This window comes from Indicator indicator, chromosome 21 (assembly GCF_027791375.1).
Source record: "Indicator indicator isolate 239-I01 chromosome 21, UM_Iind_1.1, whole genome shotgun sequence".
NCBI lineage: Eukaryota > Metazoa > Chordata > Aves > Piciformes > Indicatoridae > Indicator > Indicator indicator.
The window spans coordinates 13,750,274-13,819,748 of record NC_072030.1 but is presented as its reverse complement, the minus strand read 5'-3'; the positions used below and the strand labels follow the sequence as shown (position 1 = coordinate 13,819,748).

The 69,475-nt window shown below is 56.3% G+C and overlaps 2 protein-coding genes across 2 annotated transcripts in view; both read left to right on the top strand.

Annotated features, from left to right (window-relative positions):
* Positions 1–13,474: 13,474 nt before the first annotated feature.
* LOC128973924 (basic proline-rich protein-like) lies at positions 13,475–58,803 on the top strand. The gene is made up of 7 exons (XM_054390422.1): positions 13,475–13,504; positions 16,168–16,668; positions 16,807–16,983; positions 40,894–41,558; positions 45,138–45,208; positions 57,980–58,159; positions 58,526–58,803. The coding sequence occupies exons 1-7, from the start codon at positions 13,475–13,477 to the stop codon at positions 58,801–58,803; spliced, it is 1,902 nt and encodes a 633-aa protein (XP_054246397.1).
* An 8,496-nt stretch (positions 58,804–67,299) lies between these two features.
* SYT7 (synaptotagmin 7) overlaps positions 67,300–69,475 on the top strand; it is a 38,620-nt gene continuing 36,444 nt past the window's right edge. Inside the window, exon 1 of the mRNA XM_054390421.1 lies at positions 67,300–67,381. Coding sequence (XP_054246396.1) covers positions 67,300–67,381 — 82 coding nt within the window. The remainder of the gene's footprint in view (positions 67,382–69,475) is intronic.

Sequence of the window (69,475 nt, the reverse complement as noted above, 5' to 3'; positions counted from 1 at the left end):
CTTCAAGGGGAAGAAATTGTTCCTCATGGCCAACCTAAACCTCTCCTGAGGCAACTTGAGGCTATTTCCTCTTGTCCTGTCACTTGTTCCTTGGCAGAAGAGCCCAACCCCCACCTGACTCCAATCTCCTTTCAGAGAACTGCAGAGAGCCAGAAGGTCTCCCCTCAGCCTCCTTTTCTCCAGGCTCAACACCTCCAGCTCCCTCAGCTGCTCCTCACAGGACCTGGTAAGAATGTTCTGGTCATCTTGGAAGAGATCAGAAGGTCTGGGGTTTGGTAAGTAATTCCTTTAGTCTTGTTGCAGGAGAACTCTGCAAGCCTGCAAAAGAAAGCATCTTTTGCACTTGCAAGTGCTGTAGCATTTGATTCAGATCCTCATCCTTGATTAGAGCTCAAAGCCTCAGGCAGGATTAGATTGCAATTAACCTGCCTGATCATCTATAATCAAGCATCTAAGTATGAGGCATAAGCCCAGCCTAGGTCTGAGCCTTTCTGCATCACAGAATCACACAAAATCCCAGCATGGTGCAGTGTTGGAAAGAACCTCTGGAGCTCAGCCAGTCCAAGCCCCCTGCTCCAGCAGGGCACCCACAGCAGCTTGCCCAGCAGCACAATGCCCAGGGGGGGTTGGAAGCTCTCCACACAAGGACACTCCACAACCTCTCTGGCCAGCCTGCTCCAGGCCTCCAGCACCCTCACACCAAACAAGTTTGGTCCCATCTGCAGGTGGAGCATCCTCTATGACCAGCTGTTCCCCAGAGGTTGCTTCTAAACCCCACCATGCTTGGTCTGGGGATTTGTGCAGGGAAGTCCACATCAGTTGGTAATTGGGTTACTGGTAGAAGCAAGCTAATGAAGAACTCTAACTTAGTTAGAACTATTAGTGTCACTGGTTTCACACAAACATCTGGTCCCTCTGCATACCTGCAGCTGAACAGCACCCAAAAGATGTGGCAGAAAGCTCCACAGGGAATTGATGAGTTTCCTCTTCCTTGCAAAGAGGAAAAGAGCAAAGCAGACAGCCCCAGAAAGCACAGTCTGCTACTCCATCCAGGTTTGAGCTACCACTTGCCCAGCACATGATGAATTCAAGCATTCTTTAAACTGGGAAAAAAAAAAAAAAATCTCCTCAAGCTTCTTCCTTCCTCCTCAGTCCCCAGCAAGGATCAGAAAGTCCAAGAGAATCACAGAATGGTTTGGGTTGGAAGGGGCCTTAAAGATCATCCAGTTCCAACCCCTCTGCCATAGGCAGGGACATCTCCCAGGGACACTTCATCCAACCTGGCCATGAACACCTCCAGGGAGGGGACATCCACAACCTCCCTGGGCAACCTGTGCCAGTGTCTCCCCACCCTCACTCTAAAGAATTTCTTCCTCAACTCCACTCTCAATCTCCCCCTTTCCAGCTCCAGTCCACCACCCCTCCTCCTAGCACTGCCAGCCCTTGTAAAAACCCAAATACCAATCACCTCCTGGAGACCCTCTTCAAGTGCAGCCTCTTTCCACACCAACCTGCTTCTGCTCCACACAGCTCCCCTCCTGTGGCAGCCCCAGCTCTGGCTGCAGCAGCTTCCTCTGCTGAGAGCAGCCCTGCTCTCACACATCACCCTGCACACAGGATCCTCCTTCGACCGAATCGACGACGCCGACAGGCCAAAAGCATCCCTTGGGAGCAAGGCAGTAAGAAGCCTGCTGGAAGGCCACTGAATAATTCACCCTCAGTTCAATGAGCTCCTGGCACCACTGAAATTTTAAAGGTGTTCCAGCTGCCAGGCTGAAGTTAATCTGCAGGAGGAAAACTAATATGGAAAGGACTCCAGAATGACCCCACTCCTGTTCCATGAGTAGGTTTTAGCTTGCAACACCAGCAGCCTACGCTTGTCTTCTTCCTTCTCTCCCTCCTCCTCTCCCTGTGCTTTACCCTAATAGCAGGGAGGAGGGGAAAAAAAAAAAAAAGAAAAAAAAAAAAGGCATCAAAAATGGGAAATTTCAGTGTTTCCAGCAGGGAAAGAAGCAGGGGAGGGGCAGAGAGCCAATCTGCTCTCTGAAATGCATTCGGTTCGGGGAGAAAAAGCTCACCTACACAAAGAATCCAGCAGTAAAACATCAACTGGCAGACTGGAGAGGGGGGGAAAAAAAAGTTGGAAGAGACAGACTGAGAACAGCAAGAGCCTGCCACTTTAACACCTCTCCCTCAGCTGCCAGCACCCAGGCATCGTGTTCCTGCTCCAGGGGTGACCTTTGTGCCACCCATCTCTGCAGAACACAGCAGCCACTTACCACCAGCACACAACTAATGATTCCCAGTTTTCTCCCAACTTTCTGACATCTCCCTTTTCTTTTTTTTTTTTTTTTTTTTTTTTAGGGAGAACTGCCAGATGATGTTTGGGATATTGCAGGCAAGAACAGAAGCTCAAAGCCTCCACGTTTCCAGGGTGGGCTTTTCTCCCCCCCCTCCCCCTCCTTACAAGGGAGGTGAAATCATGCTCTCAAAATAATTCCAAAGCCTTCAGTAGAAAGGTTACAAAGTCTTTAGCTGAAGCACTTCAAAGTTTGCTGCACACCTAAGGGAGCTTAACTCAACTTGCATTCTGCAACACTGGGGACAGAAAACGTAAAGGGCTATGAAGAAAGGATTGGATTTGGACCAAGCAGAGTGCAGGGAAGTTTGTTGGAGAGGATTTGGACCAAGCAGAGTGCAGGGAAGTTTGTTGGAGAGGATTTGGACCAAGCAGAGTGCAGGGAAGTTTGTTGGAGAGGATTTGGACCAAGCAGAGTGCAGGGAAGTTTGTTGGAGAGGATTTGGACCAAGCAGAGTGCAAGGAAGTTTTTAAGGACCAAGCAGGTACCACATTTAATTGCCAACTCCCAACTAACTGAAAACTCAGGTTTTGGGAGAAGATTTGACAAATGTAATGAAATAAAGGGTCAGGGAATTGTTTGGGTTGGAGGAGATGTTTGAGTCCAACCCTTCCCCCAGCACTGCCAGGGCACCACCAACCCATGGCCCTCAGCACCACAGCTCAGAAACCCCTCCAGGGATGGGGACGCCACCACTGCCCTGGGCAGCCTGGTTCAGGCCTTGACAACCCTCAAGGACAACAAATTGTTCCTCATGTCCAACCTAAACCTCCCCTGGGGTAACTTGAGGCCATTCCCTCTTGTCCTGTCACTTGTTCCTTGGCAGAAGAGCCCAACCCCCAGCTGGCTCCAGCCTCCTTGCAGGGAGTTGCAGAGAGCCAGAAGGTCTCCCCTCAGCCTCCTTTTCTCCAGGCTCCACACCCCCAGCTCCCTCAGCTGCTCCTCACCATTCCTGTTCTCCAGACCCTTCCTCACCTTTGTTGCCATTATCTGGACCTGCTCCAGCTCCTCAATGTCCCTCTTGGAGTGAGAGGCCCAACACTGACCCCAGGATTCCAAGTGTGGCTTCACCAGTGCCCAGTCCAGGGGGACAATCCCTGCCCTGCTCCTGCTGGCCACACCCTTGCTGATCCCAGGCAGGATGCTGGTGACCTTCACAGGCACCCAGACACCCCCTGGCTCACCTTCAGCTGCTCTTGACCAACACCCCCAGGTCTTTCTCTGCTAGGCAGTTTCCACCACTCTGTCCCCAGCCTGGAGCCTTCATGGGGTTGTTGTGCTCCAATGGGGTGGTCAAAGAGGATTCAGATACAGTCTGGAGCAGTCAGAGGGGGCCTGCTCCCCTTGCTCTGGAGAGCAGAGCTGTGTCTGCATTCCCAGCAGACATGTGGAGCTCTTTTGCTGCCCTTCTCCACACAACCAGAACTGCTGAACTGGTCAGACAGCAGCAGGGTGGACTCATGCATCAACATTGTCCAACTTGTAATTACCTCTGTGGCCATGCAGCAGAGAAGCAGCCTTGAAGGCACTGCACAAAAGGCTGGCTCCTCTTCAGCAGGAGCAAGCTTGCAGCAGACAGTCATGCAGAGAATGATTATTAGTTTCCCCACTCGCATCAGAAATTAAATCCTTTTCCCACCTCCCTTTGACAAATCCCCTTAAGAGTTGGAGAATTCAAGCCCTTGCATCTCTGATCTGTTCCCATAGGAACATAAGAGCCACAACTGCTTCTAACTCCTTCTCCACTCCTAGGAGCAGAAATCTTTATCAGAGCCTTGGTGGCCTCTCTCCTCTGCAGGAGGAGCACTGAAGTGTCCATGAGGTAAAAGCCAACAGTGTCTCAGCATTCCCACCCTGCTTCCCACAAAAACAAATAAAGGCAGAACCACCTAGCCTAGGATCATCCCACCTTCCTCCCTTTTCTTCTCTCAGTCACTTTTTCTCTTCAGAAAAACCCTCCAGAGCTTAAACAAAAGCTCCATTATGAAACAGAAGCTCCTGGCAAACTCCTGCAGAGATCAGGTGCACAGCAGTTGTGCAAACACCACGCAGTCAGCTGAAGCACAGGGGAACACATGGACACCTCTTCTGGAAACAGGATCTCCTGCTTGCCCAGCCTGGGACAAGCAGGATTTCCAGTATCCACCTTGTCTGCAGTGAGAGGCTTTGTACAAAGCAGCAGACCAAGCTTTAGACCCACACCATCAACACATACAACCTGCAGGCCCATGCAGACTGGGAGGATTAAGGTAGACCAGAAAAGAAGAGGAAGACTTTCCCAAGTATTGATAGAATTCACAGCCAGATGGAATTGGTTGGGTTGGGAAAGCCCTCAAAGAGTCCAACCATCAAACCTAACACCACCATGGCCACTAAACCATGTCCCCACGTGCCATGGCCACACATTTCTTGAACAGCTCCAGGGATGGAGCCTCCACCACTGCCCTGGGCAGCCTGGGACAGACCTTGACAACCCTTAAGGAGAAGAAATTGTTCCTCAAGTCCAACCTAAACCTCCCCTGGGGTAACTTGAGGCCATTTCCTCATCCTGCCACTTGTTCCTTGGCAGGAGAGACCAACCCCCACCTGGCTCCAGCCTCCTTGCAGGGAGCTGCAGAGAACCAGAAGGTCTCCCCTCAGCCTCCTTTTCTCCAGGCTCCACACCCCCAGCTCCCTCAGCTGCTCCTCCCCAGCCCTGTTCTCCAGACCCTTCCCCAGCTTCTTTGCCTTTCTCTGCACCTCCTCAAGGTCCTTTTTGGAGTGAGGGGCCCAGAACTGCCCCCAGGACTGTAGCCTATCACCAAAAAGATGCTTGAAAGTTCCACTTACTCTTTTTTTCAGGAGCATTCAGCCCTCATGGTGTGGAGAAGAGGCTCAGGAGCTATGTTTTCAGATGGCAGGCAGGAGGGAGTGTTCTCCTGGCGTAGCACCAGGTCACTTCCACTCCAAAGGCTTACAAAGCAAATCTCTGTTAGCATGGAGAGGTTTTTCACGTCATAAATCAATTAATCTAAAGTGAAAAGGTTCCTGATTGCTCTAACCCCACCCTTTCACGCTGCTGCACCTCAAAGGATTTCAATTGCACAGCCACCAGGTGCAGAGCAGGGACACAACCTGTGGCACCAGGAGCCCACAGGGCTCCTTCCTCTTCACTTCAGCTATGTTATAGTCCCCACAACACAGCTCCTTGCCTCTTGGAATGGGGCCAGAGGAGGCCACAGCAGTGATGGGAGAGCTGGAAGCCCTCTGCTGTGAGGCCAGGCTGAGAGAGTTGGGGTTGTGCAGCCTGGAGAAGGCTCCATGGAGATGATCTGGTGGCCTTTTAGTGCTCAAAGGAGATGAGAAGAAAGCTTGGGGACAGATTTTTGAGCAGGGGCTGCTGTGACAGGACAAGGGCTGATGGTTTGGAACTCAAAGAGGGAGATTCAGACTGGAGAGAAGGGAAGAAATGTTTGCCCCTGAGGGTGGTGAGAGCCTGTCCCAGGGTGCCCAGAGAGGTGGGAGCTGCCCCAGCCCTGGCACCACTGCAGGTCAGGAAGTTTGGGGCTCTGAGCAACCTGCTCTGGTTGGCTGACTGCATGGGGGTTGGGCTAGATGAGCTCTCAGGTCCCTTCCCACCCAAAGAGACTGAAAGGTCACCAGAAGCCTGGAGCCTTCTCCAGGCTGCACAACCCCAACTCTCTCAGCCTGGCCTCACAGCAGAGGGCTTCCAGCCCTCCCATCACTGCTGTGGCCTCCTCTGGCCCTGCTCCAACAGCTCCATGTCTGTGCTGAGGACTCCAGAGCTGGCCCCAGCAGGGGGGAGGAGAATCCCCACCTCTGACCTGCAGCCCACAAATCTCCTCTCCCTGAGCTGCAGCCTTCAAAGGTCCCTTCCAACCCAAACCAGGCTGTGATTCTTCCCAGGCTAAACAGCACAGCAGCTGGGGACATCAAGGACATTGACTCATCCATGGCACACCACTGCAGCATTTGGAGAGAATCTCAAGCTCAGGTAGCTCAGAGGACACTCCAGAATGCTCAGTGTTGAAGACTTCAGTGCTCCCTTGGCCAACCTCATGCTCTTCCTCAGTTTTGCCAGTGTCCCACTGCCCTCATAATAAAGAACTTCTTCCTCCTGTCCAATCTAAATCTCTCTTACTCATCTAAAAAAAAAAAAAAAAAAAAACCACTCTTTCTGTGGTGATATCATGCCCTTGAAGACCTCCTGAGGGTAACTCAGCACCAAATAAGCATTGCACATCCCCAAAAGTGAGATGCAGCACATCCTGGAGCTAACCAGAGGCTTTTAAGCCATTCCAGAGAGAAGGAACATCCACAAAAGGACATAAAATATGGTTCAAACCATGAAGGGCATGGGTAGATGTTCCTCAAGGCACATCTGACCCCTCAGGAGCACCACACCACGTCCTACAACCTGCACAGCACCTCAGAAACTGGCCAAGTGTGCAGATTGATGTTTCTGCCCTCCCCAGCTCACAGGGGCTTGCCAAGGTTTCTGCTCACCCCTCCCTGAACAAACTTACACACACCCCCTTCACCAGGGTGAACTAAACCCACTTGACACTTCTGGGCATGCAGGCTCCTACCACATACTTCCAACCTCACCAACTCAGCATTACCAGCAGGCTCCCATCAGATGAATCCACCACACTTGCTCAGCCAGCCTATACACAGAGAAACCAGCCTCTTCTGCACCATCATACCTGGTGCCCACCTCCAGAACTGCCTCTACTAATTCCTCCACCCACAGCCAAGAAGAAGACAAAGTCAGATGAAGCCCTCTGAGAATCCAGAAATTCTTCTCCCCCACCAGCAGAGAGCTGAGGTCCAATAAAGCTTTATTGGACCTCAGACTCTCTCAGGCCAGTCATAGTTAGAAGAAGCAAGGACCATACAGTTGGGGATGTCCTCATTTCCTGGTGAGTTAAACTCAGTTCTAGCCCCTGAGATGTTCAAAATGGTTTCCTCAAGGAGGTCTGGCAGGAAGTGTGTTCTTTTTTTTGGTTTTTTGTGGAAAAAAAAAGTAAATCAAAACAGTAAGGGTAAGGCCAAGTGCTGAGTCCTGCACTTGAGTCACAACCACCCCATAAGGGCTCCAGGTTGGGGTCAGTGTGGCTGGAAAGTGTCCAGTGAGAAGGATTTGGAGGGTTGGTGACAGCAGCTGGAGAGGAGCCAGGGGGTGCCCAGGTGGCCAAGAAGGTCACCAGCAGCCTGGCCTGGATCAGCAAGAGTGAGGCCAGCAGGAGCAGGGCAGGGATTGTCCCCCTGGAGTGGGCACTGCTGAGGTCACAGCTGGAATCCTGGGGTCAGTTTTGGGTCTCTCACTCCAAGAAGGACATTGAGGAGCTGGAGCAGGTCCAGAGAAGGGCAATGAAGCTGGGGAAGGGTCTGGAGAACAGGAATGGTGAGGAGCAGCTGAGGGAGCTGGGGGTCTTGAGCCTGGAGAGAAGGAGGCTGAGGGGAGACCTTCTGGCTCTCTGCAACTCCCTGCAAGGAGGCTGGAGCCAGGTGGGGTTGGGCTCTTCTGCCAAGGAACAAGTGACAGGACAAGAGGGAATGGCCTCAAGGTGCCCCAGGGGAGGTTTAGGTTGGACATGAGGAACAACTTCTCCTTGAGGGTTGTCAAGGTCTGTCCCAGGCTGCCCAGGGCAGTGGTGCAGTCCCCATCCCTGGAGGGGTTTCCAAGCCCTGGAGCTGTGGTGCTGAGGGCCATGGGTTGGTGGTGCCCTGGCAGTGCTGGGGGAAGGGTTGGGCTCCAGGATCTTGAAGGTCTCCTCCAACCAAAATGATTCTGTGATTTGACAAGAAGACTTCCAAAAGCAAGATGCTGAGCCAAGAGGAGGCAAGAAATCTAGAGGGGATGGGGTGGGAAAGGGCTCCTGGAGATAGAAGCTCCCTGCAGAAGGAAGCTTTAACAGCACATCTCCAGCAAGGCATCCTGCCCTGTGCTCCCCAAGTGCCTGGGGATGGAGGAAAGCTCTGCTCCTTCCAGTTTTAGAACAGCTCAGGCAAGGCAAATCTCACTTCCTGCAGGCTTCATTATTCAGCTGCCAAATAGTTGTAGCACCACATTAACCTCGGAAGGCAGACTTGAAAAAAGAAAGAGCAGCCTCTGTCTCTGCTGCAAAAGAAGTGAAAATGACAAAGGTGAGGAGGAAGAGCAGCCCCACAACACACAGAGGCACCTCTCAGAGAGAAATCAGTCATCATCCAGGGAAGGAAAAGAGCCATCCACAACGGGAACAAAGAGCATCCACAAGGGGAACTCAAGAGAAAAGAGTCACTACATTTCTGCTGCTGCCTTTTCCTTCCAGGATGTCACTTCTCCAGCATTCAGCAGAGCAAAGGGAAGCTTGTTTGACTTCCTCTGACAGGGGATCAGGGGCATGTTCACCCCCTCCCAGCTCTGAATGCTCTCATTGAGTTGTCCTTGGGAGGATGCTTGGGTGCCATGGAGATGGTGACAAACAGCTGAACCAAACAGAAACCAGTGACTAAATAAAAAAGGGGGAACTGGAGTGGGAAAGGTTAAATCTGGCTGAGAGGTAAAGCAGCCACACAGCACTGCTGCCATGGAAGGACACATCTTCAGAGGGATGGCCTGCAACAGAAGCCACTGGGCTAGAAAAGTTCTGCTGGGGCTGGAGCAGGTCCAGAGAAGGGCAGCAAAGGTGGGGAAGGGTCTGGAGAACAGGGCTGGGGAGGAGCAGCTGAGGGTTGTTGAGCCTGGAGAAAAGGAGGCTGAGGGGAGACCTTCTGGCTCTCTGCAGCTCCCTGCAAGGAGGCTGGAGCCAGCTGGGGGCTGAGCTTTTCTCTCATGTAACAAGCAACAGGACAAGAAGAGATGGCCTCAAGTTGCCCCAAGGAAGGTTTAGGATAAGAAACTTCACTGAAAGTTTCTCAGACACTGGAACAGGTTGCCCAGGGAGGTGGTTGGGTCCCCATCCCTGGAGGGGTTTAAAAGAGGCAGAGATGCAGTGGTGAGGGCCATGGTTTAGCACCAGACTTCTGGTAGAGTTGGATCATGGTTGGACTGGATGATCTTGAAGGTGTTTTCCAACCAAAACGATTCTTTGATCTCCAGAGGGTGTGAGGCTGAAGCTCTTGAAGACTGCCTGGTGTACTTTTAAAGGAGCTCTCCTTCCAACTTTGACAACAGACAAGCACCCAAGTGGTCTGCTGATGTTCCAGGACCATTCAGCAATGGAGAGCTGCACCAAGTTCACCTCTTTGACTACTTCTCAAACCTGAATTCCAACACCCAAAGCAGAGCTGTGTTTCACAAAGGAAAGAACATCCCTTTTGGACACTGCTAACAGCAAGCCAAGGGTAGAGGGAAGTTATTAGATGGCATGAGGCTGAGTGTTGATGAAGAACACTTCAGGGGTCTTGCTGTGACCAAGAAATATGAGAGATATGGTCAGCAATCCAGTACAGGAAAGGAGGATTGGCTTCCTCAGGACAGCCACAGCCTGGCTGAGAAGCTGCAGACCCACAGGAAGCATCTGACTGGCCCTTACCTCCTGGGAGATGAAACAGTTAATTTCCCCTGAGGGAAAAGAGCACAAATTTTGCAAGATCATTTGGCAGATCACATGGGGGACAAGACAAGCCTCCAGAAGCTCAGACTTTTTGAGCTGGAATCTGTATTCCAAAAATACATCAAGGCTGTATCTTACTGAGGCTGTGAAGAGCAGCCAGCACATTACAGGGACCTGTGCTGAAGAGGCAAGTCATGACATCATCCTAAAGTTCATTCTTCCTCCTAAAGGATGCAGAGCTGTGGAAATTCCACCTTCTTCTACCAGACAGGCAGCAGCCTAACAGATCTGAAAGGAAACCTTTCAGGGTAGAAATGACCTGGAGCTCCTTTTCCATACCAGCTTCACCTTTTCTTGGGACTTACTGCAAGGAGGACAGGATACAGCATCTGAGGAGGAAAGGCTGAGAGCCCTGGGGCTGGTGAGCCTGCAGAAGAGCAGCCCCAGAGGGGAGCTGAGCAATGCTCAGCAAGAGCTAAAGGAGCTGTGGGGGCAAGAGGCTGGGGCCAGACTCTGCTGAGTGGTGCCCAGGGACAGGCCAAGGGGCAGAGGGCACAAAGTGGAAGCCAGGAGGTTGCAGGTGAAGCTGAGGAGAAAGTTGTTTGGTGTGAGGGTGCTGGAGGCCTGGAGCAGGCTGGCCAGAGAGGTTGTGGAGTGTCCTTGTGTGGAGAGCTTCCAACCCCCCCTGGGCATTGTGCTGCTGGGCAAGCTGCTGTGGGTGCCCTGCTGGAGCAGGGGGCTTGGACTGGCTGAGCTCCAGAGCTCCCTTCCAACCATCACCTTCAGGATTCCATGAACTCTCAAACAGTTCCACAGAGATTTGGAGTCAACCTGGAAGAGGCCTCCTCAGAGAGGGACAAGAACTCCAGTGGAGCAAGAAGGAGAAGGACTTGCATGGATCTGAAAGAATCCGGAGGAATATGAGACTGCTTGAGGGAGTTTTTGTGTCTTAGCAGCCAGACTGGAAGGCTTGGGGATTAAGAGCCCCTGACAAAACTCCTTGTGAATCAAGCAGTCTCTGCTTGCCATGCAGATTTTCTGCTCTTGCTGCAAGGGAGAGAACAAAAAAAAAAAACCGAAATCAGCAACCTTTTTTTTTTTTTTAAAATCTTTTAGCTTCACATCTTTTCAAAGAAATCCAGTGCATGAGGTAAGGGACTTGCACTCCTTTCACTGGAAGGAGGACAGCAAAGGATAAAAAGGCAGAAGGAAAAGAACAGAGTGATGTGAAGAGAGGACACAGGACAAATTTTACCCTCTACTCAAACTCAGCAGCAGAATGCTTTGCATTTAACCTCACCTTCTGTAGGTCTTTTCTATCAGGCTGTGCCCCAGTGTCTCACCACCCTCACTGTAAAGAATTTCTTCCTCATGTCTCATCTAAATTCAGCTTCTTCCAGTTTGAAACCATCACTCTTTGTCCTACCACTCTATGCCTTTGTCCCTCCCCAGCTCTCCTGTAGTCCCCTTCAAATACTGGAAGGATGCTCTAAAGTCTCCCTGGAGCCTTCTCTTCTCCAGGCTGAACAACCTCAACTCTCTCAGCCTGGCCTCACAGCAGAGGGCTTCCAGCCCTCCCATCACTGCTGTGGCCTCCTCTGGCCCCACTCCATCAGGTCCCTGTTTCTGCTATGCTGAGGACTCCAGAGCTGGCCCCAGCACTGCAGGTTGGGTCTCAGCAGAGGGGAGCAGAAGGGCAGAATCCTCTCCCTGTTGCCCATGCTGCTGGGGATCAGGCCAGGAGCTGGTTGGTTCTTGGTTGTGAATGCACACTGCCAGCTCATGTGGACCTTCTCACCCACCAGCACCCTGAACTCCTCCTCAGCACTGCCTTCCATCCACTCCCCACCCAGCCTGGATTTATGTCTGGGACTGCCCCTACCTTGATGCACTCAGCTTTAGTGAACCTCATGAGCTTGACTTTAGCTCACTTCTGAAGCCTGTCTACATCATTAGTTCAACAATGAACTCAGGATCAAGCTGCCAGCACCAGGACTTAAGCCCAGACCCTAAGCAAGCAGAGTAAGAGCACTTTGCCCCCAGAATTTCAGGCAGAGGGATTGCTGCTGGAGGAGACAAAAAAATTTATCAGAGGAAAGCAGAGTGAGATCTAGCAAGCAGGATTAGCACAAGGAGCAGACCCCAGAGCCTATTTCTGTGCCCTGGAGTGGACTCTCAGCTCCCCCCCTGTATTGTACTCCTAAAACTTGGCAATTTAATTTCAGTTTTGGCTGTGTCATGGATGTTTGCTCTGGCAGCCACATCTTTAAATGCCAACATCGTGTCCGGACAGCACACAATAAAGAAAATATCAGCACAACCTAGCTGAGTTCAAAGCCTGATTGACTCCAAGAATCCATTCCAGCAAGAAGAGCCATCCCAAAGCTCTCTCCACACACCCCAAGAGTCCATTTGTCACACTCCTGATAGCACAAAAGGCACTTTCATCAACTCCTTCCCCTCCCACCTCACTAACAGCTCCAGCCCTGCAGCTTTCTGAAAGCAAGATGAGGACAGTTTCACTCTTCCAAGCATCTCAGCTGCTATCTCTTTAAATGGAACTTCCTCAAACTCCAGTGCTGCATCCAGCTCAGGATGTGCTTATTCATCTGCTGGATCACTGTCAGAACCAGAGACACCAGCTTTGACTGAGGATCACTTACTGCTATCTCAGTGGAGAGCTACAAGGGGAGTGTGTTTGCTGCCTCCCAGGAAAAAGCAGGGCACAAGGAGAGTCCTCAGAGTAAAAATCTGCTCATTCTAGGGTAGAGATGAAACTCTGCAAGGGGAAAAAAAAAAAAAAAAAAAGAAAAAGAGAAGGAAACCTCCTTCCCCTAGCTGAAGACAGGACAGAATCACTGCTAGTTTAATGCTGAGAGGCTTCATAACTCCTAACTGACTGGCAACTCTGCAAGGATAAAAAGAAGGAAACATCCTTCCCCTAGCTGAAGACAGGACAGAGTCACTGCTAGTTTAATGCTGGGAGGCTTCATAACTTGTAAAAGACTGGAAACCTCCCAGTTCCCTGCCCAAAGCTCAGCAGCATGTCACACACACAGGGTTTTACTCTCTCAAGTGCTGGAACTCTCCTCTTTCTCCTATGGGTCTCTAGGATGCTGGAAGAACCCCACAGACCCAAAGGGATTGGCAGCTGGGGTGCTTTAAGGAGAGTTTTGAAGGGACACAAGGGACTGTTTGGAAAACCATTCCATTTGATGGCAACTCAGAAACACCAAAGGAGCTCCAGGTGACTTTGTTTGGATGAGGTAACTCCAGATGAACTCACAGGAAAAGACCCCTCTGGCCACTTCTACACTTGGCCCCATGAAACACCACTAAAGACCTGTACCTCCAGCACCCAAAGGGATTAAAGGTCACCTCACAAACACAGACACCACCTGAACTTTGCATGGATTACACAGCACTGCACAGCTGGCACACACACAGATCCCATGGGAAATGCCAAACTGTTCCACAGAGGGAAAGCAAAGACAGGACAAGGAAGCAGGTCGAAAGGGCTTCCAAGTTTGCAATGCCAGTTCCTGGTTAGAGGCACCCAGGGGTTAAGGGATGTGGAAAAATCTCACCTTAGAAGCTGAGGTAAGCAGACAGAGCACAGGGAATGCTGAATTTCTATGCCCAGCCCAAGTCTAAAAGTACATCCTGTGCTATTAGCCAGCTCAGTTTTATTCACAGCATCCCAGCATGGCTGAGGTTGGAAGGGAGCTCTGGAGCTCAGCCAGTCCAAGCCCCCTGCTCCAGCAGGGCACCCACAGCAGCTTGCCCAGCAGCACAATGCCCAGGGGGGGTTGGAAGCTCTCCACACAAGGACACTCCACAACCTCTCTGGCCAGCCTGCTCCAGGCCTCCAGCACCCTCACACCAAACAACTTTCTCCTCAGCTTCAGCTGCAGCCTCCTGGCTTCCACTTTGTGCCCTCTGCCCCTTGGCCTGGCCCTGGGCACCACTCAGCAGAGTCTGGCCCCAGCCTCTTGCCCCCCACAGCTCCTTTAGCTCTTGCTGAGCATTGCTCAGCTCCCCTCTGGGGCTGCTCTTCTGCAGGCTCACCAGCCCCAGGGCTCTCAGCCTTTGCTGCTCACAGAGCTGCTCCAGGCCCCTCAGCATCTCCAGAGCCTCCACTGGAATTTCTCCAGTAGGTCCCAGTCTCTCTTGAACTGAGGAGCCCCAAACTGGACACAACATTCCAGGTACAGCTGGACAGAATAGGGAAGAGGAGAATCTCTCTTGCCCCGCTGGCCACACTCTTCTTCATGCCCCTCAGGAGACCATTTGTCTTCCTGGCCACAAAGACACATTGCTGACTCATGGGCAACTTGTCCCCTAGCACTCCCAGATCCTTCTCCTTGGAGCTGCTTTCCAGCAGTAAAAGCCTTCACCTGTACTGGTTCACTGTGGACTGCCATTGGAAGCAGCATTCCATCCTTCCCATTTTTCTCCCTGGAACAACACATTTCCCCATTTTTCATGCTCAGATTGTACTGTTGCACAACTGCTCCTTCCTCAGAGTCCAGAAGAGGAAGAGGTGGCCCAGCAGAGTGACCTTTGACTTTCTCACTGCTCCTTTCCCAGCAGCAATGGAGCTATCAGTGAATCATAGCAGCCCTCATCCTGCTTCTGCAACTCCTGGTTTGATTTTATAGACAGGAATTCTTGTGCAGCTGAACAAAACTCTGCTCAAATCTATCAAAAACTGCACCACACACAGTTCAGATCCTCATGGCTAAAGTTTGACTCTTTAGCAAGGCATGGAGGGAGCCAAATATTGGTAAACCTGCAGAGAGGCTAACTCCCAGACCTTTCAAACACGGGTTTAAAGTGGGGCATTTGTCCTACTCCTTTCTGAAGTGATTTGGTGACAGAAACTCCAGGCTGCCTTTATTATTCACCACACAGCAGCCACTGCTCAACTTTCTTATCACAGAATGGTATGGGTTGGAAAGGACCTCTGGAGAACATTGAGTCCAAGCTCCCTGCCAAGGCAGGGTCACCTAAGGAACACCACACAGGAACACTTCCAGGTGGGTTTTTAATTTCTCCAGAAATGGAGACTCCACCATCTCTCTGGACAGCCTGTTCCAGTGCTCCGCCACCCTTAAATTAAAGGAGTTCCTCCTCATGTTTAGACGGAATTTCTTATGTCCAAGTTTGTGCCTTGTCCTGTCACTGGGCATCACTGAACAAAGCCTGGTCCCATCCTCCTGACACCCACCCTTGAAATATTTGTCCCCTGTTATCCTGCCAGTCCACCCCAAACTGTCAAACTGGAATCTAATCAGCAGCTTCCAGAACCCAGCGTTAACTTCAGTGACCCAGACAGCTCACACCTAGGACAACAAATAGCTCCAGCCAGATACTGCTTTCTATTTAGAAGACTTTCCCACTAGTGCCAACAGATATTTCTTCCTCCCCACACTCACAAAGTCTGCTCCTTGAGAGCAGGCTCTTCCCCGCCAGATCCGCGTTTCGCCAAAGCCAGTGTCACAAAGCCAGGAGATTAAAGACTCTCTTTTACAGAAGCCACTTCCTACAATTTCATTAGCTCCCAACCACGACTACTTAAAAAAAAAAAACTGACCTGACCACACAAGCTCAGACACTTCTCCCTGCTCAACCAGAAAATTGCAGCCAGCGGGATGTAGCAACTCATCCCCAGGTGACACAAGGTTTGCTCCTGGCAGGCAAGTCATCTCCTTCCCACCTTGGCAGAGGTGACACTTTCCCTCAGAACCATTTCCTTTAACACATTGCCTCATCCAGCAAACAATTTTGCCTGCTTCCAGCACACACACACACACACACACTTCCAAACACTCCAGTGTCCATCTTGGGCAATCACAACCTTGCCTCCCACCTGGAACTGGCTGGGAAAAACCACGCTGTGGCTTGGAACCTGAAGACTCAATCCCCATTCCAATAGTGCAAGCGACAATTGAAACCTGCCCCGAAGACACCGGGCAAGTGACAACTCCCAGAATGGGCACAGCAGGAAATCTGGCTGAGCAGCCTGGCCACGTCCCAGCTCTTAAGATCTCAGAGTGATAGATCCTTTGTTTTTACAAGCACGCAGGTCTCGCTGACCCTCACTGGGGATTTCTACGGCCCGGGTTCATCACCCGCTGTGGCAGACACACGTTGCTGAAGCACTTGGAGTGCCAGGCAACTGTGTCAGACACCAGTCCTTGTGCAGAAGAAAGGCTGAAAGAAGCCGTGTGGCACACCCAACCCCTCTACCACACCGGCAGCTTCTCCCTCTACAAGCACACAGCAACACCTCTCCCATCTCCCGCACCGGGCTGGTGCTGCCAGCCAACGCCAGCTCGGGCCGGGGGTCTCGGGTCTCAATAAGGCCCCCGCCAGGGTCTCGGATCTCAACCCCGACCCTGCCATCACGCCTCTCTGAGAGAAGAGCCTCCTCTGCCCATGGGCTGCAGGCCCCATTTCGAGGGGCCCTAAGGCTGGGATGGAAAGAGGCCGCTCCCGCCAGCGCCAGCCCCTGCCAGCGCCAGCCGCCGCCAGCGGCCCTGCCCGGCCAGCCCCGCATCTCCTCGCAGCCCAGCAGAAGAAAACGCTCCCGTCCGGGCACAGCTCCGCACCTGCCAACCTCCCCCGGGGACACAACAAAGCACCACCGGTGCAGGAAGGTGGGGGACAGCACCTGGACCACCCCCCCAACCCTCACCAACGCCCTCTCCACGGCCCTTCCGCGACCCCGCACCGCCCCCGCAGCTGCACCTGCCGCAGCGGCCTCCTCCCCTAACGGCCGGCGGGGACCTTCCCTCCTACCGCTGAGAAAAGGTCCCGGCAACCCCCTCACCGCCGCCGGCTCGGAGTTTTGAGGGTCTGCTCTTCCCTCCAGCCGCTTTCCCCTCACCTCTCTGCAGCCACCGCCAGCAACACGCAAGCCCCGGGCAGCCGCCAGCACCACCGCCGCCACCTCCATCCCGGGGGCCTGGCGGCCCCCCGATTCTCTAACACCGCCTCCGCCCGTCCAGGGGCCGCCCCCGCCCGTAGCGGGCCGCCCACTGCGTCAGCTTCGTAAGGACCGCTACGCACCCAGCGTAGGTAACCATAGCGACGGCTGGGGACGGCGGGAGCAGGGGGTGCGAGCTTAACTACAGCAGGTGGTAGCGCCCCCTGGCGGGGATGAGGCAGAGCTGGCGGACCGGACGCTTCGGGCTGGGGGAGCAGCCCCGCTGTGGTTAACGTGGGGCTGCCCCGGGCGGGGCCACACTGACCACCCACCCCCTAAAAGAGGGGTACCTGAACCCGGCCAGGGCTGACCTGTGGCACAGTGCCCTGAGGGAGCCCGTTCTTTCCTTCTGACAACCCTCAGCCGGGGGTGAATCCCAACCCTGCAGCATGTGGCAACTCCTGACCCCACTACGGGCATCGAAGTAGCTTTAAGGTGGAATCACAGAATGGTTTGGGCTGGCAAAGAGCTTTGCGACCATAGAATTGCTTTGGCTGAAAATGACCTCCTAAGATCATCGACCCTAACCATCAATCTAACACCACCATGGCCATTAAACCACTTCCCCAAGAGCCATGTCCACACATTTCTTGAACACCTCCTCCTGGGATGGTGACTCCACCACCTCCCTGAGCAGCCTCTTCCAATGCCTGACCACTCTTGCAGGAAAGAAAAGGTTCCTGATACCCAAGCTAAACCTTCCCTGGCACAATTTCAGGCCATTTCTTCTTGTTATATTTCCTAATACTACTGAGAAGGGACCAGCCCCCACCTCACTACAGGACTCTGTGGAGTCCTACCATTAACCCAGTAGTGAAGACATAACCAAGACCTACATCTAGTTCCTTGTTTAAAACAGATCAGAGAAATCATGGAGTCATTTGGGTTGGAAAAGACCTTGAAGGTCGTGGAGTCTAATTCTTAACCCAGCACTGCCAGGGCACCACTAAACCATGGCCCTCAGCACCACATCTCCACAGCTCAGAAATCCCTCCAGGGATGGGGATTCCACCACTGCCCTGGGAATCCTGCGACAGGCCTTGGTAACCATTAAGGAGAAGAAATTCTTCCTCATGTCCAACCTAAATCTCACCTGGGGCTACTTGATGCTATTTCCTCATCCTGTCACTTGTTCCTTGGCAGAAGAGACCAACCCCCACCTGGCTCCAGCCTCCATTCAGGGAGTTGCAGAGAGCCAGAAGGTCTCCCCTCAGCCTCCTTCTCTCCCGTCTCCACAACCCCAGGTCTCTCAGCTGTTCCTCACCATTCCTGTTCTCCAGACCCTTCTCTGGACCTACTCCAGCCCCTCAATGTCCTTCTTGGAGTAAGGGGGCCCAAAACTGAACCTAGGATGAAGTGTGGCCTCACCAGTGACAATCACTTCTCCCTTCCCTGGGCAAAGCCCCCAGCAGTGTATGGAAGCCTCCTTCATGGACCATCTCCAGGCTAGGACACCAGGTCACAGCATGGAGACAGGAGGAACAACTTTTTGCCTGCAAGAGGGGTCAGGCATTAGAACAGGCTGCCCAGGGAGGTGGAGACACCATCCCTGGAGGAGATACTCAAGAAACATGTGGCCATGGCATTTGGGGACATGGTTTAATGGTCTTGGTGACCTTCGTTTGATGGTTTGACCTGATCCTCAGGGTCTTCTCACACCCACACAATTCTGTCATTCTCTGCCCCTTCTTGGCTTAGGAGAAGCTCCACACATGAAGTCCTTCACTGGGTTGATGACTTAATGATCTTAGAATAGAATCAGCAAGGTTGGAAAAGACCTCTGGGATTCCATTGCCTGCTGCTTACACAGGCACTCACCAAAAACTCCCACAAGAATGGGCTTGACAGAAGAACCTTCTCCTGGTCGTGGCACTTGGAAAGGCAGCAGTGGCTTGGGTCAGGCACAATGACCTCAACTCAGCAAGTATCAAATACCAACATCTCATCCAAGGACACTTGGAGTATTGTGTCCAGTTCTGGGCTCCTCAGTTCAAGAGGGACAGGGATATAGCAGAGAGGGTCCAACAGAGCTCATGAGGATGAAGGAGGAACTGGAATATCTGTCTGATGAGGAAAGGCTGAGAGACCTGGGGCTGCTGAGCCTGCAGAAGAGAAGGCTGAGAGGAGATCTTATTAATGTTTATAAATATCTGAAGGGTGGGTGCCAAGAAATTGCCAGACTCTGCTGAGTGGTGCCCAGGGACAGGAGAAGGGGCACAGGGCACAAAGTGGAAGCATGTGAAGCTGAGGAGAAAGTTGTTTGGTGTGAGGGTGCTGGAGGCCTGGAGCAGGCTGGCCAGAGAGGTTGTGGAGTGTCCTTGTGTGGAGAGCTTCCAACCCCCCCTGGGCATTGTGCTGCTGGGCAAGCTGCTGTGGGTGCCCTGCTGGAGCAGGGGGGGTTGGACTGGCTGAGCTCCAGAGCTCCCTTCCAACCTCCTCCCATTCTATAATTCTATGATTTTATGACATCATTTAGATGCTCATTAAAAAAAAAAAAAAAAAAAAAAAAAAAGAAAAAAAGAAAAGAAAGAAAGAAAGAAAGAAAGACCAGGAAAGCAGAAAAAAAAAAAAGAAAAGTCTCCTGTGGGCAGTAATATGTGTCCCAGAAAAGAGCTAAGCCCATTCAGCAGGGGATAGCAGCACACACCAGTCTGCCCAGTCCTCCTCAAAGCAAGTAGAGCAGCCTTCAGATGGTCTGCTTAGTGACATCACTCTGGAAAAAAGAAGGGGAGAAAAAAAAAAAAAAAAAGGCAAAACCCAAAACCAGCCTGGCAGTGCTAGAGGTGGTAGAAAAAACATTCAGCAGAAGCTTTGAAGCTCAGGTATTCATTTCTGCTGAGGTCTTTGTATCCTTGTTCAGGCAGAAGAATTCCACTCACTCCCATTTTAAGGCCCTTTATCTTGCCAGACAGGTGTAAAGTGGCTCTGGTTGAAGATGAAAAGCTTGGTGCCAAATATAGTATTGCCACAAATAATTTTTTTTTTCCCTCCCATGTGTGGCACTTCCAAGGTCTCCTTTCAGCACAAACTGTTCTCAGCAAGAGCAGTGCCAACCTGGTGGGCACAGAAGGGCTGAAAGCCTGGAGCAGACAGAGCAGAAAAGAAATATCCCCAGCCCCCTTCCCCCCACCCTCCAAAAAAAAAAAAATCATCAAATCTCAGGAGAAAGTGTAAAGGGATACTTTTATTAATGAAAATGCAAGCAGGAGCTGGACAAGAATTGAATCTGAGTGATGGTCCAGGGCATGTGCCAGCCTAGATCCTGCCAATTAATGGCCAAGAGTCATCACAGGTAATTAATCTGCTCCAGCTCAGGCTTTCTGCTTGTGAACAGCCCCCCAGCTGTCCATGGCTAACTCTGCTCCACAAAAGCACTGCCAGCCAGCAAGGGCCAGCCCATATTTATAGCACAGCTCCAGCTGTGGAGGACACCAGAGAGTCACAGAGTAATTCTGGTTGGAAAAGACCTCTAAAGATCATTGAGTCTGAGCATTAACCCAACACTGCCAAGGGTGGTGCTAAAGCATGGCCCTCAGCACCACATCTCTGCCTCTTTGAAACCCCCTCCAGGGATGGGGAATTCAACCACCTCCCTGGAGAGGCTGTCCCAGGCTTTGAGAACCCTTTCAGTGAAGAAATTTTCTCTAATGTCCAACCTAAACCTCCCCTGGGGCAACTTGAGGCCATTTCCTCTTGTCCTATCACTTGCTCCTAGGGAGAATCATAGAATCAGAATCATAGAATCAGTCAGGGCTGGAAGGGACCACAAGGATCAGCCAGTTCCAACCCCCTGCCATGGGCAGGGACACCTCACACTAGATCAGCCTGGCCAGAGCCTCATCCAGCCTGGCTGCAAACACCTCCAGGGATGGGGCCCCAACCACCTGCAGCTGACCCTTCCAGTCTCCTCCTCTCCAGACTCCTATATGGCAGTGACAGTTCACAAACCAGTTTGGACATTAATGGGAGTGCACCACAGGAGAGGAATCATCTTGGTTGGAGAAGATCTTAAGACTGAGCCCAACTCTTAACTCGACCAAACCTAGTGCTAAACCAGGTCCCTCAGCACCACATCTCTGCCTCTTTGAAACCCCTCCAGGGATGGGGATTCAACCACACAGACTCCACTAAGCCCCAGAGAACCACTTTAGCCCCACTGAGCCAAGTCCCCTGCAACAAGGACATTGATTTGTGAGAGGAAAGAGCATTAAACCAAGCTGGGGAAGATGAAGGAGTTTGGGTTTGAGCGCCCGGGGCAACGACATGGAGAAGCAGATGCATCAGTGACAAGTCCTACATCTTAGAGGGATGGAGGAGGGCAGAGTTATAGCATGGAGGCTACATCCATCAGGCAGGGGAGAGCTCAGCTCTGAGCCTCTCAGGGTGCACTTGTGCAGCCCTGCTTTATTGCCTCCCCATCAGGACATCACCGCTGTCAGCTCCACCATAAACCCTTCAGCACCACCCCTGGCTTAATTAATGGCCAACCCTCCCCATCCCTGCTCACCCCTGGGTTGCTCTGCATGGTTTGTGAAGCTGAAAGGATAACCCAGGGACACCAGGGAAGGAGCACTCTCTGAGTTGTTCTTCAAGCTTCAGCCACACAGAGCTGGTTCATCACCACAGCCTGGGAATCGCTGAGAGCAGCTCTGCAGGACAAGGGAGAAGTTGTAGGCAGCCCTGGCAGAGCTTCAGAGATCTCTGGAACATGCCAGCAGCCCACTGAAGGGTGCACTCCATGAAGAAGCCATCCAGCTCTGCTGATTTTCAGTACCTGAAGAGGGCTTCAGTACCAGAGGTAGGAGGAGGAGTGCTACAAGATAGCTGGGGAGGGACTTTTTACAAGAGCTAGTGATAGGATGAGAGGAAGAGGGGAGATTGAGACTGGAGATTAGGAAGAAATTCTTTACAGTTGAGGGTGGTGAGGCACTGGCACAGCTTGCCCTGCCCAGGGAGGTTGTGGATGTCCCCTCCCTGGAGGTGCTGAAGGCCAGGTTGGACTAGGCTTTGAGCAACCTGAGTTAGTGGAAGGTGTCCCTGCCCATAGCAGGGACCTGTAACATCCCTTCCAGCCCAAACCATGCTCTGATGCCATGATCTTGGTCTCCTGAAGAAAGAGAATTATCACAGTATCACAGATATCAGAGGTTGGAAAGGACCTCAAGAGGTCCCAGGATGTTAGGGACCTCTGGAGGTCATGGAGTCCAACCCCCTGCCAGAGCAGGACCACAGAATCCAGCACAGGTCACACAGGAACACATCCAGATGGGGCTGGAAAGTCTCCAGAGAAGGAGACTCCACAACCTCTCTGGGCAGCCTGTGCCAGTGCTCTGTGACCCTCACGTGAAGATCACAGAAGGATCACCTCCTCCTAACAGCAAACCAAGCCCCCCTCCAGGAAATCTGGGAAAGCAACAAAGCTCTGGAGGGTAGAAACACCCAAAAGCCACCAGCTACCAAGAATAGCTGTGTGGATGGGAAGCCTTTTATTATTATTTATTATTATTCTTCAGTTTTCATTCCCACCACCCCCAAGCACAGCACTTCCAAGTGCTCTGCTCTCAACCCCTGCTCCTGTTTGCCTCTCAGTCAGAGCCAGTTTGTTACTCCTGTGGTAACAAACCCTTCTCCTCCTCCACCCCAGCCTTGCCAGCTTTCTTGAACCGCTCTGTGACAATTACAATAAAATCAGAAAGAGAAAAAACAACAACAACAACAAAAAGAATATTAACCACAAACCTCCACAGGATCTTCTGAGCCCACAACAGCTTCCTTACTGCAGCTCTTCAAACACCCAGGCCACCTTCTGTCTCCTGTTCAAGCCCTGCAAAACACCAAACCAAGGTGCACCTCATCACCTCTAGGTGGTCCAGGTTCATCTCTTTCTTTGCAGGCTAAAACTGCCTTGAGATGACTTTTTGGGGAGGGGAGGAGGGGGTCAGCACAAAGTCTCACCACCAAGGGATCATCCCAAAGCTTCTTCCACCACATGCATCAAGAAATGAAAGCTCCTCTCTAGAGCTGCCTGAAAGGAGGTTGGAGCAAGGGGGGTGCTGGCTTCTCCTTAGTAACATGTGATGGGAGGAGAGGAAATGGCCTCAGCTGTGGTTTAGGTTGGACATGAGGAACAATTTCTTGGCTGCAAGAGTGGCCAGGCATGGGAACAGGCTGCCCAGGGGGGTGGTGGAGTCCCCATCCCTGGAGGTGTTCAAGAAATGTGTGGCCATGGCCCTTGGGGACATGGTTCAGTGGCTGTGGGGTTGAGAGCTGAACTTGGTCTTAGAGGTCTTTTCTAACCCAAACAATTCTGTGGTCCTGCTTTCCTGAGGAGAACTCCCCACACACCAAGTCCTCCATCATCCCCCAGCAGCTCTCCCCAGAAACCTGCTCCCCCTGAACACCCACAGGAGCAGCTGCAAGCCCAACACACCTCCCAGACTGGGCCCTCTGTCCTCTCCCTCCTCACTCACTCTCCTGCCCCTTGCTCTGGCACTGCCAAGCTCTCCAAGCAGGAGCTAGCTGCTGCTGATGTCCCCACAGCAGGACCAGCTGCTGCAGCACTGCAGATGAGCAGCATCACTCAGACCTTAACTAAAAATCACTCTGCTAATGGAGGAGCTTCTCCTGTGCTCAGCATGTTGGCAGCAATCTCCCTCCAAAGCTGGGGCAGAGCTTCCTGGGCTTCCTCCAGATGCCAGCACCTGGCTTGGAAGGGGCACCAGGCTGCTGTGCCAAGCACAGTGACCCTCCCCAAGCTCTCCACACCACATTGAGGACTCTGCACCCAGCCTCCTCTCCTGAGCTGGTCTGGCAATTTAATGTTGGGGGAGGGGAGGAATTTTCAACCCATCACAATGCTCCTTAGCGTTTTCCAGGTGGATTTACAGCCAAGCCAGAAAGCATGGAAAGGCCCAGAAGCTGCCCAAATCAAAGGAGGGACACTGCTGATTTAGATACCCCACAGGAACTGCTGTCAGGGCATCCCAGGAGAGGTGAGTGGGTCCCAGTGGGGGACAAACACAAACTCCCACCTCTTGTTGTGCCTTCCAGAAGGTCCATCATGGAGCAGCCCAGAGCAGCCAGATTCACTCCTGGCCCACCCTTTGGTCCTCAAACCCACTGTGAGCTGGGACACAAAGTTCCATCTGAACATCAAGAGGAACTTCTTTACTTGGAGGGTGGTAGGGCAGTGGAGCAGACTGCTCAGAGAGTTTTTGGAGTCTCCTCTCTGTAGTCATTCCAAACACAGCTGGATGCAGTCCTGTGCAACCTGCTCTAGGTGACCCTGCTCTAGCAGGGGGGGGTTGAACCAGGTGATCTCCAGAAGTCCTTTCCAACCCCCACCACACCAGGATTCTGTTAGCTGTAACTCACCTGAGAGATGAGAGCTCTCCAGCCTCAGCCACTCTGACCTGGGGAGCTCTGGAGGCAAAGGAAAAGCACAAAGTGAGGCTCCTAAAGTACCCAGCAGGGTTCAGAGGCTGCTCTGGGAGCTGAAACACCACCCAATGGGCTTTACTCACAGGGGTGGCAAACCTCTGCCACAGATGTGAAGAGACAAACCACTAGCAAGGTGTGGAGCAATTCCCATTGCAGACAAGCTGGGCACAGTGCTGGCACGTTCCTGGCCAGCCTGGCACCTCCTTCTCTTGGAGGACAGCTCCTTCCTTCCACACCAGGCACAGCCATGAGGTTTCCAAGCTCTGCCTCAGCAGGTGACACCAATTCTCCAGGCACAGAGCTGCTTTCCAGGATCACAGAATGGGTTGGGTTGGAAGAGACTATCAAGATCATCCAGTCCCGACCCTCCTGCCATGGGCAGGGACACCTCCCACCAGCCCAGGGTGCTCAAGGCCTCACCCAACCTGGCCTGGAACACCTCCAGGGAGGGGACATCCACAGCCTCCCTGGGCAACCTCACCTCTCCCCACCCTCACTGGCAAGAATTTCTTCCTGATATCCAACCTCAATCTTCCCTCTTCCAGCAGGATCCATTCCCCTTGCAGGCACCAACACAAGGAGCTAGGACACTACCTAACAGCAGGCACCAGTACAGGTTAGAGGCTGCCCTGCTGGAAAGCAGCTCCACAGAGAAAGACCTTGGAGTGCTGGTGGGCAGCAAGTTCTAGACCTTGGAGTGCTGGTGGGCAGCAAGTTCTAGACCTTGGAGTGCTGGAGGGCAGCAAGTTCTAGACCTTGGAGTGCTGGAGGGCAGCAAGTTCTAGACCTTGGAGTGCCGGTGGGCAGCAAGTTCTAGACCTTGGAGTGCTGGAGGGCAGCAAGTTCTAGACCTTGGAGTGCCGGAGGGCAGCAAGTTCTAGACCTTGGAGTGCCGGAGGGCAGCAAGTTCTAGACCTTGGAGTGCTGGAGGGCAGCAAGTTCTAGACCTTGGAGTGCTGGTGGGCAGCAAGTTCTAGACCTTGGAGTGCTGGAGGGCAGCAAGTTCTAGACCTTGGAGTGCCGGAGGGCAGCAAGTTCTAGACCTTGGAGTGCCGGAGGGCAGCAAGTTCTAGACCTTGGAGTGCCGGAGGGCAGCAAGTTCTAGACCTTGGAGTGCCGGAGGGCAGCAAGTTCTAGACCTTGGAGTGCCGGAGGGCAGCAAGTTCTAGACCTTGGAGTGCCGGAGGGCAGCAAGTTCTAGACCTTGGAGTGCCGGAGGGCAGCAAGTTCTAGACCTTGGAGTGCCGGTGGGCAGCAAGTTCTAGACCTTGGAGTGCCAGAGGGCAGCAAGTTCTAGACCTTGGAGTGCCGGTGGGCAGCAAGTTCTAGACCTTGGAGTGCTGGAGGGCAGCAAGTTCTAGACCTTGGAGTGCTGGAGGGCAGCAAGTTCTAGACCTTGGAGTGCCGGAGGGCAGCAAGTTCTAGACCTTGGAGTGCCGGAGGGCAGCAAGTTCTAGACCTTGGAGTGCTGGTGGGCAGCAAGTTCTAGACCTTGGAGTGCCAGAGGGCAGCAAGTTCTAGACCTTGGAGTGCCGGTGGGCAGCAAGTTCTAGACCTTGGAGTGCCAGAGGGCAGCAAGTTCTAGACCTTGGAGTGCTGGAGGGCAGCAAGTTCTAGACCTTGGAGTGCTGGTGGGCAGCAAGTTCTAGACCTTGGAGTGCCAGAGGGCAGCAAGTTCTAGACCTTGGAGTGCCGGTGGGCAGCAAGTTCTAGACCTTGGAGTGCTGGAGGGCAGCAAGTTCTAGACCTTGGAGTGCTGGTGGGCAGCAAGTTCTAGACCTTGGAGTGCTGGAGGGCAGCAAGTTCTAGACCTTGGAGTGCTGGTGGGCAGCAAGTTCTAGACCTTGGAGTGCTGGTGGGCAGCAAGTTCTCCATGGAACAACAATGTGCTCTGGTGGCCAAGAGAGCCAATGGGATCCTGGGATGTATCAGGAAAGGTGTCCAGCAGGGCTAGGGAAGTTCTTCTACCTCTCTGCTCTGCCCTGCTGAGAGCACAGCTGCAATCCTGTGTCCAGTTTGGGGCTCCCCAGTACAAGAGAGACAGAGACCTTCTGCAGAGAGTCCAAGGGAGAGCCATGAGGATGATTTGGGGACTTGAGCATCTCCCCTGTGAAGAGAGACTGAGAGCCCTGGGGATGTTTAGTCTTGAGAAGAGAAGGCTGAGAGGGGATCTGATCAATGTCTATCAATATCTGAGGGGTGGGTGTCAAGGGGAGGGGGCCAGGCTCTGTTGGGTGGTGCACGGTGATAAGGAACAATGGGTTCAAACTTGAACATAGAAAATTTCACCTCAACATGAGGAGAAACTTCTTTCCAGTGAGGGTGACAGAGCCCTGGAGCAGGCTGCCCAGGGGGGTTGTGGAGTCTCCTTCTCTGGAGACTTTCCAACCCCACCTGGATGCATTCCTGTGCAGACTCCCCTGGGTGATGCTGCTCTGGCAGGGGGGTTGGACCTGATGATCTCTGGAGGTCCCTTCCAGCCTCTGATATACTGTGAGACTGTGACACCTGCCTTCAAAACTCTGTGGGTTGCCTTCTGGCACCCAGTAAAAAACCCCTCCCTGTGGTGCACACATCCTCCTGGCCTTGACAGCAAGCCTTGGAAGGATTTCTCCCCCAGGTTGCAGCACAACCCTCCCTGCTAATGATTCCAAGCACAAACTCATCCTCCAGCTGCTTTTCTAAAGCTGTGCCAGATCCAAGTCTGGAAGCCAAGCCTCAAAGACTTTGCTCTAAATCCCACCCCTCCCCTTCCCAAGGACTTGAGCCAGCATTAGCCAAGCTGTGATTCTTCAGCCCAGAAATTTCTGACAGGGAAATAGCCATCAGCACCACAGAGGAGCATTAACTAAGGTTTCACTGGGGTTCTCTCACTGCTGATGAAGCTGGTTAGCCAAGCCAAGCTTCCGAGCTTTTCCTGCCCAGCAGCTGCAGGTGGCATCTCCAGAAGAAACATCAGGGGGAGTGGTTAAAGCAGCCCTGGGCTCTCAGGTCCTTGCATGAATCCAGGAACCTGAGCATGGTGAGGGTTGGAGCTCAGCCAGTCCAAGCCCCCTGCTCCAGCAGGGCACCCACAGCAGCTTGCCCAGCAGCACAATGCCCAGGGGGGGTTGGAAGCTCTCCACACAAGGACACTCCACAACCTCTCTGGCCAGCCTGCTCCAGGCCTCCAGCACCCTCACACCAAACAACTTTCTCCTCAGCTTCACCTGCAACCTCCTGGCTTCCACTTTGTGCCCTCTGCCCCTTGGCCTGGCCCTGGGCACCACTCAGCAGAGTCTGGCCCCAGCCTCTTGCCCCCCACAGCTCCTTTAGCTCTTGCTGAGCATTGCTCAGCTCCCCTCTGGGGCTGCTCTTCTGCAGGCTCACCAGCCCCAGGGCTCTCAGCCTTTGCTGCTCACAGAGCTGCTCCAGGCCCCTCAGCATCTTCAGAGCCTCCCCTGGACTCTCTCCAGCAGTTCCCAGTCTCTCTTGACCTGAGGAGCCCAGAACTGGAGCCAGGACTCCAGCTGTGTCCTCACCAGGGCAGAGCAGAAGGAGAGGAGAACCTCCCTTGCCCTGCTGGTCACACTCTTATTCATGCCCCCAGGAGACCATTGGCCTTCATGGCCACCAGGACACAATCCTGGCTCATGGGCAACTTGTCCACCAGCACTGCCAGGCCCTTCTTGGAGCTGCTTCCCAGCAGTTCACCCCTTCCCTGTACTGCTTCAGGAGGTTGTTCCTCCCCAGGTGCAGGACCCTCCACTTGCCCTGGTTGAACTCCTTGAGGTTTCCCTTCCTCACCTCTCCAGCCTGCCCAGGTCCCACTGAATGGCAGCAGAGCCTGATGGGTGCCAACCATTCCTCCCAGTCCTGTGCCTCCAGCAAACTGGCTGAGTGCCCACTCTTGTGTCTTTTTCCAGGTCACTGATGAAGACATTGATCAAGACTGGACCCAGTCCTGCCCCGAGGGCCATACCACAACCTGCAGACCTCCAACTAGACCCTGCCCCACCACTGCCCACCTTTGCCATCATCCTCCAGCTCTGTCCCACACTTCCTCCAGCACAAACTCCTCGTTTCCAGCAAGCCTTTTGTTGCCCTGCTCTGAAGTTTGCTTTTTCATCTCGGATTGCAAAGCCTCATGGGTTGGCAGGGGGGGGAAAAAAAGAAAAAAAAAGAAGAATCATAGAAATGAACCTCAAAGGCTCAAAGGGGAGAGAAAGAGAGGGGGGGAAAATCATAATAAAGAAATAAAAATCAAACCCAGTAGCTCCCAGCTTCCCATTCTGGGGACCTGACTCATGTTGTTGTGTTTGCAGCATTGGCAGCCCAGCAGAAGCTGGTTCCATCACAGCCACTGCCTAATCCAGGTGCAAGAACAATTCCTTTTCTTCATCTGCTTGACCAAACCCCCCTCCAAATTGCTGCATGCTCTTAGGTCCCTCCTCACCACCCACCTCCCAAAATACCTTTTGGCTCCATCCATCCTTTTTTTTTTTTTTTTTTTCCTTTGCTTAAAACCTCATTTTGGAAGGAAACCTCTTAGCCCAGAAATGAATCAGGATTTCTAAGAGGAGCTTTAGGGCTGTGGGATATGCATTCAACCCCCACAAGGAGCAGGAGGAGCTGGCTTTTTCCCAGGGCTCAGCAGGACTCGCTCAGGTGGCATTAACACAACTCCCCTGCAGAGCAAACGCTGGCTGAGATAGCAACCCATGAAAATTTGCCCCAAGGGCTGACCAAGAACGAGCTGCTCCCTGCTTGCCAGTAGCTTGCTAACCTCCTGTGAAGGCTGCAGCAGGATGGGAAGCTTTTGTGGTTCAGCTGTGTTGTGCCTGTCAGTGCAAGAGAGAGAGAGAGAAGCAGAGAGAGCTCTGAGCCTGCTTCTTCCTCACCAAGCAGCACCTGCAGCCCCCTCTCAAATTCCCCAGGAAGAAAGAGGGGCCAGGAACAGGAGCATGGGCAGTGCATGCAGGATGCAGGTGCTGCACAGAGAGTCATAGAATGGAAAAGGTTGGGAGCTCAGCCAGTCCAAGCCCCCTGCTCCAGCAGGGCACCCACAGCAGCTTGCCCAGCAGCACAATGCCCAGGGGGGGTTGGAAGCTCTCCACACAAGGACACTCCACAACCTCTCTGGCCAGCCTGCTCCAGGCCTCCAGCACCCTCACACCAAACAACTTTCTCCTCAGCTTCACCTGCAACCTCCTGGCTTCCACTTTGTGCCCTCTGCCCCTTGGCCTGGCCCTGGGCACCACTCAGCAGAGTCTGGCCCCAGCCTCTTGCCCCCCACAGCTCCTTTAGGTCTTGCTGAGCATTGCTCAGCTCCCCTCTGGGGCTGCTCTTCTGCAGGCTCACCAGCCCCAGGGCTCTCAGCCTTTGCTGCTCACAGAGCTGCTCCAGGCCCCTCAGCATCTCCAGAGCCTCCCCTGGACTCTCTCCAGCAGTTCCCAGTCTCTCCTGAACTGGGGAGCCCAGAACTGGACCCAAGACTCCAGATGTGGCCTGACCACAGTAGAGTAGAGGGGGAGGAGAACCTCCCTTGCCCTGCTGGCCACACTCTTCTTCATGCCCCTCAGGAGACCTCTGGCTTTCTTGGACATGAGGGCACATTGCTGGCTCCTGGACAATTTATTGTCCACCAGCACCCCTCATAATGCAGATGCTCCAATCTCTTGATCTTCCCCATAGCCTCCCCTGGACACTGCAGTTATATTCCTGTCCCTCTTGAACTGGATGTCCCCCTCCCTGCTTGCCACATCTCTGGACATCAGTCAGATCCAGTTCCAAAACAGGAGCTGGATACTGGCCACTTCTCTTCTCCTCCTCCTGGAGGAGTGAGGGGCTTGGAGTCAGAGTTGTGATGTAAAGACAAACCTGGATAATTTTGTTGTGTCCCATGTCCTCCCTTCTCTGCTTGCTCAGGAACCTGCACCTGCTTCTGGAGGTGACTCTTCCCAGGCCTGAGGCAGTTGTACTGAACTAGAACATTTCACATTAAAAGTTCCCCTCTGGCTTTTCTCCTGGCACCTTTCCCACTCCTCACCCCAGGCTGCAGAGCCATCCCTCCCTTCTCTAGGACCTCAAAGACCTTCCTAACCCACTTGGCACTAGCCCAGCTTTCAAGTGCCAGAGGGGGAGTCTCACAGCTCATGCCTGGAGGCTTCCCTTTGAGATCCTAACCCTTCTCACAGCTCTAACCAGAGCACAGCTCCTCCACAGAGCCATGCACACAGCTGGAGGGACCACAGCATATCAGGCAGAGGGGAGAAGGGTCTGGGAGCAAAGCAGAGGACCCCTGAAGGCCAGTGCCTGGGAACCATAACTTCACAGAGAAGTACTCTTGAAGACAGCAGCTCTGTTTTGCATAGGTAGGAAGGGGCCCTCAAAGGTCAGCTCACTGCAGGGCCACCACCTGGATCAGGTTGCTCAAGGTCCCATCAAGTTTGACCTTCTATGTCTCCAGAGGGCCTCCCCCACCTCTCTGGGCAACCCATTCCAGCATCTCACCATCCTCATAATCAAGAGCTTCTTCCTAATGCCCAACCTAAATCTCCCCTGCTCTAGTTTCAAACCATTACTCCTTGTCCTGTCACCACAAGCCCTTGGAAACAGTCCCTCTCCAGCCTTCCTGTGGGTCCCCTTCAGCTCTTGAGCAGCCACCAAGCTGACACATGCCACAGCTCCAAATCTCTTCCCTAAAGACAGGGATTGAACCTTTGCTCTGCAGCAGGCAGCTGCTGGGTCAGAGCCCAGATGTGCTGCAGGTAGAAGCAGTCCCCAGTCCCTGCTCCTTGCTCAGTTCCAAAACCTCAACAGACTCAGGACATGGATCAGGATGAGGGTGAAAAGAAGAACTGGGAAAGCTCATCTTGGAAAGAAATAGGCTAGGTGAGGAGTGGGCTTGAGGAGAAGGACTTGGGAGTGCTGGGTGGTGAAAAACTCAACATCAGACACAAATGGTCACTTGCAGCCCCTGGGTCCTGGGCTGCAGCAGCAGCAGAAGTGTGAGGAGCAGGGCAAATAAAGTGATTCTGTCCCTCTGCTCTGCTCCTCTGAGCCCTCACCTGCAGCACTGCCTCCAGTTCTGGAGCCCTCAACACAACAAAGGACATGGAGCTGTTGGAGCAGGTCCAGAGGAAGCAAGGAAGATGATCCCCACAGCAGGCTGGAGCATCCCGGAGATCCAGGCTGAGAGAGGGTTGAGGCTGTTCAGCCTGGAGGAGAGAGGGCTCCAGGGAGACAATTTCAGGGGCTGGAAGGGACCTCAAAAGCTCATCCAGTCCAACCCCTCTGCCAGAGCAGGATCACCTACACCAGATCACACAAGAACACATCCAGGAGGGTTTGGAATATCTGCAGAGAGGGAGACTCCACAACCCCCCTGGGCAGCCTGTTCCAGGGCTCTGTCACCCCCACAGTGAAAAAAATTTTCCTCCTATTTCCATGGAACTTCCTATGCCTCAACTTCCACCACTGCCCCTTGTGCTGGCATTGGGCATCACCCAGCAGAGCCTGGCTCCAGCCTCTGGGCACTCCCCCTGCACATCTTCATCAGCATCAATGAGGTCACCTCTCAGTCTCCTCCTCTCCAAGCTACAGAGCCCTCAGCTCCCTCAGGCTCTCCTCGTATGGAAGATGTTCCACTGCCTTCAGCATCCTCACAGCTCTGCCCTGGACTCTTTCAAGCAGCTCCCTGTCTTTCTGGGAACTGGGCACAACGTTCCAGATGCAGCCTCACCAGTGCAGAGCAGAAGGGGGAGGAGAAGCTCTCTCGACCTGCTGCTCACAGCCCTTCTAATCCACCCCAGAATGGCATTGGCCTTCCTTGGCCACAAGAGCACACTGCTGGCTCATGGTCACCATCCACCAGGACCCTTTCACCTTCACTGCCCTCCAGCAGGTCTGTCCCCAGCCTATACTGATGCATGGAGACCTTAGAGCAGCCTTCCAAGGGGAGCTGCTGGGGAGGGACTTCTGCCAAGGGCTTGTAGTGACAGGACAAGGGGCAATGGCTTTGAGCTGGAAGAGGGGAGATTGAAATTGGAGGTTAGGAAAAAATTCTTGCCACTGAGGGTGGCACAGGTTGCCCAGGGAGGTTGTGGAGGTGTTTATGGCCAGGTTGGATGAGGCCTTGAGCAACTTGGTCTAGCAGGAAGCATCCTTGCCCATGGCAAAGGGCTTGGAACTGGATGACCTTTAAGGTCCCTTCCAACCCAACCCATTCTGTGAGTCCATGCAGCAGGCAGGTGCAGAAAGCAGCAGCACCCACCCAAAAGGTGAGCAGCCACAGCCCCTCTCAGAACACCCCCATGGCTACTGTCCCCTGTTCCTAGGTAAAAAAGCATCCCTGCAAGAGTGACAGGCAGGAGGGAGGAGCACCCAGAGAGCCAAAGGCAGGCAAAAAGGGAAAGCAGAGAGGGTCTGACAGTCAGGAGCTGCTTCAGATACTTAATGAAGGAGAAAAGGACAAATGGTTGCTAAGGGAAATGGGACAGATGGCTGGCACAGAGAACTTGCTGACTCTTGGAGGCTTCAAACTCTTTTTCTTTCTTTCCTTTTTTTTTTTTTTTTTTTTTTTTTTGGAGGGGAATGCCAGAAGAGAGCAAGCAACTACAGCAGCACAAGCAAGAGGATGACCACTTCCCCCCCTCCCTTCCAAGTGTCAGGGTAGATCATGTCAGAATGAAAAAGGTCATGCAAGCAGCAGGAGACAAGATGCATTTGCACTTCTGTTCATCAACAGCTCACCACCACCCCCCCAGCACACACTGCCAGTCCTTCATCCTGCTCCTGCTCACCAGAGGCCACCACCACCATCCCCATCCCCACAGTGGGTAAGGCCCAGCCCTGGGGCAGTGACCAGGCAAAAGTCACAGCTGCAAGAGAAAGGAAAGCTGAGGAGATGCTGGCTCTGGGAGATGGCTGTAACACCCCATCCCTCCTGGACACACTGGCTCTGGGATCCATTTACACCTCTCCCTGACATTTAAAACCATCTGAGCCTTCTTGGCTTCTGCTGCTGTCATCCCTCTGCCAGGTCTTTTCTGGCTCTCAAAGTCTCCAACTTCATTTCCCTGCAAAGCCAACCCCACCTTCAACAGGTCTCAAACCTCAGTGGCAAGGGGAGAGAGGGTGGGAGAGGTGCCAAGAGTCTGTCAAACCCTGACAGCCATAAACAAGGCACTGAAGGGAAGAGCTAAAAAGAAGAAGAAAAACCCACCCCAAAGCTTGGCAGCAGAGCTCAAACTGAGACAGCCACCACTGTGTCCCACCCAACAGAGCAGCTCTGTGCTGGGATTTCAGGGGGGGTGGGCAAGGTCTAACAGGCAGGGATGAGGGCTTGAGGAACCTCATCTGGACCAGGCTGCCTCCTATCACCACCTCCCCAGCAGCTCTCACACCCACCGGGTGTAAAACGAGGAGGGGTGTGCATGAAGTAAGGGAGGGTTCTGGGGGGAGAAATCGTGACTCCACCTTCCAAACTACTGTCACAGGCACCTCTCAGACTGGAGATCATCTCAGAAGGTCCACCAGGCACTGCAGATCTCAACAGACCAGTCAATTCCTGCTCAGGACCCTCACCCCCACCTCGTTCCCAGCAAGCCCACGCTCCACACACGCAGCCCTGGAGGGGGAACCCTGAGCAGCACGGACAAGATCATTTGCTTCACAGGATTGTTCTGCTCCTGCTGCCAAGCAGAGGAGGAATTTGCTCTGGCACCCTTGGCACCACCCAACTCCATCCCTGGAGAGCACCTCCACATCCCCCTGAAGCGTGGACCTGCAGGAGGATGTCTGTGCCAGGAGCAACAGCAACCAGCGCTACGAAAAGCATCCTCAGATATTGGAGGGCAGAGGGAGGCTGGACCACCAGGAGGACACAGACCATGCCACCAGCACTCCATGGCTTTGGTGCCAGCTAGCTTTGGGCCAGCACAAATTAACAGGGCCAGCAGTGGGGAGAAATTCTTCCCTGTGAGAGTGGTGAGAGACTGCCCAGGGAGGTGGTGGAAGCCTCATCCCTGGAGGTTTTGAAGGCCAGGCTGGATGTGGCCCTGAGCAACCTGATCTGGTGAGAGGTGTCCCTGCCCATGGCAGGGGGTTGGAGCTGGCTGAGCCTTGAGCTCCCCTCCAACCCTAACAATGGTCTGATGAAGATGAGTGTGGCAGCTGAGAGCTGCTCACCCAGCCAGTTCAGCTGGCTGTGTGGGCAGCTACATCTTGGAGCTCAGCTGAAGAGAAGCTGCAGATAGCAGCAGCTACCATGTTCTGTGCCAAGCTGCCAGGGCTGCTGTTGAGATAAAACCCACACAAACAAACAGATGCGTAGACAAGCCAAGAGGATCAGCACCACTCACACATCAAGGCCTCTCCCCAGCTCCTTTCCTTCCCAGTGGTGGTCCTGGGGGGGAGGAGAAGTCATCAACACATCCTGTCCCTCTACATCAGGGCAGGAGGGGGGTTGCCAGGAGCACACACAGCCCTCTGCTCCTTGCCAGCACCTTCTGTGCCCGTGTGACAGCTCAAATTCAAGTCCAGGCATGCAGCAGTGAGCAGGAACAACCAGGTGCTGGGTGGTAGAGCTTGGAGAGGAACATCTGCAACCAGCACAGGGGTGATACAGCTCTCTTCCAGTCCTAGAGACAGGGAAAGGAGATCCAGGTTGGAGAGGATTCATCATCCCTGGAGGTGTTCAAGAAACATCTGACCAGGCTATGGTGGTCTTAGGTTGAATGTTAGGCTCCATGATCTTAGAGGTCCTTTCCCACTCAAACAAGTCTATGATTCTGCAGCCAGGAGAGGGGAGCTCTCCCCCAGTCCTAAAGACAGGGGAGCAAGCTCCATGGCCACAACCTTGTCCCATCATGACTTGCTGTGACACACTGGCTGCAGTGGGGCCAGGCTGGCTGATTGGCACTGGCCACTTCCAAGCAGGACTCACTGTTCACAGGGACCACAGCAGCATCTGAGCTCCTGGGACATGGTCTGTGAGGGCCACAGTTGTGCTTGGCTTCCATGTAGGTAGTCAAAACCACACTCACCTTGAGACACCAACACAGCAGAGGCAGGAAGGGGCTTTAAAAGCAAGAGAGTATTTCAGAAGACCCTGGGACAGCCCATGGGCACTCAGCCACACCACTTCTGGGCTCCCCAGTTCAAGAGAGACTGGGAACTGCTGGAGAGAGTCCAGGGGAGGCTCTGGAGATGCTGAGGGGCCTGGAGCAGCTCTGTGAGCAGCAAAGGCTGAGAGCCCTGGGGCTGGTGAGCCTGCAGAAGAGCAGCCCCAGAGGGGAGCTGAGCAATGCTCAGCAAGAGCTAAAGGAGCTGTGGGGGGCAAGAGGCTGGGGCCAGACTCTGCTGAGTGGTGCCCAGGGCCAGGCCAAGGGGCAGAGGGCACAAAGTGGAAGCCAGGAGGCTGCAGGTGAAGCTGAGGAGAAAGTTGTTTGGTGTGAGGGTGCTGGAGGCCTGGAGCAGGCTGGCCAGAGAGGTTGTGGAGTGTCCTTGTGTGGAGAGCTTCCAACCCCCCCTGGGCATTGTGCTGCTGGGCAAGCTGCTGTGGGTGCCCTGCTGGAGCAGGGGGCTTGGACTGGCTGAGCTCCAGAGCTCCCTTCCAACCCCACCATGCTGGGGCTCTGGGATCTGCAGCTCACTGAAGTTACTTTTTCCTGCATCCTCTCTTCTCACCCTACAACCACCCAGACACCAAGGACATTCTAACACTTGGACTCAATGCCCTTAGGAGTCTTTTCCACCCAAACCACCTCAGTGATTCTCTGACATGACCAAAAGTAGCTGCAGAAGCTAAAATCAAAATGCTGCTCTCCCAACCCTTTTGCTTTCCCCTGCCCACTCACCCCAGAGCTCCACCTCTCCATGTCCCCAAGGGCTTCAATGTCCTCTCAACCTTCTGCCTCCAGCTCAGCCCTGCCAGCTGCCCCGGTGCTAATGGGGGCAACACCTTCCTGCACCCCTTCCCCTCCTACCACAGGCCAGCAGGACCTCCCCCTCCTTTCTCAGGGCAGAGGGAGAAGCCAGTTGTGCCCTGCCCACCTCTGGCAGGCACGGGGCCAGGGCCAGGCGGGCACCGCCACGGCTGCCAGCTGCCTGCCTCTTGGCACAGCAGCTCCGACTGTGACAGGGTTGTCCTGCAAATGAGCTTGGCAAGACATTAAGAGCCTGATTGCCCCAATTAGGCTGCTGTAATTACTCATCCTAAAAGCACTGGCCTCAGCCACCGGCTCCCGGTGACACCAATTACACGCCCGGAGCCACGCCGGTGCTGCCTGCTGTCGGTGACCATTCACCCCAGCGGGCTGGGGCCAGGCTGTGCACAAGGCATGGAGCACAGCACGGGGCCCTGCTGGCCTCCAGAAGCTCTGAGCTTCTCAAGGTCCTTGCAGCAGAGGCTTCATGCCTCCAGCGTGGAGCCCAGCAGTAAGGACGAGGCAGGGCTGGGAGAGCTGCTGCTGGGGCAGCCCTCCTGGGCTGCTGGGTGTGGACACGCTGCAGAAGGATGGTTTGGGTGGGATGGGACCTCTCAAGGTCATTCAGTCCACTCTCCCCTCCCCTGCAGTCAGCAGGGACAGACCCAACCAGAGCAGGTTGCTCAGAGCCCCACACAACCTGACCTGCAGTGGTGCCAGGGCTGGGGCAGCTCCCACCTCTCTGGGCACCCTGGGACAGGCTCTCACCACCCTCAGGTCAAACATTTTTCCCTTCTCTCCAGTCTCAATCTCCCTCTGTTAGTTCCAAACCATACCCCTTGTCCTGTCCCATCAGGCCCTGCTCACAGGTCTGTCCCCAGCCTTCTTCTCAGCCCCTTTGAAGCACTGAAAGGCCACCAGAAGGTCTCCCTGGAGCCTTCTCTTCTCCAGGCTGAACAACCTCAACTCTCTCAGCCTGACTCACAGCAGAGGGCTTCCAGCCCTCCCATCATTGCTGTGGCCTCCTCTGGCCCCACTCCAATGGGTCCCTGTCTCTGCAGTGCTGAGGACAGGAGCTAGAGACAGCCTCAGCATCCTCAGCACAAGGAGGACATGAGGCCCTTGGGTCAGTCATGCAACTTGGGGTGGACTGGGTTGGAACAGGCAGCTCCTGGGGATCACACCAGCACTGCAGCCCTGCATGCAGAGCGGAGCTTTAAGAGACTCTGTCCTTGAAACGTTTTTCTGGTCACCAGCCCTGTTCCCAGTGACACTGACTCATCCTCAGGAGGGCTCTGGCTGCTGCTTCCACTCCAGATCCTATCAGTCACCAACCCCAGCACACCTCCTCCTTTCCTTGCTCTCCCAACCCATGGGCATCCATTGCTGGCTCTGCCACCTGACTCCTTCTCCTAACCAAATCCTGGCTGGGGGGGTGGAGAGGAGGGGGGTATCAGTGGCATGTCTTCAAAGCCACAAGCACCTCAAATCCTCCCAGAGTCATCAAACCATCAAAAGACACAACGTGGTGACAGGCCAGCAGGGCTCAAAGCCAGCCCAGGCTCGCAGTTTGGAGGTCAGCCACAGAGAAAAAGCAGCAGCAAATGAGAGCAAGAAAAGGTTTGATGGGCACACAGCTGGGCCCAGGTCCAGCAGCTGGGTCCAGGTCCAGCAGCTGGGTCATGAGTGGAAGAGGGCACAAGGCCCTGGTCAGACTTAGGGTTGGTGACCTCAGGCTGAACAAGTCACAGCCAGGCAGTGCTAGAGAGGAAAATGTTATTTAGCAGCAAGATGGAAGGAAAACTCAGGGCCCTCCTCTCCAGACAGGCTCTGGGAGGTACCTCACCTTCTTCCAAGGCACCACCCTGAGCTCCAGCTCAGAGCCACCCCAGCAAAGAGCCCCAGATCAGGCTATCCTCTTCCTGAAGAGGTCCTACCCCCTTGGCTGCCCTTTTATCAGGGCACATTTTATCTGCTCCAGGTGGAGAATGCTGATGCACAGCACCTGGGCTGACTGTGGAAGGCAGCTGGGGCTCAGCCCTGCCTCCAGAGCAGGGAAAACATAAAGCCAAGGACAGTTTGAGAGTGCTGGAGCCTGTGCTCAGCCTGCACCCATATGAGCCCTGCTGTCCTCTGTCCGTCCATCCATCCCTCCATCCATCCCTCCATCCACCCATCCATCCCTCCATCCCTCCCTCCATCCCTCCCTCCCTCTACCCATCCCTCCCTCTACCCATCCCTCCCTCTACCCCTCCCTCCCCTCCATTCCTCCCTCCCTCCATCCCTCCCTCCATTCCTCCCTCCCTCCCTCTACCCATCCCTCCATCCCTCCCTCCATCCATCCACCCACCCATCCATCCCTCCCTCCCTTCCTCCATCCATCCACCCATCCATCCATCCATCCCTCCTTCCCTTCCTCCATCTATCCATCTCTCCATCCATCCATGCCCCCTTCATGCCTTCCTCCACCCCAACATTACTTTCCCCACCTCTCTTGCTCCAATCCCAATGGGACAACGAGTCCAGCTACCCTTCCTTCCCACTCAGGGGCTATCAGAATCTGCTCCTCACCAGGACAGAGACCAATCTGCCAGACCTCCACCTCTCCCAGGTGCAGTGAGGAGACAGAGCAGCTAATGAGGGGCCTCATTCAGACACTCACATTGGTGACCTAGATATGCCACCGTGCTCTGCTCCCCTCCCTCAGCACCTCTGGGTGCCAGTGGGATTTTGGGATAGGGTAGGGGGAAAGCCCAGCTCCTCTCCATCCTGGGGCTGCAGCTGCAGGCTCCTCCACCCCTCTCCCTGCTTCCCAGAGGAAGGGTCCTGCTCCTTCTGCTGCTTTATCCTTGGCAACCCTCCCTAAACCCCTGGCAGGGGAGGCAGGGGGTGGGGGTACAGTGTGGGGCTACCACCCCAGAGCAGCCCCAAGGAAGGGCTGACCAAGCTCTGCTCCTGCCCATGTCCTTCTTTCCTATTTCTTTCATTTTTTTTTTTTCCATCTGAGAAGTGATCCCAGAGGAAACAGGAGGCTGGGGCTGCTGGCAGCCATCCCCAATCCCACTCCTCAGCCCTGGTTTGGGATGGGGTGGGGGGAACAAGGCAGCAGGGAGGGAGCAGCCTGTGAGGAGCTGCTGGGGGCAGCAGGGAGCAAGGGAAGGGGTGGTGGTGGTGGTGGAATATTCCAGCCTCACCACCTCCTCAGCTTTTTGCCTGCTGCTTTTTAAAGCCTCTTTCCCTTGGGATAAGGCAGCTAATTTAGCCAGAGGTCGGTCTCCCTGGGTCAGGGCTGAGGAAGGATGCAAATGGGACAGCTTGCTATAAAAAGCTGCTGGCTGCTGCCTTTTTTGGCAGCCAGGTATTGATTTTTCCTTGTGTATCTGTAACTGGAGGGGATGGGGGTGGGGGGAGGTGGAAAAGGGAGGGGGGTGGCACCTCTACCCACACAGGAACCAGCCACCCCCTCTTCCCATGGCAGCTTGGGTGGCAAAGCTGACTGTGATCCCATCAGCAGCTTGGATCAGCTGGGAAGGGGCATGTTTGACCCCACCAGGGGATTCCAGCACCCAAAAAAAGACTCCAGCCCCACTCTGCTCCACCCCTTGCTGCCAGCCATGACTAGGACACTGCCAGGCTGCCCATGGTGGGGACTGGCACAGAGGGATTCCTATAACTGGAGCTGGGAATGTGCCCTTCCAGGACATTTCATAGAATCATGGAATTGTCAGGGTTGGAAGGGACCTCAAGGCTCAGCCAGTTCCAACCCCCCTGCCATGGGCAGGGACACCTCACACTACAGCAGGTTGCTCAGAGCCACATCCAGCCTGGCCTTCAAAACCTCCAGGGATGAGGCTTCCACCACCTCCCTGGGCAACCTGTGCCAGTGTCTCACCACCCTCATGGGGAAGAATTTCTTCCTAACATCCAATCTGAATCTCCCCATTTCTAGTTTTGCTCCATTCCCCCCAGTCCTGTCATGACCTGACACCCTGAAAAGTCCCTCCCCAGCTTTCTTGTAGCCCCCTTCAGATCCTGGAAGGCCACAAGAAGGTCTCCTTGGAGCCTTCTCCTCTCCAGACTGAACAGTCCCAACTCTTCCCTAAGGAGGAGCATCAGCCTGCTGGGATGGGGGACGCAAGGGGATGGGCACAACCCATTGGAGCATCCTCAGGATGCACAGAGAGGGGCACGAGGTTCTGAGGGGTACAGCTGCACCCTGAGGCTCCTTCCTGTCCCCATTCCTCTGCTCTCACTCCCATTTCAAACACCTTCACCAGCCAGGGGACACAGAGAGGAACCTGCTGCTCCCAGCAGAAGGGATTTTCCACTCCCCAAGCTCCAGCCTTGCTCCCCACAGCTGTCCCCAGCCAGGGATGGTGACTCCAAATCAGATTTCATGCATTAACTTAATACCTTCCTGGAAGCTGGCAGAAACCCGACCCTGCTGCCACACCAGACTCGTTCAGGGTGGCTGGTGGCTCTGTGCCGAGAGTCACCCCACTCGGGTGGGCTTCCCGTGGGAAGAGAGCTGGGATGTGGCCACAGTCCCAACCCAGGTGGGCACAGGGAGAGTCCCAGCCCGGTGGGCCCTCAGCAGCCCATCCCGACGGCCCATCCTTAGCCCAGCCTGACGGCCCCATCCCTCCTAGGGTGGTGGCTGTGACCTGGTGGGCTGGGAGGGACGCACCGTGGCGTGGTTCCATGTCCCACCCGTGTCCCGGGCCTCTCCCGGCAGCCGGTGCCCGGTAATTCTGTGCGGGAGCCACGAGGAGGAGCTTTCAGACCGCACCGGAGCAGCCCGCGGCTCCCGGAGCATCCCAGTGCTCCCGCTGCTCCCGGAGCATCCCAGTGCTCCCGCTGCTCCCGGAGCAGCCCAGTGCTCCCGCTGCTCCCGGAGCATCCCAGTGCTCCCGCTGCTCCCGGAGCATCCCAGTGCTCCCGCGGCTCCCGGAGCATCCCAGTGCTCCCGCGGCTCCCCGAGCATCCCAGTGCTCCCGCGGCTCCCGGAGCATCCCAGTGCTCCCGCTGCTCCCCGAGCATCCCAGTGCTCCCGCTGCTCCCGGAGCATCCCAGTGCTCCCGCTGCTCCCGGAGCAGCCCAGTGCTCCCGCGGCTCCCCGAGCATCCCAGTGCTCCCGCGGCTCCCCGAGCATCCCAGTGCTCCCGCTGCTCCCGGAGCATCCCAGTGCTCCCGCTGCTCCCGGAGCATCCCAGTGCTCCCGGGGCTCTCAGTGCATCCCTGTGTTCCCAAGGCTCCCGGTGCTCCTGGAGCATCCCAGTGTTCCTGGAGCATCCTGCTGCTGCCAGGGCTCCTGGTACCACCAGTCCATCCCTGTGCTCCCAGTGCATCCCTGGGCTCCCAGGGTTCCCAGTGCATCCCAGTATTCCCAGTGCATCCCAGTGTTCCAGTGCATCCCTGTGTTCCCAGTGCATTCCAATGTTCTCAGTGCTCCTGGAGCATCCCAGTGTTCCTGGAGCATCCTGCTTCTCCCAGGGTTCCTGGTACCACCAGTCCATCCCTGTGCTCCCTGTGCATCCCTGTGCTCCCAGGGTTCCCAGTGCATCCCCGTGTTTCCAGTGCATCCTGGAGCATCCCTGTGCTCCCAAAGCTCCAGTGCTTCCAGTGCTCCCAGTACATCCCTCTGTTCCCAGGGCTCTCAGTGCATCCTGGAGCATCCCAGTTCTCCAAGGGTTGCTATTGCATCCCAATGCTCCCAGGATTCCTGGTGCTCCTAGTCTATTACAGTGCTCTCAAGGGTTCTCGATGCTCCCAGTGCATCCCAGTGCTCCTGTTGCCCCCAGTGCATCCTGGGCTGCCTCCTGTTCCATCAGCTTCCAGCTCCCAGGACCCCCAGTGCTCCTGACTTCTCCTCAGCCCTCCATACCCATTCCCAGGGCTGGGCTTCAAGGAATGTTGGAAGAGGTCTTCCAGCTGGGTAGGAGCAGCTCCAAGATGGACATCTGCAACTGGACTCATGTCACCTGAGAGTCATGGAATCATGGAATGGTTTGAGCTGGAAAAGACCTTTCATGTCATGGAGCCCAACCCTTCCCCCAGCACTGCCAGGGCACCACCAACCCATGGCCCTCAGCACCACAGCTCCAGGGCTTGGGAACCCCTCCAGGGATGGGGACTGCACCACTGCCCTGGGCAGCCTGGGACAGGTCTTGACAACCCTCAAGGGCAACAAATTGTTCCTCATGTTCAGCCTAAACCTCCCCTGGGGCAGCTTGAGGCCATTCCCTCTTGTCCTGTCACTTATTCCTTGGCAGAAGAACCCAACCCCCACCTGGCTCCAGCCTCCTTGCAGGGAGCTGCAGAGAGCCAGAAGGTCTCCCCTCAGCCTTCTGCTCTCCAGGCTCCACACCCCCAGCTCCCTCAGCTGCTCCTCACCATTCCTGTTCTCCAGACTCTTCCCCACCTTTGTTGCCCTTCTCTGGACCTGCTCCAGCTCCTCAATGTCCTGCTTGGAGTGAGGAGCTCAAAACTGACCCCAGGATTCCAGGTGTGGCCTCAGCAGTGCCCATTCCAGGGGGACAATCCCTGCCCTGCTCCTGCTGGCCACACTCTTGCTGATCCAGGCCAGGCTGCTGGTAGCCTTCTTGGCACCCCCTGGCTCATGTTCCCAGCAGCAGCCCCTACAGTGGTGCCTGGGGGTGTCTGGATCCTCCCTGAGAGGACAGCTCAAACCTTTCCCAGAGCAGTGCCTGGGGCTGGGGGTGGGAGGATCTACGTCAGAGGTGACACTCAGCAGGAGTGGGGACTCCGTCGGGGGAAGAGGCAGCAGCAGTTGAGTCACTCAGTGAGAACCTCCCCGAGGCAAGGCAGGGTCTGTGGCAGCTCCTGACAAGGGGGGAGCCCCACTGTGCCAGCCTGGTGTGTGCAGAGAGGATGAGGATGGAAGGAGGAAGGAAGGTGGAGAAGAGTCTTTGGAGGTTCTCCTCCCAACAGCCCTTTGCCAGCTCCTGGCTTTGGCACAGAAGATGCAAGGCTGGGACCCTGTGCTGCCAGCTTGGCTTGAGCCACCCAGCATCAGGGGTGCTGCCCTTCCATGAGACCTGGCCAGGCTGAGAGCTGAACCTCATGGAGTCCAACCAGAGCAAGTGGAGGGTCCTGCACCTGGGGAGGAACAACCTCCTGCAGCAGTACAGGGGAGAGGTGACCTGCTGGGAAGCATCTGTGTGGAGAAGGACCTGGGAGTGTGGAGGACAGCAAGTTGCCCATGAGACAGCAATGTGCCCTGGTGGCCAAGAAGGTCAATGGTCTCCTGGGGGCATGCAAAAGAGTGTGGCCAGCAGGGCAAGGGAGGTTCTTCTCCTCTACTCTGCCCTGGTCAGGCCACAGCTGGAGCACTGGGTCCAGTTCTGGGCTCCCCAGTTCAAGAGAGACTGGGAACTGCTGGAGAGAGTCCAGGGGAGGCTCTGAAGATGCTGAGGGGCCTGGAGCAGCTCTGTGAGCAGCAAAGGCTGAGAGCCCTGGGGCTGGTGAGCCTGCAGAAGAGCAGCCCCAGAGGGGAGCTGAGCAATGCTCAGCAAGAGCTAAAGGAGCTGTGGGGGGCAAGAGGCTGGGGCCAGACTCTGCTGAGTGGTGCCCAGGGCCAAGGGGCAGAGGGCACAAAGTGGAAGCCAGGAGGTTGCAGGTGAAGCTGAGGAGAAAGTTGTTTGGTGTGAGGGTGCTGGAGGCCTGGAGCAGGCTGGCCAGAGAGGTTGTGGAGTGTCCTTGTGTGGAGAGCTTGCAACCCCCCCTGGGCATTGTGCTGCTGGGCAAGCTGCTGTGGGTGCCCTGCTGGAGCAGGGGGCTTGGACTGGCTGAGCTCCAGAGGTCCCTTCCAACCCTGCACCATGCTGGCACTCTGGGATCCTGTGCTCCAAGCACTGCAACTCCTCATGTTCTCCATGTCCCGTTCTCCAGACATGCTCCAGGCTCCCTCACCCAAGCTCAGGCAGCACTGGCAGAGGAATCTCCTTTTAAAGCCTCTTTGGGATCTAGCAGTGCCCTGGGTCAGCTCCTGCTCCCTCCACACTGTGCTCAGGCAGCCATTCAGGGGCAGGAGGTGCCTGGAGCTGGTTGCTCTTCCCTCTGCTCCCTGTGGTGTTGGGAATTGCTTTCCTTGCAGAGCTTCAGGGCTGCTCACTGGGAGCCCATCTGCTGTGGCTGGTGCCAGAGGGGCTCAGAGCTGGACATCTGCTGCCAGCCTCAGGGGCCACAGAGGCAGGAGGGGGACCAGTGTCAAGCAGCAGCTTGTGAGACTGGAACCAGTAGGCTGCTGGGAGGGTGTGGGGTGTTACCAGCCCTGGCATCTGCCAGCTTGGCTGCTGGCATGGTGTGGGAGCTGCTGTGAGCAGGTCTCCTCCTCGGTGTGGTGGTGTCTGTGGGTGAGGGCTCAGTGCTGGGGAGTGGACATGGAGCAAAATGAGCCTGGTTTAGGGCCTTTGAGCCCAACAAGTCCAACCCCACACCTGGAGCTCCCCATCCCACCTCTAGTGCTAAACTGCTACCACTGAACCCCAGCAAGCTTGACCTTGAATGTCTCTGGGGATGAGGCTTCCACCACCTCCCTGGGAAACCTGTTCCAGGGTCTCATCAGCCTCCTTGTGAAGAAATTCCTCCTCATGTCCAACCTAAATCTACCCTGCTCCACTTGAAGTCTCCCATGCCCCTCAGCACCTCATCCACATGTCCACTAAGCACCTCCAGGGATGGTGGCCACACCAGCATCTCCCTTCCTGGACTGCAGGACACAAATCCTCTCTCCCCTTCCCCACCAAAATCAGAGGCCAGAGGCTCAAGTGATGGTGTTGGAGTGGACTCAGCTGAGCTAAGGGCTTCTCTCCTGTGCTTTGATGCTGTTCCCTGTGCAGAGAGGATGGGGCTGAAGCTTCTGTCCCCCTAGCTTGGGGGAACAGCCAAAAACGGAGAGCACCAGCCCAGGAGACCTTGGGGAGCTGTGGGACAAGGTGGCAGGTAGGACAGAGCATGTCCATCCCAGGCCAGGTCTGCAGGACTGCTGGATGGCTGCCTGGGGGCTCAGCTGGGATGAGTGGGGCTGCCAGGAGGTGTGAGGGCTGCCCCAGGTCCCCACAGCCCAGCCAGTGCCATTGGTGGGGACAAGAGCTCACTCACACACCCTGAGGTGTCCACTTGCCCACGCTGGCTCTCAGCATGCTCATTACCAGCTGATCACTGCTAGTCCCTTCCTTACCACTGATCACAGGCTGGCTTTGCTTGGAGGAGACCTTTCAGACCATTCTCCAACTCTATCCAATCTGGTGTTAAACCACAGCCCTCAGCACCACACCTCTGAGGCTTTGAAACCCCTCCAGGGATGAGGATTCAACCACCTCCCTGGGCAGCCTCCCCTGGGGCAGCTTGGGGCTGTTTCTTCTTGTCCTGTTCCTGTCAGCAGCTGCTCAGTTGGATGCCACAATCTTCTCCTCCTCTTCTCTGCTGGCACAGACCAGTCCCAAGCCTGGCACAGTGATGGGACTTCATCCATCCCTTGGAGGCCACCAGCTCTTCTCCTTGAGCAGGGTCATGCCTTCCATCCTGAGGTGCTCAGGCAGCACTAATGAATCCTTGCTTTGCCCTGGCATCAAAGAAACTTCCTCTCAAGGCAGCAGCAGGGTGGGCAGAAGGAGCCTGGAGAAGAGAGAGCTTCAGAGAAGATCCCATCCTATCCTGAGATGTTCCAGCAGCACCAAGGCAACCTTCTTTTGCCCTGGCATCAAAGAAACTTCTTCTCAAGGCAGCAGCAGGGTGGGCAGAAGGAGCCTGGAGAAGAGAGAGCTTCAGAGAAGATCCCATCCCATCCTGAGATGTTCCAGCAGCACCAAGGCAACCTTCTTTTGCCCTGGCATCAAAGAAACTTCTTCTCAAGGCAGCAGCAAGGTGGGCAGAAGGAGCTTGGAGAAGAGAGAGCTTCAGAGAAGATCCCATCCTATCCCATCCCATCCACTCCAGAGATGCCCTTAGGCTCCCAATTTCCCATCTCCTCTCACTCCCTGCAGCTGGTTTGGATGTGCTGCTGGCACACCTTGGTGCTGCCAAATCCCCCCCTGGGTGATGCTGGCATCCCCAGAGCCCCTGGGCAGAGGGCTCCCTGCTGACTGACACATATGGTGGCATCTTCAGCTGTTTGGGATTGGGGCCAGTTTCCTAATTCCTGATCCCACCTCCTGGCTGGGAGGTGCAGGGCTGCTGTGCCCCTGTGCTCCTGTAGCTCCTCCATCCCTGATTACATCTGAGGAGGCTTTTAGAGGGCTTTGGCACAACCTGTTCTCGATAACCCCAGGTCACTTGGTGGCCATTAGCAACCTTTCTCCGAAGCATTAGTGAGGACACTCCTCCACAAATGGCTTTTTATGGCCGGGGTGGGGTGTCAGGATGATTCCCAACCTCTGCACTTCCCGTAGCTGGGACCGGGGTCCCTCCCCTTTGTCCTTCCCTGCTTCTCGCTGCCCTGCTTTTCTGCCTCCATCCCGGGCAGGTGCTGGAGGATTTTCCTGTCACATCTGCTCCAGTCCTCCCCGGGCCAGGGGCTGGGCTGGGCTGGACTTTGCTCCAACGCCTGCAGTGAGGCAGAGATGTTTGGTTTGCAAGCGGATGTGGCAGTGCTCGGCCACGCACCATCCCCCCTGCCCTGCACCCTCACCTTCCCACACCCACAGGATCCCAGAGCCCCAGCAGGGTGGGGTTGGAAGGGAGCTCTGGAGCTCAGCCAGTCCAAGCCCCCTGCTCCAGCAGGGCACCCACAGCAGCTTGCCCAGCAGCACAATGCCCAGGGGGGGTTGGAAGCTCTCCACACAAGGACACTCCACAACCTCTCTGGGCAGCCTGCTCCAGGCCTCCAGCACCCTCACACCAAACAACTTTCTCCTCAGCTTCACCTGCAACCTCCTGGCTTCCACTTTGTGCCCTCTGCCCCTTGGCCTGGCCCTGGGCACCACTCAGCAGAGTCTGGCCCCAGCCTCTTGCCCCCCACAGCTCCTTTAGCTCTTGCTGAGCATTGCTCAGCTCCCCTCTGGGGCTGCTCTTCTGCAGGCTCACCAGCCCCAGGGCTCTCAGCCTTTGCTGCTCACAGAGCTGCTCCAGGCCCCTCAGCATCTTCAGAGCCTCCCCTGGACTCTCTCCAGCAGTTCCCAGTCTCTCCTGAACTGGGGAGCCCAGAACTGGAGCCAGGACTCCAGAGGAGAAGAACCTCCCTTGCTCTGCTGGCCACACTCTTTTGCATGCCCCCCAGGAGACCATTGACCTTCTTGGCCACCAGGGCACATTGCTGGCTCATGACCAACTTCTTGTCCCCCTGCACTGCTGAGTCCTTCTTGGAGCTGCTTCCCAGCAGGTCACCTCTCACCTGTGCTGCTGCAGGAGGTTGTTCCTCCCCATGTGCAGGACCCTCCACTTGCTCTGGTTGAACCCCATGAGGTTCCTCTCCACCCAGCTCTCCACCCTACTCCTCTGGCTGTCCCAACATACTCTCCCCTCCATGTCTTCCCCAGCTTTCCCTGAATCCCATTTGCAGACCTTTCTGAGATGGGATGGGATGGGATGGGATGGGATGGGATGGGATGGGATGGGATAGGATGGGATGGGATGGGATCTTCTCTGAAGCTGTCTCTTCTCCAGGCTCCTTCTACCCACCCTGCTGCTGCCTTGAGAGGAGGTTTCTTTGATGCCAAGGCAAAGCAAGGTTTCCTTGGTGCTGCTGGAACATCTCAGGAGGCTTTGAAGGAAAAGCTCACCCTAAATTGTGCCCAAGGTGGCAATGAGTGTGAGGGACACACATGTCTGGGTCCCTGCTGCTCAGCAGGGTGAGGACCATCACAGCCATTCATCTCTCCATCCCTTTTCTCTCTGACTTTTAAGGTCAGCTCTTTCCTTCCAAACCTCTACCCCAATTTTTTTTTCCCCTGGCAGAGCAGCTGGTCCCACACAACCTCCCTCCCACCTTTGCAGCCATGCCAGGATGGAGAGGGAGAAACTTTCCATCATCCCCCTTCCCCCAGCCATCCCCACCAGCTCCCATCCTTCAGAGGCTGCAGAAAGGATTTGGTCCTTAATTGTGCAGTCACTTTGGCAGAACCCAACTGCTTCTCTACCCACCAAAAAAAAAAAAAGAGATAAACAAATAAAGCCTCCAGAGCGAGCTGGTGCTGTGCTTCAGGAGCTTCTGAGGAGCTTAATAGCATTGGCTAATAGAGGTCACCACCCATTACAGAGCCGGGCACCACAAAGCAGAGCACCGTCAGGGCACGGAGAGCTCTTGGTATGGACACAGAGGGAGCTCTCAAGCCTCTCTTCCATCTGAGGAGAGTTTTGAGGGGGGAGGAGGGAGGTGGGGGGTTGGATGGGAAGGGCAGCGGTTGCAAAGAAGCAAGGCTCAAGCCTGGCCAAGCTGCCCAAGGGCAGCATCTTCAGCCAACCATCGACCGGCCCAACGCCTCCCAGGGCTCATGAAAAAAAGATGACCCGAGGGCAGCGCTGGGAATGCGGCAGGAGGGAGGGTGGGGACCCAACAGGGCTTTTGGGGTGGGGGCCGAAGAGAAGAGAGGAATGCCGCAGACTGCTCCCAGGCTGTGTCCTCAGCCCTGCGCCGCTTGTCCCCAGGGCAGAGCCCTGTCCCCGTAGGCACCCCTGCGCTCCGCCATCCCTTCCCACTTCCCCTGAGAGGGACAGCAGCCCCACCTCGTTCCCAACCCCCTCTCAGAGGAGTTTGGCTGATCCCAAGTCTCCCACCCACGACACGAAGACTCAGTGACCACCCCTCGGGGGCTCCGGGAACCACCGGCGCCAGGCTGCAGCCGCGGTGCCCAGCCCCGCTGGCCAACTGGCCAAACTGGGAGCTGCTGAGTCAGGGCAGAGGGCTGGAGCAGGCGGTCCTGCATCGATCGAAACCTGATCCCAAAGCCGGGGCTGAGGAGATGAAAGCCCTCCCTCAGGTGATGGCTGCTCCTCCCGGTCCCAAACCCGGGATTTTAGAGCAGCCCTCACCCCTGGGAGCAGGGTTGGGAGGTGCTGGGTGGCCGCACGTCCTCCGTGTCCTTCAGAGTGCTGGAGCAATCGTCTGTCCCCTTCCTTGGTGGCATCCCAAACAAAAAGAGACACTTCTCAAGCGAGCAGGGCACAGGGAGGAGGCAAAAAGGTCTGGTTGTGGAGGAGGACCTCAGGCCATGCTAGCTTCGGGCTCTGTGCTGCCATAAAGGACAAACCTGGACTCAAGGTGGCTGCCCCGAGCCTCTGCAGGGGCTGGGGGGACAGGACCCGGGTAGCCCTGGCTGAAACCCACCACAGATGCTCCTGGAGCACCATTGCATCTTTCTACATCCCATGGCTTGGGGGCCAGCAGGGAGGAATCCAGCCTGGCAGTGCAGCTTCATCTCAGCTGCTGAGCAGCTGCTGCCAGCAGTGCCACGGGCAAAGTCCAAGCTGTGACCTTCAGCCTCCACCTGCCACTTTTCCCTGCTTCCCTCAGCGAGCCAAGAGCTCCCTGCACCAGCAGCAAGCAGGCTGCTCACCCCCGTGGTGCCAAGCACCAGCCTGGCTCCCAACACCACCACACCAGTGCTCCCAGGGCTCCTCCACATGCCAAATGGATGCATGGAAAAGCTTCCATCCCACCTGAGCCCACCAATAATTCCAGGAAGGCAGGTGTCTCCAGGGGAGCAGGGACCTTGGCCAGGAGGATTTGGCATTGAATCATAGAGTCAGAGAATTATTTTGGTTGGAGGAGACCTTTATGACCATCCAGTCCCTCTGCCAAGGCTGGTGCTAAACCACCTCCCTCAGCACCACCTCTCTGCCTCTTTTAAGCACCTCCAGGGGTGGGGATTCAATCACCTCCCAGGGCAGCCTGGTTCAAGGCTTTGAGAACCCTTTCAGTGAAGAAATTTCTTTAAATATCCAACCTAAACCTCCCCCTGGGGCAACCTGAGGCCATTGAAAGCATCCCCCAGGCACCACATTGAACCCCCTCAGGATGAAGTCAGGGAGGTCAGTGGGATTTGAGGAGCCTCCACACCACAGAACTTCCAAGATCAGCAAGCCCAGCTGTTGACCCAACCCCACCATGGCCATTAAACCACATCCCCAAGTGCCATGGCTACACACAACCACTTCTTTCCTTGCTCATCCTCTCCACCTGGGGTGAAAGGGGTGCTAGGGCAGGAGTATGGGGTAAAGTTTGGGGGGGGAGGGGGGTGGTTACTGGGTTACTGTGGGGAATGGCACCTGGGCTTGTGTCCCTCCAGCCATGAGGCCACCTCCAGCACTGCCATTTGATGATAATTCCTGTTTCTGATTGCTTTTGCTGTGCTTCTTTTGATGTTTGCTGCTCAGCAGACAAGCAGTGCTGAATTCCCATCATGGAGAGCACAGCTCCAGGGCTGGATTAGCACCATCCATGCTGGAGCCTCCCACATCACCCTACACACCCCTGCTGGCTTCAACCTCTAGCTCACAAAAGAAATCCCTATGGAGAGCACAGCTCCAGGGTTGGATTAGCACCATCCATGCTGGAGCCTCCCACCTCACCCTACAGATCCCTACTGGCTTCAACCTCTATCTTGAGAAACTCAAAAAAAAAAAGAAAAAGAAAAAAGAAAAAAAGAAAAAAGAAGAAAGAAGAAAAAAGAAAAAATTAAAAAAAGAAAAAAAGAAAAAAGAGAAAAGAAAAAAAAAGAAAAAAGAAAAAAGAAACAAGAAAAAGAAAAAAGAAAAAAGAAAAAAGAAAAAAGAAAAAAAAAAGATAAAAGAAAAAAGAAACAAGAAAAAAGAAAAAAAGGAAAAAGAAAAAAGAAATCCTCATGCAGAGCACAGCTCCAGGGTTGGATTAGCACCATCCATGCTGGAGTCTCCCAATTCACCCTACAGATCCTTGATGGCTTCAATCTCTATCTTGAGAAACTCAAAAAAAAAAAAAAGAAAAAAAGAAAAAAAGAAAAAAGAAAAAAGAAGAAAAAGAAAAAAGAAAAAAGAAAAAAGAAAAAAGAAAAAAGAAAAAAAAAAAGAAAAAGAAAATGAAAAAAGAAAAAAGATAAAAGAAATCCTCATGCAGAGCACAGCTCCAGGGTTGGATTAGCACCATCCATGCTGGAGCCTCCCACCTCACCCTACAGATCCCTGCTGGCTTCAACCTCTAGCTCACAAAAAAAAACCCAAAAAAACATGGAGAGCACAGCTCCAGGGCTGAATTAGCACCATCCATGCTGGAGCTTCCTGCAGATCCCTGATGGCTCAGGACAAGGGGCAATGGATAGAAACTCCAGCACAGGAGGTGCCACCTCCACATGAGGAGGAACTTCTTCAGTGTGAGGGTCACAGAGCACTGGAACAGGCTGCCCAGAGAGGTTGTGGAGTCTCCTTCTCTGGAGACTTTCCAGCCCCATCTGGATGTGTTCCTGTGTGACCTGTGCTGGATTCTATGGTCCTGCTCTGGCAGGGGGGTTGGACTGGATAATCTCCAGAGGTCCCTTCCAAGCCCTGGCATCCTGTGAGCCTGTGCCCTAGCTCAAGAACCTCACAAAAATCCCCACCACACCTTCTTGGAAAGCCACCAAAGCTTGGGGCATCCAAGTGTCACCAGCTGGGACACTCGGTCTCTTTGCACTGGTGTGGTCTGGAAACCTCCCCAAAAGGGTTGTCCTGGCAGCATGAGGCACACAAAGCAAACAGGCAGAGGGTGGCCATGGCAAACAGCCCTGGCCACGATGGGAATGGCCTCCAGAATCCCAGGCAAAGGTGGTGCCTGCAGAGCAGCTGGGCTGTGGGAGAGGCTGCTGACGGATGCTGCCAGCAATTAAACTCCACCTCAGGGCTGCTCTGTCACCACCGGGGCAATTCTTCACATGCTCAACCTCCCAGTGAGGAGCACAGCTCAGCACCCAAGCAGAGCTGGCCCCTGGCACCCCAAGCAAATCGAGTTTGATGTGGTCTTGGCTTTCTTTTGCCCTCCCCCTTCCCCCCCCACCTCCCTGTGGGTGGGTTTCCAGCTGAGCTGACTTCCCCAGGGAGCCCCAGGCTGGGATTTGGGAGCTTTGCTCATGCATGGGTTGGTGAGCTCATCACTCAGTGTCATCCAGCAGAGAATCACAGAAGCATGCAATGGTTTGGGTGGGAAGGGACCTTTACAGCTCATCTAATCCAACCCCCCTGCAGTCAGCAGGGACAGCCCCAGCCAGAGCAGGCTGCTCAGAGCCCCACACAACCTGACCTGCAGTGGTGCCAGGGCTGGGGCAGCTCCCACCTCTCTGGGCACCCTGGGACAAGCTCTCACCACCCTCAGGGGCAAACATTTCTCCCTTCTCTCCAGTCTGAATCTCTTTTTATTCCAAACCATCACCCCTTGTTCTGTCACAGCAGTCCCTGCTCCGAAGTCCGTCCCCTGGCTCCTTGAAGCACTGAAAGGCCACCTGAAGGTCTCCCTGGAGCCTTCTCCAGCCTGAACAACCCCAACTCTCTCAGCCTGGCCTCACAGCAGAGGGCTTCCAGCCCTCCCATCACTGCTGTGACCTCCTCTGGCCCTGCTCCAACAGCTCCATGTCTCTGCTGTGCTGTGGACTCCAGAGCTGCCCCAGCACTGTAGGTGGGGTCTCAGCAGAGCACAGCAGAGAGGCAGAATCCCCTCCCTGCCCCTGCTGCCCAAACTGCTGGGGATGAGCCCAGGACATGCTTGGTTTCCCAGCCAGCTCATCTCCAGCTTCTCACCCCCCTAGCACCCCCAAATCCTTCTCCACAGGGCTGCTCTCCAGCCCTTCACCCCTAGCATGGATTGATCCCAGAGATTGGGTTGAACCATGTGCAGGACCTTGCACTTGGCCACTTTGTAGAATCACAGAATCATTAGGTCTGAAAAGACTTCTAAGACCACCAAGCCCAACCACTGACCCAACACCCCCATGCCCACTAAACCATGCCCCCAGGTGCCATGTCTACATGGTTTTTAAAGACCTTCAGGTATGTTGACTCCACCACCTCCCTGGCCAAACCTATTCCAATCCCTGACCACTCTTTCAGTGAGGAAATTGTTCCTCATGTCCCACCTAAACCTCCTCTTGGATTATTTCAGGCCATTTCCTCTTCTTCTACCACCTGATCCTAAGGAGAAGAGGGCAGCCCCACCTCACTCCCTCCAGGGAGCTGTAGAGGTGGTTGTGTTACACACCAGAACTCCTCCTCCAAGGGCTGAACATCCTCCTGGATCAAGCCTTCTGCCCACAGACACACATCCCCCGTGCCTCCCCACTTCCACAGCACTCTTCCCAGTACCCCAGCAGCCTCAGCAGGAGCTGCTTGGCTGATGGCAGCAGCTCTGATCCCACCTGACCGGTTCTGCCCTGTGCCCTGTTTGCACAGAAAGACAAACACAGCTCTGCTTCCACTCCAGAGGACCAGGAGCAGCAGAGAAGGGAGAGGGATGGATGGGGGAGCCCCAGGGCTGCTGCTGCTTCTTCATGGCCATTCTGATTCCTTGTAACAAGTGGAGGGTCACAGGTTGCCCTTGGTCAAGGTGGGAAATGGTTTGCTTTCTAAACCTTCTGCTTATGCCAGTGGTCTCCTGGGGTGCATCAAGAAGAGTGTGGCCAGCAGGTCTGGGGAGATTCTCCTCCACCTCTGCTCTGTGCTGGTGAGGCCACATCTGGAGAAGTGTGTCCAGTTCAGGGCTCCCTGGTTGAAGGAGGACAGGGACTTGCTGGAGAAGGTACAGCAAAGGGCTGCAAAGATGCTGAGGGCCCTGCAGCATCTCTGTGATGAGGACAGACTGAGAGCCCTGGGGCTGTTTAGTCTGGAGAAGAGCAGCCTGAGGGGAGATCTCATCAATGCTGATCAATACTTCAAGGGTAGGTGTCAGCAGGATGGGACCAGGCTTTCTTCAGTGGTGCCCAGTGACAGGACAAGGGGTTACAGGCACCAACTGGAACATCTGAAGCTCCAGCTAAGTGTGAGGAGGAAGTTCTTTAATTTAAGGGTGGCAGAGCACTGGAACAGGCTGCCCAGAGGTGGTGGAGCCTCCATCCCTGAAGATATTCCAAACCCACCTGGATGTGTTCCCGTGTAACCTTCTGTTGGTGACCCTGCCTTGGCAGTGGGGCTGGACTCAGTCATCTCCAGAGGTCCCTTCCAACCCCAACCATTCTGTGATTCTTGTTAGACTCTCAGAATTTCAGCCTTTGAGCTGAAATTTCCCCAGCTTTGGCCTCAACCCAACCATTAATTTCTAACAACAACAACAACAAAGCTTTGGGCAAGGGCAGAGAAAAAAAAAACAAACCCACACAAAAAATCCTCCTTCCCCCTCCCCAAACCACCCAAAAGCAGAAAAGGTTCCTTGGGAAGGGTGAATAAAAGATCCATTTTTCTCCCCATCACCAAAACAAAAGAGAAGGAGGGAAGAAAGGAGCTTAATGACTCTCTTCTGAACAGCCTGAAAGCCCAAGCAGTTGAGAAGTGAAAACTGCAATTTGGCAGAGGAACCTACCTCTGCCCAGGAGCCCTCTGCCCACACCTCCCAGAGACATTCCAGCTGGATTGGTGGAGCTCTGGCCATGGAGGAGCCATGGGCAGCTCTGGGGAAAGACCTGGGCAGGATGCTGGGGGCTGCAGGAGGACCTGTGGTTGCCCCAAGCTTGCCAGTGAGGTTTGTAGAAGCCAAAGCCAAGTCCTGGGCAATGGGTAGGAGAGGGACAGCCCCAGGAGATGTGCATGGACCACATGGTGATGCCTCAGTACCACTCAGCACCCTGCTGGAGCTCTAGGAGCATCTCCCTGCCCTGTGGCCAGGGCGTGGGGACCACACTGGGATGGGTTTGGGTGTACTCAAGGATTTGGGATGGAAGGAGCTCCAGTTGCCCAGGGGGTTGGGATGGAAAGGGGCTTCAGTTATCCAGGAGTTTGGGCTGGAAGGGGCTTCAGTTATCCAGGAGTTTGGGATAGAAGGGGCTTCAGTTATCCAGGAGTTTGAGGGGGGAGGGGCTCCAGTTATCCAGGAGTTTGGGCTGGAAGGGGCTTCAGTTATCCAGGAGTTTGAGGTGGAAGGGGCTCCAGTCATCCAGGCATTCAGGATGGAAGGGGCTCCAGTCACCCAGGCATTTGGGATGGAAGGGGCTCCAGTCACCCAGGCATTTGGGATGGAAGGGGCTCCAGTCATCCAGGCATTTGGGATGGAAGGGGCTCCAGTCACCCAGGCATTTGGGATGGAAGGGGCTCCAGTCACCCAGGCATTTGGGGTGGAAGGGGCTCCAGTCACCCAGGCATTTGGGATGGAAGGGGCTCCAGTCACCCAGGCATTTGGGCTGGAAGGGGCTCCAGTCACCCAGGCATTTGGGATGGAAGGGGCTCCAGTCATCCAGGCATTTGGGATGGAAGGGGCTCCAGTCACCCAGGCATTTGGGATGGAAGGGGCTCCAGTCACCCAGGCATTTGGGGTGGAAGGGGCTCCAGTCACCCAGGCATTTGGGATGGAAGGGGCTCCAGTCACCCAGGCATTTGGGATGGAAGGGGCTCCAGTCACCCAGGCATTTGGGATGGAAGGGGCTCCAGTCACCCAGGCATTTGGGATGGAAAGGGCTCCAGTTCCCCAGGAGTTGCATCGGGATGGGAGGAGCTCATCTTGCCATGGCTCATTGGGCAACAAGGACTATCTTAGGGTGCTGCTGAGCACCCAGCTGGGCCAGGAGCTCACGTGTGGCACCCAGCCATGAGTCAGCCACGGGGTCTGGGTTTTTTTTTCCCCACCCACTTGGTCCTGGTGGAAGTGGCAGCAGCGGCGAGCGGCTGTGTGGGTGCAGGGAGGTCACGGCGCTGCCGGGATGTCTGCGAGTGCGGGGATGGGGACGTGAGAGATGCTGAAGAGTGTGTGGGAAGCCAGTGGAGAAAAGCAAGGGTTGGTGCCAAGGGCTTAATGAGAAGGTTCCCACAACGAAGGGGGAGAAAAGGGGGAAAAAAAAAAAAAGAAAAAGAAAAAGGAGAAAAAAATACAAAAGGCAGCACGAAATCAAAATAAAGCCCCGTGAGGAGGCTTTGCCAAACCCCTTCCCTGCTCCCAGCACTGAAAAGGCAGAGGGTTGGTCCCTCTTCCCCAACACACTGGTGGTCCTGGAGGGGCTGGCAGCAGGCTGGCACCTGCTCCTCATCATTGGAACAGCTTCTCCTGGGTGTATAGGCAGAGGTTTGCCTGGCACACGACTCCCCAGCCAGACCCCTGCCTGTGGGCATCGGCGTTCCTGGCACCGAGCCCAAGAGGGGCTGCTGCTGGCCCAGCTCTGAGGGGCTGACAACATCCCCCTGGGTGAGTGCCATGATCAGGATGGGCACTGAGGAGCCCATGGTGTGAGTCAGACACACGAGACCAGGTCCCTTATCAGCCACGTGGCCTGACTGGAGTGAGCAGCACCAAGATGTGGCACCCCACTGCCCGGGAGGCCACTTGTCCCCTGCTCAGCCACATCCCTAAATCCAATCCCTCCTGGTGCAGACCTTTCTCTGCAGGCTCTTTTACATCAAACATCATCCTAAGGAGATTAGCCCTGCTTCCTTCCCTGCTGGAAATCCGGTCTGGGGGTGAGGAATGTCAAGATTTAGTCCCAGAAGCCTCCAAACCATTCTGGAGGTAGTTTTCTGTCTCTTCCCAGTATGATTCCAGAGAACTTCCACCTGATCCCCTCCATCCAGCAAGACCAGGCTGGGCTCTGTCCCTCGAGGTCCCCCCAAGCCCTGGATCATCCAAGTGAGTGTCCCATCCCCATGGCCCAAGTGCTGGGGTGGGTCTCTGACCCCTCACCTCAGCAGAAGTGGGAATCAGGAACAGTCCTGGGAGCAAAGCCTCAGCTGCCATCATCATCCCCTGCCTCACCACTTCGTCTGGAGGCACCTCCTGCACCAGCTCAGGGGGTCTCCTCCTTCACCCTGCTCCCTCCTACCCCAGGGACCCCCAGGTCAGCACCCCAAGGACCCCAAGCCAGCACCCACAGAACCTCAAGGCCAGCACTCCAGGGACCCCCAGACCAGCAGCAAGATGACCTCCAGGTCAGCACTGCAAGGACCTCCAGGTCAGCACCTAAAAACCCCAAAGCCACCATTCCAGGGATCCTCAGGTCTGCACCCTAGGGACTCCCAAGCCAGCATGCTGGAAACACAACTGGAGGTGAAGGTTCCTGGCAGGACCTGCTGTGTGCACCCTAAGTGCAGTTCTGCCCTTTATCTGCTCTTCACTGGGTGATAAACACTGGGGCACAAATCACCCTTTTGGGGGTTCAGGGAGTGGTGTTTGTGCCCCTGGACTGAGAACTGCTGAGGCCAAACTTCAAATCCCGAGGTCAGTTTTGAGCCCCTCACTCCAAGAAGGACATTTGAGGGGCAGGAGCAGGTCCAGAGAAGGGCAACAAAGGTGGGGAAGGGTCTGGAGAACAGAGCTGGTGAGGAGCAGCTGAGGAGGGACCTGGGGGTGTTGAGGCTGGTGAAAAGAAGGCCGAGGGGAAACCCTCTGGTTAGACATGAGGAGAAATATCCTCACCCAAAAGGCTTGCCAAGGCCTGGCCCAGGCTGCCCAGGGCAGTGGTGGAGTCCCCATGCCCAAAAGGGTTTCAACACCATGGAGATGTGGTGCTGAGGGCCATGGGTTAGTGGTGCCCTGGCAGTGCTGGGTTAAGGGTTGGAATCCATGCTCTGAAATATCTCTTCCAACCCAAAGCATTCTGTGATTCCCCAATTCCATGATTTACGACTCTGTGATTCTGTAACAAGAACCCGGCTCACCACCCGCTCCAAAATTCCGCTCCGGGTTTTTCTTCTGCCGCCGCCGCCGCCTCTCCCGCAGTGCCCCGGCCCCAGCCGCCGCGCCCCGGCCCCGGGAAAACCCGGCCTGGATTACAAAGGATCTGGACAATGGACAACCTGCGGGGGTGTATTCGGGGCGTCGTGGGGGTGGGGGGGGAGATGTGTCAAAGCTGTGCTGTGGTGCCCTGGCAGTGCCACCACCCACTGAATCCCTTTGTGCCCCCCGTGTGTGTGCGCGCCGGCCTGTCCCCGCGGGGACGCGCACACGGTGCCCCGCGCTTGTTGCCATGCGGGCGGGGCGGGGGGGGGGGGGGGGGAGGGCGTGCATGTAGATCCACTCCCGATATGTGGCCCCGGTATTGCTTGGAGGAGGGGTGCTGTGAACCCTCTTGTGCCCCCCTCCTTGCTGCTGGCCTTGTGTATGTGCGACCCCCCCCCGCCCCACACACACACTCCATGCGCATCCCCAACGCCCCCCCCCATCCCTCCCTCCCTTTTCCCCACCGGCTGCAGTTTCCTCTCCCGCCAGCAGCGAGCAGCAAGTGGATGCGCGATCGGGGTGCACACCCCCCCCCCCAATCCCCCCACCCTTCCCTTACACCCCCCACCCGCAGCAGGCAGCGAACGGGCAGGCAGCGAACGGGCAGCCCCTGGGCTACCGGACCCCCTCCACCCCCCAACCCCCCCCTCTCCCTCATCCCCGTTACCACCACCGCATGCCGGCCCCCGCCGCTCCGCCGCCGCCTCCCGCGGCCCCCGCACCCGCCCCGCCGCCCGCCGCCCTTGTCTGATGAGAGCCTCGGCTCCGCCGAAGCGGGCAGCAGCCGCCGCCGCCACTGCCACCGCCGCCACCGTCACTGCCACCAGCCGCCACCATGTACCTGCACCCGGAGGCTGCCAGCGCAGGTGAGTTCGGAGGGGGCAGCGCCGAGCACCGGGGAGATGGCTGGGGGCGGACAACAGGACGGGGACACGGAGACGGCGGGGAGGTGGTGGGGGACACCGCGCTGGGGGACGCAGACACCAGGATAGGGACGCACAAGGCACCGGGATGGGGACACGGACACGCTGGGGAAATGATGGGAGAGGCTGGGATGGGGACACGGACAGCAGGGAAGATGATGGGGGACATGAGGATGGGGACACACAGACACCGGGATAGGGACACAGACACCACCGGGATGGGGACACGGGCGCACTGGGGAAATAGTGGGGGAGACCAGGATGGGGACACGGACGCCAGGAAGAGGGTGGGGGACACCGAGATGGATTATACGGACCGTGAGGAGGTGATGGGGGACACCAGGACGGGGACACAGACGCCAGGATGGGGACACCAGGACGGGGACACAGACACCAGGACGGGGACATCAGGATGGGGCCAGACAGCAGGGAGGTGATGGGAAGACACCGGGATGGGGGGACAGACGCTGGGAGAGGATGGGGGACATCGAGATGGGGACACAAACACCAGGTTTCATCGCTGTCCGCTGGTGCCTGCCCGGCTCCACTGGTGGGACCGGTCCGTGATTCGCATCTCCCCCCCATCCCCCTCCTCTCCCAGTTTTCCCCCTCCTCTGCTCTGCTCCTGCCGGGTTATGGGATCTGTCGGGAGTTACCCGGAGTTCAGGGAGGAAAAGTCACCGTTACCACTTGCAAATGACACCGAGAGCTGCTGGAACCCCCACACACACACCCCCCACCGGGGGTCCTGCCCCCCCACCCAGGGACACCCCAGCCTGGGGACACCCCAAACCACGGGGCCAATACCCCCTCATCCTGGGCAAAACCCAACCCCCCCCCCCCCTCCCCGAAAGACCCAGCTCCTTGGGGTGACACCGAAGCCCTTCAGTGACCCACACACACACACACAGCCCCTTGGTGACCCCTCCAGCCCCCTGGGGTGACCCCAAAGTCCCTTGGTGAGCCCTCAGCTTCTGGGGTGATCAGCCCAGCCCCTCGCTGACACCCCCCCCCACAGCCTCACTGGGTACCAGTGGGCAGAGCATCACCCCCAATCCTCATCCCTTTGGGTAGGGGGTTCCCCCATCCCCTGTCCCTCCCCCCCTATCCCATCGTGCTATTGCTTGCCAAGGTGGGCAGCCGGGGCAGGGGCTCTGGGCAGTGCTGTTTTGCTGAGCTCATGCTCCGGAGGCACCAGTTCGGCCCAGTATGGAGGAATCTGGGACGCTGCCGGGGAGGGGTTTCGGGTGCGAGAGCTGCCGGCAGCCGGTGTGGAGGCGAAGGGAGCACCGAGGCTGGGGCGGGGGGGAGACACCTGGGAGCCTTCACTGGCGCCGCCGCCGCGGGCCAAGGCGGGCAGAAGGACAAGGTGTCCTGCGGTGCTGCCGGCGGGGACGTGGGGAGCGGCCAACTGGGCAGAGTGGGAGCCGCCGGCGCGCCGAGCTGGGGCGAGCTGCAGGAACTGGGCAGAGCCAGGCCTGCGGGAGAAGGGCAGCTCGGGGGTGGTGATGAGGTGCCCCCCAGGGCAGGTGCCTGCCCGGGAGTTGTTGGTGGTTCCAGACAAGCTACCCGCCAGGTGAAGTTGCCACCTGCACAGAGGATGGACATTCCCTCTGGCTGCAGCTCTGCCACCCCTGTGCCACCCCATCCCTCTGCCACCCCAACCCTGTGTCAATTCAACCCTGTGCCACCCCATCCCTCTGCCACCCCATCCCTCTGCCACCCCAACCCTGTGTCAATTCAACCCTGTGCCACCCCATCCCTCTGCCACCCCATCCCTCTGCCACTTCTTCCCTGTGCCACCCCATCCCCGTGTCAATTCACCCCTGTGTCAATTCAACCCTGTGCCACTCCATCCCTCTGCCACTCCATCCCTGTGCCACCCATCCCTGTGCAACTTCACCCCGTGTCAATTCAACCCTGTGCCACCCCACCCCTGTGCCACTCCATCTCTGTGCAACTTCATCCCTGTGCCACTTCATCTCTGTGCCACTCCATCCCTGTGCAACTTCATCTCTGTGTCAATTCAACCCTGTGCCACCCCATCCCTGTGCCACCCCATCCCTGTGTTAATTCAACCCTGTGTCAATTCAACCCTGTGCCACTCCATCCCTGTGCCACCCCACCCCTGTGCCACTCCATCCCTGTGCCACTCCATCCCTGTGCCACTTCTTCCCTGTGCCACCCCATCCCTGTGTTAATTCAACCCTGTGTCAATTCAACCCTGTGCCACTCCATCCCTGTGCCACCCCATCCCTGTGCCACTCCATCCCTGTGCCACTGTGCGTAAGGGGAGCATGGCACAACACTGCTTGGCCCAAGGTCACCTGTCAGGTGGGTGGCAGAGTGGGGGACACCAACTTGTTCCTGCTGGCAGCAGGGTGGCACGGCTGCCCTTCCCTCCTGGTGCCCACAGTGTGCACCTGCCTCATTTCCCCTCCAGACGTGGCCTCTGCCCCCACTTTGTTCCAGATGCCCTCACTGGCTGTCCCTGTTGGCACTCAGCAGGCCACTTGCCAGCTGCAAGGTGACCAGGCAGAGCCTGAGTTGCTGGGGGACAGATCCCAGCTCCCCCCTTCCCCAAGCTCTGTGCTCCACAGGGGTGCTGTGGTGAGTCCAGAGGTGCTGTGGTGGAGCTGTGGTGGGTCCAGGGTGCTGTGATGGAGCTGTGATGGGTCCAGAGGTGCTGTGGTGGAGCTGTGGTGGGTCCAGAGGTGCTGTGGTGGAGCTGTGATGGGTCCAGGGGTGCTGTGGTGGAGCTGTGGTGGGTCCAGGGTGCTGTGATGGAGCTGTGATGGGTCCAGAGGTGCTGTGGGGGAGCTGTGGTGGGTCCAGGGGTGCTGTGGTGGGTCCAGAGGTGCTGTGGTGGAGCTGTGATGGGTCCAGGAGTGCTGTGGCAGAGCTGTGGTGCGTCCAGGGGTGCTGTGGGTGGTCTAGAGGTGCTATGGTGGGGCTGTGGGGTGCTGTGGTGGGTCCAGGGATGCCATGATGCATCTAGAGGAGCTATGGTGGGATCATGGACTGCTGTGGTGGGGCTGTAGAGAGCTATGGCTGGGCTGGGCCCAGGGGGGCTGTGGTGGGGCCAGGAAGTGCTGTGATGGGACCATGGCATGCTGTGGGCAGTCCAGAGGTGGTATGGTGGGGCCAGAGGTTGTAAGGTGGAGCCATCACTTGCTGTGGTGGGTCCAGAGGTGCTTACATCCATGCCAACAGCCCTGGACTGGCACTGGGACACCATCTGCTTCAGCCCCTGCTTCCCCCTGCCCCTGCTTTTCCCTCCCGTGCCACTGCTCCTCCGCAGTGCCAGGTGGGCACCAAGTCTGTCACCCCCCCACGGAGGCTGGGAGGGTGCTGGTGGCTCACCCACCCCTGCTGGGTTTGGCAAGAGCCAGGTGTTTGCCACACCACGTTCCTGGGTGCCCCAAGAACCTTGCCCTCTGCTCTGGGTCCCCCTGAGCTGGCTGGGGGGGTGCGAGGTGGACCTAGGAGGTGATGCTGGTGGTAGGAGGGCTGGTGCCAGCCCAGCCCTGGTCACCAGCCTGGGCTGGGCTGGTGAGGAGGGTTTGAGATGAGCACCCAGCTGAGGTGATTCCTTCCAACTGGGTGGGGGTGGTGCTTTGCTGGGAGGCTGTGCCCCCGGTGGGGCCAGCCCATGGCTTGTGACAGGAGAGTCGTGACTGAGCGTGAAGCAGAGCCTGGGGCTGGAGACAAAGGTGCCCTCTGTCCCCCACACCACCCACACCAGCCCTGGGGACACCAAGCAGCTCCTTCCTCCTCTCCAGCCCCGTCCTTGCTGCCACCACCAGCAGCTGTCCCCTCCTTTGGGGCAGGGGGGGAGGTGGTTGCACCTCAATTCCTTCCTGGTTGGACTTGATGATCTTCAGCTCCTTTCCAATTCCATGATTGATTCCATGAGCTTCTCAAGTGCATCAAGGAGGTAGTGGGGAAGGTTTGGGACCTTCTTGCCCCCCATCTCCATCCTGCCATGCTCCATGTGGAGCAGAGCCGAGGTGGTAGTGGTGCTGGAGCTGGTGAATCAATAACCAGCAGCTGCCTGCTTCCCTCCCTCCCCCCATTCCCCCAGAGCTGTCTCCCGGCTGGGCCACGGAGAAGTGGCTGCATGCTGCCTGCAGAAAGCTGGAGGAGAAGGTTTCCAGGGTTGGGATAAAATGGGAGGAGAGGGGGGGGGGGGGGGGGGGAAAAGAAAAAAGAAAAGGAAAGGAAAAAAGAAAACAAACCCTGAAGAGCAAAGCGAGAGCCAGGAGCTGCCGGGAGGATGAGGAGGGGGGACTCGTGACAGCTGAGGAGGAAGGCAGACAAAGAGCTGGGAGCCAGGCACCTGCTGCAGCCACGTCCCACATGGTGCAGGGACAGCACTGGTGGCTCCAGCACCAACACCCCACATTCCCCCCCCCCCCCTTCCCCAGCATCCTCTCACCCTGCTCAAGGTTGGGGTTCACCACCACCCCCAGCACCCCATCCTGCCGGCACCTCCTGCACAACATCACCCTGCCCCTTTGTGTGTGCCCACCCCGCACCTCCCTTCCCTCCCCATGACAGCTCCATCCCATTCCCCGCGGCAGTGGGGTGCCGTGAAGGTGCTGAGCTTTCCCCCAGGGGTCCTGCCTGGGTTTTTTTTGCACGCCCCCCACCCCCAAGCCATCCAGCAGCCCCACTGGGAGGCGGGGGGCAGGGGGACACACACAGAGCCAGGCACGTATCAAAGACCCTCCACACGCAGCTGGGGGACATCAAAACCAACGGCTTGGGGGGGAGGGAGGGGAGGGAAGGGAAGGGCAGGCAGGGGGTCCAGCTGGTGGGGGTGGGGGTCTGCTTGATGTGTGTGTCCCCCCCTACACACCAAGAAGGAGCAGGAGAGGAGCTGGAGGCGGCTTTCCCACCGCCTGATCTCGCGGCTTTTCAGCTTGGCAGGGAAGGGAGGGGGAGCGAGGGATGAAGATAAGATGCAGATAATATCACTGCCACACCCCCACCACCACCCCCACCCCCTTCAACGTCTGCTCACCACTCCCCACCCCAGCCCCTGGGGGCTTCACTGGAGATGGATTCAGCAGGGAAGAGCTCTCCAGGAGTGCCACAGCAACAACAAACTGGAGGGGCGGGGGGGAGGGGAGGGTCGGGGGCAAGCTCCCCAGGCTGGGGACACAGAGTGTGGGCTTGGGGTGGGGGGATTGGGGTCAAGTTGTGTCCCCACATCGCTGAAGGTGCCAAGCTGGTTGTGGTATGGGGAGGGGAGGGATGGGGTGGGGGGGATCAGTGCCCTGCTGCCAGCTTTGGGGTGTCCTGTGAGCATCTTGTCCTGTCCCCATCCGCCCCCCCCCCTCCCTTCCCTCCCCCCTGCCACCTCCTGTTGTCCCTTCAGTCGTGGTCCTGCTGCAGGAGGGAGAGAGTCACCTTGGGGGGAGTTAATGAGGTTTGAAAGGGAAGCAGCCGATGGAGCTGACAAGGATGGAGCTGAGGTGGTGGCAGAGGGATGGCACAGAGCAGCAAGCATCCTTCATCCTGCCCTCCAGCCTGTGGGGACAGCCCTGAGGTGTGCTTTCTTTTCTGGGGGGAGGGGGGAGTTCTGGGCACCCCTCAAGTGAGATGTGAGGAGCTCTTCCTTCCAGCTTGAGTCTGTGGGATGCTGGTGGCTAGGGGGGTGGGGGGTGAGAGATGCCCATCCAAATTCCCCCATGGGTGGGCAGCCCGCCGTGAGTGACCATCCTCACTCCCCCACGGCCTCAGCATCTCACCCCTGGAGGCTGCAGCCCAGGAACCAGGGTTTGCAGGAGGATTTCCACCAGCCCCACATCCCCCAGGCACCTGCCCACCTCTCTCTGTGTCCCCCTCCAGCTGGGGCCTTCCTCAGCCCTTTATTCCACTCCTCTGCCTCCTCCCTCCTCCCCTCCAAGCTGCATTTCTTCACCTCTCCTCCTCTTCCTCCCCCCAGCACCTCCAGCCCCCTAATCTGGGTGGCTGTGGCTGATGCTGATCCTTTCCCCTCCCCTAGCCCTGAGCTCTGTCCCCGTGGTGGCCACAAAGCTCCAGGATGGTGGTGGCCAGGGGGACACTGCCTGGGCAGGGGGATCAGGGAGCTGGGGAAGCAAACTGGTGTGTGTGTGTTGGGGGGGGAGCTCATGGGGCTGGACATGGACATGTGGAGCCTGCTGACTCCTGTCCCCTGGGGAGCCTCTGGCTCTCTGCCTCCATCTCTCTGGCTGTCACCCAGAGTGCCTGGGAATGATGGAGGGCCCTGGGGTGAGAGGCTAAGTGGTGGCGGCGGTGAGAGCGCAGGAGCTGGCAGTGCCACTCGGTGGGAGAGCACAGCCTGCTGCTCCCTGCCTGCCAGCACTGCTGCCAGAGCCTTCTGAGCCTGCCTGGGGTGGGACTGGGGCTGCAAGGGACAGGGACAACTTGTGGAGCTCATGTGTTGGGGGAGAGGGGAGCAGAATCCAGGCTCACCGAAGGGCTGCCTGGCTGGGAAAGATCTTAAGAGCATCCAGGCCAAGCACAGCCCAACATCTGCCTGCACACAGCTGTTAGACCATCACAGCACCACAGAATGCATCAGAGGTCATCTTGTCCAACCCCCCCACCCCCATCCTGCACTCAGCAGGGACATCTCCAACCAGAGCAGGTTGCTCAGGGGCCCAGCAGGTTTGGCCTTGAAACGCCTCCAGTGATGGAGTCTCCACCACACCTCTGGGGGACCTGTCCCAGGATTTCATCACTCTCATTGTCCAGAACTTCCTCCTGATCAGGTCCAACCTAAATCTGCCCTGCTCCACTTTAAATGTCCCACATCCCTCAGCACCTTATCCAAACAGCTTTTGAACCCCTCTGTGGATGGTGACTCCACCACCTCCCTGGGCAGCCTGGTCCAGTGCCCAATGACCCTTGTGATGAAGAAATTGTTCCTGATATCCAACCTAAACCTCCCCTCGTGCAACTTGAGAGCATCAGGAGGCTATGAGGAGCAGCAGAGGGCTGTGAGGAGCATCAAGAGGCTGTAAGGAGCATCTGGAGGCTGTGAGGAACAGCAGAGGGCTGTGAGGAGCATGAGGAAGTTGTGGGAAGTATCAGGAGGCTATGAAGAGCATCAGGGGGTTGTAAGGAGCATCATGAGGCTGTAAGGAGCAGCAGAGAGCTGTGAGGAGCATCAGGAGGATGTGAGGAGCATTAGGAGTCTGTGAGGAGCAGCAGAGGGTTGTGAGGAACAGCAGAGAGCTGTGAGGAGCATCAGGAGGTTATGAGGAGCAGCAGAGGGCTATGAGGAGCATGAGGAAGCTAGGAGGAGCATTAGGAGGCTGTGAGGAGCAGCAGAGGGCTGTGAGGAGCATCAGGAGGTTATGAGGAGCAGCAGAGGGCTATGAGGAGCATGAGGAAGCTATGAGGAGCATCAGGAGGCTGTGAGGAACAGCAGAGGGCTATGAGGAGCATGAAGAAGTTGTGGGAAGTGTCAGGAGGCTAAGAGCATCAGGGGGTTGCAAGGAGCATCATGAGGCTGTGAGGAGCAGCAGGAGGCTGTGAGGAGCAGCAAAGGGCTGTGAGGAGCATCAGGAGGCTGTGAGGAGCATCAGGAGGCTGTGAGGAGCAGCAGAGGGCTGTGAGGAGCATCATGAGGCTGTGAGGAGCAGCAGAGGGCTGTGAGGAGCAGCAGGAGGCTGTGAGGAGCAGCAGAGGGCTGTGAGGAGCAGCAGAGAGCTATGAGGAGCATCAGGAGGCTATCAGGAGCATCATGAGGCTGTGAGGAGCATCAGGAGGCTGTGAGGAGCAGCAGAGGGCTGTGAGGAGCAGCAGGAGGCTGTGAGGAGCAGCAGAGGGCTGTGAGGAGCATCAGGAGGCTGTGAGGAGCATCAGGAGGCTGTCAGGAGCAGGGTTTGGGATGGACGGAAACCCCATGGCACTTGGGCAAGGGGGCAGAAAGTCCTGAGGACGGGGTGGGGGATGGGGGGAGAAGGGGGGGAGGGGGTGGCGGGGGCTGGGTTTGGTTGCTCCTCAAGTGGAGAGGTGCTGGTGAGGACCACGAGGCAGAGAAACCACAGAGCTCTCCGGAAATCCTCAGCCAAAAATAGCCCAGCCCCGGAGGAATGAGCCTCAGCTCTTGCCAAAATTCTCCCTCCTGCTCGCTGCCAGCCCCAGCGAGGGGCTGTGGGTGGCGTCTCCAGCCAGGTGCCCACATCGGGCAGGTCTCTGTGGGCAGCACGGGAAGGTGTGGTGCGTGCAGGGCGGCACAGCGGCAGCAGGGCAGAGCTGGGCAGAGCTGGGCAGAGCAGGCAGCTGCTGGCTGCTGGCATGCTGGGCAAGCACAGGCAGGAGGGATGCCGGCGGGCAGCGCCGCCCAGCCGGGCGCCTGGCGAGGCGCTGGGTACCGCTCAGCAGCCTCTGGCCCTCGGCAGGCAGGTGCTGAGAGCCAGCCACGGGGTGCCAGGAGCTCTGCTTTGCTTCTCCACGGTGGTGATGGACCCTGTGGCTGGAGGGGGGGGAGGAGGGGGGAGCGGTGCCACGCTGGTGCCATGCTGGACTCGGGGAGGGCTGGGGAGTTGATGCCTGGTCCTGGTGCCATACCCGAAGCAGGAGCAGAGCTTTGCTCCTGCTTTTGGAGGTGGCATGGAATGAAACCTGGGTGCATGCAGATACTTGATGGCTTTAAAGGGTTTCTCCTCCATCATGTAGGTTTCTCACTCTGCTCCTCAATGCAGTGCCAGTACCCGAATGGCACAGCGATGGATGGCACCAGGTTGGGACAGGGGATGCCCAGCAGCACTGAGTGGTGTATCGGGGTGGGGGGGAGGGTCCTCCTCCTCCAGAGCCTGAGATGGTACCCTTGGGCACTGCCATCCTCAGCATGGTGCTGCCACCAGGCTTGAGTGTCTTGGCACATGGGTGCTGGGGGATGGACCACCACAGGCTGGTGAGTCCCTGGCAGAGGAACAGCTTGGTTATGGGAGGTGGGGGGGGGAAGCCTGGAGGCAAAGCCCCCCCAAGGGGAGGCAGCTTCTGCGTAGGGGGGGAGACAGAGATGGAAAGATTGATGGATTGACAGCTCCGGGGGCTGGCCAGATGGCTGGCTGGAGAAACAGATGTGTCCCAGGGATGGAGGGAGCGAGGGATGGACTGATGGAGGGATGGAGGGAGGGATGGAGGGATGGATGGATGGATGGAGGGATGGATGGAGGGATGGATGGAGGGATGGATGGAGGGATGGAGGGATGGATGGAGGGATGGATGGAGGGATGGATGGAGGGATGGAGGGATAGAGAGATGGAGGGATAGAGAGATGGATGGATAGAGAGATGGAGGGATAGAGAGATGGATGGATAGAGAGATGGATGGATAGAGAGATGGAGGGATAGAGAGATGGAGGGATAGAGAGATGGAGGGATAGAGAGATGGATGGATAGAGAGATGGAGGGAGGGATATTTGGAGGGATGGATCAGGAGCTTGATGGATATGTTGGAGAGGAGGACACACAGACAGACAGACATAGGGAGAACAGACTCCTGTTCCCTTCCTTCTTACCCCAGGGCATGCCTGTGGTGCTGAGCAGTGGTGCTGTGCTGATCCTCTCCCACCCAAGGCTCATCCAATGGTGGGACATTGGCCAGGACCCCTATCAGGACAGTGGGACAACCTTGGGGCTCCCAGCATCACCCACTGAGCACCTTGTGCCCACACCTCCCCTGCCTGCGTGGCACCCCCCAGCCCCAGCCACTTTCACCTTCCAACTTGCCACCCATCTCTGCCCTGGGAGATGCCAGCCTGCCTGAGAGCAGCCCCCAAAGTGCCCAATGGGTTGTTTTCCAGGGGTGGTGGAGGTTTGGCATCCTGGCAGCCCCCTCCATGCCCAGTTCCTCTCCTTCCCCCTGCGCTGGGCTCATGTGTTTTGCCCCCACCACGATCCTGCCCAGTTCCCACTCCCATTCCACCCAGGATTCTGCACAGGAGAGAAAGCTGCAAAATTCACAGTTTTTTTCAGCTGCAACCTAAAAATAAGAGGTTGGGGAAATATCTAGCAAATGAGTGGGAGGATGAGAAGAGGAGGAATTAATGGCCTGGTGCCAGGCAAACAGCATCTGGGAAGCCCCAACGTGGCAACGCCACCACCTCGTGCTCCTCCGCCCTGGCACGGCCATCCCATGGGACAAAGTGAGGCTCTGATGCCATGTGGGGCAGGATCTCTCCATCCCATCCCATCCTCCACTTCCCCAACATCACCACCAAGCCTTTCCCCAGCACTGTCATCATCACCATCATCAGCATCCGAGTTTGGGCTCAACGTCACATCCCACCCCGGCTCGGCGGCTGGCAGCGGGCACCGGCTGGCAGCAAAATGTGGTGGTGATGGGGACGTGCAGCTCTCTTGGCACCTGCTCTTGTTCTTCTTCCCTCCCCAGTCCCTCCTCTCCCTGGGTGCTGACATGTTTCCTCTGCTGGTTTTGGTGAGCAGGTGGGCATGGGCTGGCACAGCAGGCACCGGCGTGGTGACGGTGTCT

What these genes read in the sequence shown, in the direction of transcription:
- LOC128973924 (XM_054390422.1), top strand. Translation starts at nt 13,475, where the DNA reads ATGTGGAAAAATCTCACCTTAGAAGCTGAG. An exon ending in ATCTCACCTTAGAAGCTGAG is followed by an intron (nt 13,505 to 16,167) that starts GTAAGCAGACAG and finishes CCACACCGGCAG; the next exon opens with CTTCTCCCTCTACAAGCACA. An exon ending in TGCTGCTGCCAGGGCTCCTG is followed by an intron (nt 41,559 to 45,137) that starts GTACCACCAGTC and finishes CTGTCCCCCTAG; the next exon opens with CTTGGGGGAACAGCCAAAAA.